Source organism: Phalangium opilio, unplaced genomic scaffold (assembly GCF_054372755.1).
Source record: "Phalangium opilio isolate 3A_F unplaced genomic scaffold, DU_Popi_V2 ptg000209l_1, whole genome shotgun sequence".
Lineage (NCBI taxonomy): Eukaryota > Metazoa > Arthropoda > Arachnida > Opiliones > Phalangiidae > Phalangium > Phalangium opilio.
The window spans coordinates 14,547,645-14,619,733 of record NW_028324217.1 but is presented as its reverse complement, the minus strand read 5'-3'; the positions used below and the strand labels follow the sequence as shown (position 1 = coordinate 14,619,733).

The window sequence follows — 72,089 nt, the reverse complement described above, 5'->3', positions numbered from 1 at the left end:
AAGCGATTGCTCAATCGAAATACCTGCCCCATATGCCAGACCAGGCTCTAAAGACTCCGCCATTGACGGTGGGGGTCTGTACATTACCTCGGCTAAGAGGTCAGATTGAATAATCTTAGCCTCCTCAGCCAATTCAGCAAGGGTAGCGAAAGCCTTCCCCCTTAGCATTCTACGGTATGTCGGATGACACTGCCGTAGGACGCGCTGAATTTGTACCGACTCAGACTCCGGTGTTTCTAATCGGTGAGAATACTCCGATAAACAATGGATGTACTGAGTCAATGGTTCATTTTCTCCTTGAGTTCGGTTATCCAACTCAATTCGAATGCGCCTAGAGTAATCAGTAGCCTGATACTCTTTTCTAAAACAATCTCGGAATTCCGAAAGGTTTTTGAAAGCGGCTGAACCTCCCTCAAATTTAAACCAGCGATCGGCCGGCCCTTGTAAAGACAAAGGGATCACGTAAAAAGGATATCCTTATCACTATAGCCGGTCGCTGATTGATATCGCAGAAGAGCCTCGAGGAAATCCATCGGAGATTTCTCATCTGCGGGTCCTAAGTGTTGTAGATTGAGATCAGTCAACTAGTAGTTTAAAACATAAGCACTTTATTTAAGTTTAGTCTAACATGATAAGAGTGACCTCGACACTGCGGGCCTAGTTTATATAGCCGTTCCTTATCTAACATTGGTTTTTTATCTAAGGTCTATTATTGCGTTAGGCCTATTATAACATCTTTCTTTTCCTTAACAATTAGTTTACAATATAATAACTGTAGTACGTAAATTATTATTATTATTATTTTTTTTTACGTTAAGCCTTTGTAGTTATAATATTATAGTATAGTAGCGCGATTATGTTAATAAGAATTTTTTAACTTGTTTGGAGTCGGTGTTGTAATCTTCTGGCCTATATCGTTTAGGTGGTATAAGCGGTCTGCCACTTCTTGTTGTGGGTCCACTCCTTTTCGTGTTTGCTTCCTGAACTGCCATGGCCGCTTCCGGATGTTCGGGCGACCGTCTGGGTCTGAATGCAGGTGGTAGCTCAGGCAATTCCTGGAGAGTGGCCTTTCGTTGTGTCGTTGCTATCCCTGGCGCTTCTCGCATTTGGCTGGTGAACGCAGGTGGTAATCCAGGGGATTTTTGGAATGTCGTTGCTGGTCTTGGAACCTCGGGTATTTGGCTGTTTGGGGATGTAGTTGCTCGATTTTCGTTGCTCGAAATTGACTTGGTCCTCGATTGACGTCCTGTTAGGGGCCCTATTTTTGAGATGGCTCTTGGAGTGCTATCCGTATCCTCTGCTTGTCTATGGAGTTCCGGAATGGCTTGATTTAAGCATGAAGGGATTTGTCTATGATCCTCTCGAAGATGGACTCTTGTACGTCTGAATGTTTGACCCCTTTCTGTCTTTATTTGATATGACCTTGGTTCGGGGCCTGTGTTTAGGACTCTCGCAGGGATCCAATTCCGTTGACCCGCTTGGTAGTAGATGGCCTGTCCTGGTAAGAACGGTTTTAATTGTTTTGAAGTTGATGCTTGTTTTTTGTTAAATCGTGTGACCATGTCTTCTTGTTGTTTGGCGATAGCTGCCCTTTCGTTTCGTAGTGGATAGTTTGGTTCCAGTACTTTGTTGGTCACTGTGAGTGGCGTTCTTATTTTGCGGCCCATGGTGAGCTCTGCGGGAGATGGTCGATTGCTTTTTGGAGTCGTACGATATTCTAGAAGTACGTCTGATAAGTCTTTCCCGGACTCCTTGGCTTTGATTATGGAGTTTTTCAGGGTTTGGATGCTCCTTTCAGTGAGTCCGTTTGATTGAGGATAGTACGGGGAAGAAGTGACGTGTTTCACGCCCCAATCGTCCATGAAGTTTCGGAACGTAGCTGCGTTGAAGGGTGGTCCGTTGTCGGAAATTAAGCGTTGCGGTGGGCCGTGTCTGGCAAAGTGTGGTTTTAAGAATTCTATTACGGATTGGGTGGTGGTATTTATTAGCTCCTTAGCCTCGATGAACTGTGAAAAGTAGTCCACTAGTATGATGTAGTTTCGAGAGCCAATTTTGAAAAGATCCGTTCCTGCCGTCTCCCAAGGCAACTTTGGTAATGGATGTGGTTCCATTATCATTGGTGGGTTTGCTCGCTCGCGTTTTGCGCAGGTTGGACAGGTGCGGATGAAGTTGGTTAGGTCTTGCGTGATGTTGGGCCAGAATACGTTGAGTCTCGCTTTCGCTATGCAGGAATTGATCCCTTGATGTGTTGCGTGTAGCTTTCCCATTATTTCCTTCTGCATTGCCTTGGGTATGACCAGACGTGTACCACGAAAGACTAGACCGTTGTCTACGCTTAGCTCATCCTGGTATTGCCAGAAGGACTTCAGTTCGGATGGAAGAGACTTGTGTTGTTTAGGCCAGCCTCGATGCGCAAACTCCATAACCTATTGTATCGTAGGATCGTTACGTGATGCCTGTTGGTACCGGGCTTGGATGTGTTCCGGAAGCGCGGTGATAGCGTGCACAGCGGTATGAGGTCCTTCTAGGTTATCGGTGTTTATCTTTGTGTCTTTCTGGGGTGCCCTTGAGAGCATGTCGGCTATCAGTAGCTGTTTTCCAGGTACGTAGGTTAAGTTGATCTGGTACCGAAATAGGCGCATCAATAATCTTTGCAATCGTGGCGATATGATGTGTAGAGGCTTCTGTACCAGTCCGATTAATGGGTTGTGATCTGTTTGTACTGTTATTCGGGCTCCTGTTACGTAGTGATGAAAGTGTTCACAGGCATACACTATGGCCAGCATTTCCTTCTCTATTTGTGCATATCTGGTTTGCGTGGGTGTGAACGACGTGGACGCGTATTCAATTGGGTGTCCGTCCTGTAAAAGGACCGCACCTACCCCGTGCTGGCTTGCATCGACTGAGAGTGTGATCTGTTTCTCTGGGTTAAAGAACGCAAGTACTGGAGCTGTTGATGCTAGGTCCTTCAGGCGATCGTAATGAACTTGGTGCGTTGGTTCCCATTTGAATACAGCTTCCTTCTTCAGTAGTGCTCTCAGCGGGGCCGTGTCTTCGTTGGCGTTGGGTATAAACTTGATGATGTAATTCACCATTCCTAAGAAGCTTTGTAGAGCGGCTTTGTTTGGTGGCGGTGGTAGAGATGTGATGGCCCGCACATTGTGGGGATCTACTGTGACTCCGTCGGGACTTAGTATGTGGCCAACATATTGTGTTCTGGAAACAGCCAGTTGTAACTTCTTGCGACTGAAGGACAGCCCTGATATCAAGGCTCGGTCTAGGATCCGTATCAAAGAGTCTGTGTGGGTGGCCATATCCGGAGTTGCAATAAGGAAGTCATCCGTCGATATGTGAACTTCCGGAAATTCAGCTTTTGGGTAGATGCGACGCATTACTGCTTGACAGATCTCCGATCCAGTCGAGATTCCCATCGGTAGCCGTTTAAAACGAAATTGACCTTCCGGTGTAGCAAAGGTGCAAAGCTTTGAGCTATATTCATCGAGTTGAATTTGCCAGAATGCACTTTGAACGTCTAATACCGTGAATACTTTGGCGCCACTTAGCTCGGCGAATATTTCCTGCGTTGTAGGAATGGGAAACGGATTACGTTTGATGACCTTGTTTAGTCGCCGTGGGTCTATGCAGATTCGTACATCTTGTGCATTTTCAGGTGCTTCAGTTTTGGGAACAACCACCATTGGGTGAACCCAGTCGCTTGCCTCCGTGACAGGAACTATCACCCCGTGTTGTAGCATTCGATCCAGTTCCGCCTTGACTGGTTTTAGAAGGGCGAAAGGAATTCGGTGGGCTGTCGCAGCTGAAGGTGTTGCGTTTGGCTTTAGTTGTATGGTGTGCTTCCCTGGGATTTTTCCTATGTTACCGAATACCGTGTGATATTGTTGAATGATGTCTTCTGGCGTGATGGCTGGCTCTCGATCGCTGCTGGATTGCCCTTGCGATGTATCTAAAGCGTTTATTACTTGTGGTGGTGGTCCAAGGTGGTTCCGGTGGTGCTCGATTAGGCCTAGTTGAAATGCTGCGGCCGCTCCCAGTATTGGGGTTCTTTCCTCCGTGGTGACGTAGAATGGGTGCGTAATGCATGATTTATAAGATGTACATGGTGCGTCTATTATACCGGCGATCGGGACGGTGTGACCGGAATAAGCAGTGATGACGTGCGATGGACTCCGTAGTGGTACTTTTATCGGCAGGGCTTCGTACATTTTGTTGGTTATAATGTTCACCTGGGAACCCGTGTCTATCTTGAAGGTCATGGGTCGATCAAAGATATATATCTGGTCGTAGATTTCGTCTTCTCGGTGAAGGGACTGTTGCAACGTGGTTTCTGTTAATTGACAGGTGGTGACCGGATTTTCTAGCGTTATTGCCTGGAGTGTTAAGCTGTAGTTGAGGTATTCTTGACTTGGAGCTTGCGAATCATCGTATATAGGGTAGGTTTCTGCGTCGTAGTCCGGAGTGTCTGCTACGTAGCGCTGTGTGTGGTCATATCTTGTTTCGGCAAGAGCGTTAGTGCTGCGACACTTGATCTTCCAGTGTCCTCGTGCGTGGCATCCCAGGCATCTGGCATTACGGGCAGGGCATGGTCGTGTGTCGTGAAACGTACCACAGTTCGGGCACTCTGTTTGTGGGTGGTTGGAATTTCGATGCGAATGGGCATGTCGAGGTGACCTTTGCCGCTGGAAGTTGTGAGTCTGCGTGGAACTCCCGTGTTGGGTTTGGTAGTGGTAACTGCGTGGTCTGGAAGCTCTTTCATGGTCGTGACTCCGTTGTTTAATGAATTTTTGTCTCTTCAGCGCGTCAATGCCCGGCGTTTCCGAGTGAAATGTGGTTCGAGGTGTTGACGAGTTCATGGCTACTGCGTGAAGAGAGGAAGTTTCTTCTGCTTGACAGGCCGCTACAGCAACATTCAATGTTAGATTTGCCTTGGAGAGGAGCTCCTTTCGTAAAGTGTCATTTCGAATTCCGACTACGATGAGTGTTGTAATGAGAGAGTCTGTGAGTGGTGTCAACTCGCAGTCTTGGGCTTTGGTCTTTAACTCCGTGAAGAAGTCGTCAAATGTTTGAGATTCGCGTTGTACCGTGGTAAAGAATACGTAACGAAGATAGAGAAGGTTCTTGTAGGGTTTATAGTAGGTATCGAAAGCTGCTAATATTACCGCTACTGTCCTTGCGTCGTTTATTTCGATGATAGGCAAAGTATTGTAAATCCGACGTCCTGCCGGTCCTAGGATGTGCAAGAATGTGGCTCGTTGTGTTGCGATGTCCTCCTCGGCTAATTTCGCTGCGATGGCATAGATTTCGTAGCCTTCCTTGTATTCACGCCAGCTTGCTGCTGGGTTGGCACCTGGTACGAACTGGGCGGGACTCTTAAATGAAGTCATGCTAGGGCTTTAATTGGTGCTTGTTGTGGAATGTTGCGATTTACAAGTAGTCAGGCTAGGGTGTGGTCATATCCCACCTCTATCACCATGTTGTAGATTGAGATCAGTCAACTAGTAGTTTAAAACATAAGAACTTTATTTAAGTTTAGTCTAACATGATAAGAGTGACCTCGACACTGCGGGCCTAGTTTATATAGCCGTTCCTTATCTAACATTGGTTTTTTATCTAAGGTCTATTATTGCGTTAGGCCTATTATAACACTAAGTAGGTTGGAGCGTCTACTCGCAACCTTACTTGGGGAGTTTGCGTTGGATTTCCAACGTTAGCTGCCCCACTACCTGAGCCAAAACCTTGGAAGGCTTGACGCAGGGCATCACTAATAAGTTGACTCATTTGTAGCGCCGGATCTCCGGACACTGCGCCTTCGTCATTATTAGTGGAAACCCCGGATCTAGTTTCCGGCATAATTCAATATAGTGGTATCACTATACTAAAATCACTAAACTAAACTAAACTAACTCTCAATCAACTAAATCGGCTCGCGACCTCAACACTCTTTCAAATTAAACTTAGAGAAAAATTAAACTAAGTACATGTATTACTCCATGTTCTCAAAGCCCCACGTTGGGCGCCAGTTTGTAAGCCCTACAAAACTGGTAGGCTTACCCTAGAGTAATACAGCACTGTTTTAGCAACCAATAATTTATTCTCACTCACCCAGTCATCGTTTAAAGTTTTAAAATAAAAAGTACAAAATAAAATACAAGGTAAAAAGCAGAGCTTCCTCTCTTCGGTGAGCAGCCAAAAAGATAAAGATATCCTCCTGGTCCCCGGCCCCTCCTTTTATAGACACAGGGTCTCGAGTCGGGTCTAAGGGTTCCTTCCCCCTTGACTTTTGGTCAAGGGGATAAGTCTCTGTCGGGATTCCGACGAGGACAGTTGCACGGTGCACTAGGACTTTCTTAGACCCCCCTGATAGTTTTACAAGCGTATGCTCGTTCCGCTGGCACCCCAAGCTCGCTAATTTTAACGTTATGAGGAGCAACGGCCTACCAGGGGTAACGCCATTTCGCGTTTGCGATATGGCCGTTACAGTTGTAAGTCGGAAAATTTTCCGGAAAATGACCGAGCTATATTTTTCCGGAAAATTTTCCGTATTCTTCCGCTACCGGTTTTTCAACTAAAAAGTTAAAATTTTAAAATTTTTCAATTGCCTTTCTTTTCAAAACATTCATTATTTTGTTTTAGGTGAATTCGGAGGTGTAAAAAATTGTCCAAGGGCACAGTGTCTAGTGACCCCTATTCTCCATAGGAAAAGCTCACTCATTTGCTATCGCTTGCATGCATAGGGTTACTGTTTGCTCTTATGACAGTATAAGGCGTTAGAGGGTCGAGATCTAAACGTTAAGAGACCCAAGTGAAACTAAAATTATCAGGCATAAAGGATAGTGATCGTCTGCGTCATTGTAAGGGAAACGAGGTGTTATGTTGTTAATGTTATTAAGTTTGTTAACCCTGTTTAAAGTCACAAATTATGGGAAAATCAACCACTAATATTTGGCGGTACTTTAATAAAGGTGGCAAAATAACTGGAGAATGTTTTAGATCTTTAAAAGTTAGATAAATTGACTCAAAGCTCACATTATTGCTAGTTTTATATTTTTCCGATTAGCGGAACATTTTCCGCGAAGAGGAAAATTTTCCGGAAAACTTTCCGGAAAATTTTCCGCGTTTTATTTTTTCGGAAAATTTACAACCCTAGAAATTTGATTGGTTACGACTTCGTCTTGATAACGTGACTGGCTAAAACGTGGAGGCGAAAGGAACGAAAAATTATGTTGTGAAATAATGTGACTGATCAATACAAGATGGGCCATAGGGAATTTGTGACACTTGTAGCGTTTTGTGTGTCGAGATTTTATATTTTAACTTTAAATAGAATTAGTAAATTTTAAATAAGCTACAAAGTAAATAAAAGAATAGTTCACGGTCCGGGTAGGTCGCATCAATGTCACTATTGGGTTGGGCGATATTTGAAATTTAATGCTTGTCTAGGGGATTTAATTTAAGTATAGAATTAACGAAAGAACACGTAATTGCGTTGCCAATCAAAATTTATTAACGAAAGAACACGTATTTGCGTTGCCAATCAAAATTTATTGACGAAAGTACACGTAATTGCGTTGCCAATCAAAATTTATTAAAAAGTATTAAGGGAGCTCAGTAGGCTCCTAGGAAAATAATTTCCTTTGAGGGTTCCACTCGAAACAAAAAGTATTATACAAAACAAAACAAATCCAAGTACGGATAAATTAGAGAGTGACCAAGTAAGGTCTGTAACGGAAGCATAGTCCAAGGAAGGGCTATGTTATCCAAGTAAGGATCGAGTGGAACCAGTTACGTCTAAAACATTATTTATAGTTTTTCTCGTGGAACATTTGAAAGGGTTTCATGCGGATTTAACTCCTAAGAGTAATATCCAAACACAAAAGAAGTAAAATAGTACGACACTGTTTTAGTGGTGGGTCCGTCATCGTTGTAGGTGGGAGACGACTCCATGGATATAACGTTAAATATTATACGTTGATAATCAGTCTTTGATGGTGCAAAAAGCTCCTCGGATGAAACGTTTTTAAGCCGATCAATGTTTTTGGATGTTTATCCGATGATGACGCTTCATCAAGGTGCGGTTGACGCCGAGCATTAGGTTAGTTTAGTTTTCGACGCGGTCGCGAGTCATGATGACTTTTACCGGACGCTTAGTTTTTAATGATAGAGTTTTACGTTCGACTTCAAAGCACACGTTCTTTCGGAGCCAGTCCAGATTCGATTCTCTTATCCTTTTTTCAGGACCTCTTCTTTTATAGAGAAAAGCGGACTTGAAATGCCATTTTCTCCTCCAACCACCTTCAAGCTTTTTGGGGTATTGGTAAAAGTCTGAACCAATCCTTGGTCAGTGTTTTTGAATTATTCCCCAACGCACTACTCTCTCAGAACCTGGGTTCATAGAGTTTACCCGTTTTCTTGGCGCCTGTTATCCTGTCGTGGTCAGACTATATGGGGCGCACCTCGCGAACGCTTTTTCACGGCTGAGTTTGATAAGGATCTTAGATCCTTCATACAGTTAGTGCGCTATTCACTTTATACTTATAAAACCTTTTGGGTCAAGTTCACGTAAACGCTTATATTTTTTATAAATAGAAAAAAATTTGAAGTAGAAAGCTTTGACAAATAGGTAGGGTGAGTTAAAAATATGTTAGATTTTAATTTAGGAGCAATGACCAGGGATCGTTCACCTGTCCACCAGGCTCGGTTCTTCCCCAGACTAATGGATATTTTCAAATTGGTTAAGCATGGATACAAGGCTTAACCATTTTCGATTTAAAATTAAGATTTTGCAAATTAAGCGTTACATACTATCCCCCGACTAATGATGAAATCCTCTGAGACTCAACATCCATGGTCAAGCACGAAAAAAATTAAATTTAAACCGAGAGAAAAAAATTGAACTTAACCACGAAAACAATTAAACGTTAACCGAAAACAAGTAAAATTAATTGCCAAACAAACTTAATGACTACACAAAATTGATATTAGTCACAGAAAACCATGAAATAAGAATTAATTCTATATACAATTATACGCTATGCTAAACCATACAAAATGAACTAAGAAACAACAAAAAAATGTGAGAGCGCTCTGAGTATATTACATTATTTACAAACATATCCCTAAAATAATAGGGCACAAATTTTAGGCCTAAAGGGAGCTGCAGAAAAGTAAATCTAGCAGTTCCAAAAGATACAACAAATTAATGTTTTGTTTTAACTCTTCCCTTGATGGGATCTCGCGGACGAGAGTGTTTAATTGGGACTTGACTATTATTGTCGCGATCGTCTAAGTCATCGTGAAAGAAATCACTAGCCTCCAGATTGTGGTCCGTTCTTTCCTCGAAAGGCTTTAACTGGAAAACATGGTGGGTGCCAAATAATACCAGTTGTACAGAAAACAGTCTTTCGCGTCAGTGACACCCAGTTGACGCCTGACGCCCAGTTGACGCCCGACGCCCAGTTGACGCCTGACGCCCAGTTGACCCCTGACACCGAGTTGACGTCTGTCACCGAGTTGGCGTCTGACATCAAGATGGCGTCCTCAAACTTGGCGCCAGATTACTTTTTCTTTTTGCGAGGAAAACCCGGAGGGAAGCAGTGACCCCTTGGCACCATGTTGACTTTGTAGCTGGCGGGGGAAATGTCATGACATGGATGGGGGAATACGTGAAGAAGTACATGGTCGGTGGTGAAAATGGGATTAAGAAATGTAGGCGTCATGTTGAATTTCCGCAAAGTGGTTGGCGAGGAAACATTTTTTGATAACTGCTAAGTTTAATGGCGGAAAATTTGAAAGTGTTCCGATGTAACGATTCACGTGATCCCCTATGAGGACAGAGTCAATTACAATTTTCGCCATTTACTTTGGTTTAGAATGCAAATAAGTTTCTTAAGTTTGAGAAGATTAAAGGTATAACTTTATTTTAAACGATTTAACTATTATTAATGTTAATTATTGAAGATTAAAATAATTGAAAATAATTATATTTATTTAAATATTAATTTAAACCTCTCGTGCAAAGAGAGAGATTAAATCATTGCCTCCTATATCTATCAAGGCCCGTGCATTGTGATATATTTCATTCATTGCCTCCTATATCTATCAAGGCCGGTGCATTGTAATATATTTCATTCATTGCCTCCTATATCTATCAAGGCCCGTGCATTTCGATATATTTTTCAAAACAACAACCAAAATGGGAAGCTCCTCTCAGAAACATAATAATTTCATTTCTCTGTATATGAAATAAAAATATGGATAATATTGCGTTCCTTCTTTAATGGTATGAATCCTTGACTGTCTATTACTATTTTACGTAGGAGTAATACGTTTGTTTTGTTTTGATGTGTAAAGAAATCCTACAGAACTATAATATTCCCTTTATCCATAATATAAAGTGAATATGTGGAAATATTTTTCGTAATCATGATGCATTTAGTAGTTTTGTAGCTTTAAAGCTCTGTTTCATTTAGATATTCCAAGGATAGTTTTTACCTCTCCGAGTGACGTATGTCACGGAGAGGTTCTAATTTCGACGTGTCTGTCCGGACCGCATTTACAGTTCCCGGAAATTTGGAAAATTATATTCCACTTGCAATTTCTATTACTCCATTGCCTGTCTAACAACTCTGTTCATTTGTCCACCCCACTCTGTTCATTTGTCCACCTCACATGGACACCATTCTGTACATACCGGCTCCTAAACACCACCTTCTCTTGGTCTTTCGTCCATCCCACATGGTCACCAGTCTGTACTTAATGGCTTCTAAACCCGACCGTCTTCTAGTCTTTCGCCCATTCCACATGGCTGTACTTACTGGCTCCTAAACTCCACCACCTTCTCGTCTTTGTCCATTCCACATGGACAGCAGTCTGTACACCTGGCTTCTAACACCACCATCTTCTGGTCTTTGTTTTTGTCCATCCCACATGGACACCAGTCTGTACACCTGGCTTCTACTCCATCATCATCCTTAAGATTAAAGACATACGCGGCGATCGGCTAGGGTTACGAGAAACGTCTAGCCTTCCAATGGCGGGGTCTTCCCCCAAAGGTTCACGCAAATGTGCTGTTCTTATCCATAGCTGCGATTCGAAACCCTTATATACTACCTATTTGAGTAAGACGAAACAACAGTCGTATCTTTCAATTCAAACGTCAATATTAGTCAAGTCTCTCAAGAATGTTTAATTGTTCTATTTAACAAGTTGGGAAACCACAATAAACCTCTCCGAGCCGAGACGAATTTACTTTCCAAACACAGGTCCGCAAGCCAATGAGACAAACCGGAAATACATAGTTCTAATCGGCGAGATATTGCCATGATCATTTGGTTTAAAGCGTTTAATAGTTTCCTGCGTATCCTCAATAATTCTAATGAGGACCTAATATCCATCACGTGTATTTAACTTTCGGCTCACTCTGAACCGTTAAGACCTCCTATAAGAGGACATGAAAAAAGGTCAATTACGGTTAAGATCTAGGTTATCATATCTCATAGACCCAGTCGTTTCAACACGTATGGAGAGATGAAGTATTAACATCCTTATTTTTTAATGAAGCTAAAAGTTACCTTTACACTATATATAAATGTAGTAAAGATGAATTAAAAAGTAAACACCAATGTTAATATCAAAAGATATTCTTGGAATATTGAGATGAAACAGAGCTTTATAGCTACACAACTACTAAAAGAATCGTAATGCCGAAAAATATTAAGTATTTCCATTTAATATTCTGCAAAAAGAAAATGTTATCGTTTTGTAAGAGATCTTTTCAACCTACTCGCTTTACATTAACTTTGATATGCGTGTACTGTTTCGATTCAGATGCAATCTTCATTACTCGTGTGTGTCAGTACATAGAAATAAGTTTATCTTAAATAATTAATTAAATATAAATGATATTAATTATTTTAATCGCCAGTAAATAACTTTAAAAATAGTTAACTCGTTTAAAATAAAGTTGTTCCTATTATCTTTCGAAACTTTGCTAATATTGACGTTTAAAGTGAAGGGTACCCCTCTTGCCCGCTTTCTTCAGATTTTGGGGTATATATACGATTCGTTTCCATTATAATAATAGATAACAAGACGGCCCAAGGGCTCGTAATAGTAGCCATATCGTACGAGTGAATAGCCCCTCTATACCTACCCTAACGAGTGGATAACCCCTCTATACCTTACCCTAATGAGTGAATAACGCTATCTTTTTCAATGCTTAAATGATTTACCGTGCATAAAATCAGAGTGAATAGCCCCTCGATTCCCTACTCTAAACAGTGATTAAATTATAACCGTATAAATTTACTTATGCTGTAATTCTAATATTCCGGCGAATCGAAGAACAGATAGTTTTTAGTGATTATCCCCTCGATGAGTTTACAACATAGACTTATGCCGATGCACACTTATCGCATCTTATAAATTTCTAACAAGGACTTATGCCCAGAAACTTTTGAAAGAGAAAGTTTAGTTATAGTGATAACGCATTTTAGTGATTATCCCCTCGAATTACCTTTAGCAATGCTAAAATGATCAGACGCATAACGCCCATTTAACACTATGTTAGCTCTATCTAAACCCACATTTGAATTAACCGCCAAAACGTTCCAGTCAAACATAACATAGATGACGATAGCTACCGAACGAGAACGAAACACATGAGGAGCCAGGTAGGAAACGGGGAAAATCGTTATCTATTTAATTAGCACATACATAAAAAAAATAAATATAAAAACCCCAAACATACAAATTCATAAGTATCCGACCCCACAGATAAAAATTCAAAAGTTTCCGACCCCACAGATTAAGAGGTACCCCACCCCACATCACCCCGACATTTTAGAGATAAGAATAAATAATAAAAAAACTCGAGGTTTCTATCAAGTCTCTATGGTTGAGTGGGTAGAGTGTTCGTCTACTACGCCAGCGGCCCGGGTTCGAATCCCGGGTCTGACCTGAAAAAATTTTAATTAAAATTAAATCTCTAACCGAGCCCAGTAACCCCTATGGATGGGTTGTGATAATATAAAGTTCCTTTTAAGCTAAAATCTGACGATAACGAAGCGAAAACTCCGGTCACAACTACTACTACTACTACTACTACTACTACTATTACGGCTCGGGTCAAACTAAGAGCCTATCGTATACTACGATATGGCTAAAAACGCATTCGCGTGAACCGATGGTGGAAGCCCTGCCATTGGGAGGCTAGACGTTTCTCGTAACCCTAGCCGCTACCCGCGTACATCTTAAGCCTAACGACGATGATGGAGTTAAAGCCAATGTTACAGATTGGTGTCTATGTGGTATAGACGAAAGACCAGTAGATGGTGGTGTTTCAAGCCAATTTTGAAGATTGGTGTCTATGTGGTATAGACGAAAGTCCAGTAGATGGTGGTGTTAGAAGCCAATATTGCAGATTGGTGTGTATGTGGTATAGACGATAGACCAGTAGATGGTGGTGTTAGAAGCCAGTGTTGCAGATTGGTGTCTATGTGTTATAGACGAAAGACCAGTAGATGTGGTGTTAGAAGCCAATGTTGCAGATTGGTGTCTATGTGGTATAGACGAAAGACGAAGAACAGAAGATGGTGGTGCTTGGAAGCCAGCAAGTACAAACTAGTGTCCATGTGGAGTGGACGAAAACCAAAACTGGTGGTGTAGCCAGCGGAGACAAACCCAATTTCCCAAATTTCCGTGAACTGTCAATGCAGTCCGGAAATTGGGAACACGTTTGCTCCGATACGCAAACTGCGAACGCGGTCACGTGGGGTGTGACAGACACACAGACAGACACTTCCAGTGTAATACCTCTCCGTGACGTCATCGTCACTCGGAGAGGTAAAAAGGATGTAACGCTGAACAAGGTGAATAACTAACGAAGAAAATTTAGTATAATAATTATATTTTTATTATTTTAGATAATCATGTCTCTCAACTCAGAATTAATTAATCAAAAATGTCTTGATTAGAATCAAGACCTAAAAATTATCGATAAGACTGAGGTTATCACTTTTCTGAAGGATCAGATATTAATTTTTCTTTTTAATTGAAACTTAAATGCATGCTTAAGAAAAAACAACGTTCCATTACCGTTTTCCGTTGAAATAAATTATTTTACTGGTAATCAATTTCAAAAATTTACTTATCTCGGCTTTTCGACCACAATTCCATTCCCCGAAAACATTTTATCTTTACATAAATTACTTTTGGGAGAGTACGTGTATGGTTTTGCGTTTTAAAAGGTTCCTAAAGACGTTACATCCCCATTCGTGGCCGGCACGCTTCGCAGTGGAACATTTTAATTATTCTAAAACCAATGGCGCCAAATTCAATAGGGACAGTAACATTTTTACTCGCGGTTTTGCAAAATGATGTAATATCAAGTGTAATTTAGTGAACCGTCGTATTGTTCTTTCTCATAGTTCAGGGCATGATCAGTGTTACTGCCCAATTTCTCTCTCTAGTTTCTAACAATGGTTAGAGACTATTTGATATGGCACGGCACAACGTTATATACATTTGTAAATTCTAAGTAGCACAAAAGGAAAAAGAATCCATTTTTTATATTTTGGTTTGAAATAAATAAACTCATGATAGTTGTTATAACGAACAGAAAGTCAAGGGAATGGCACCGGTAATGAGCAGCAAAAAGAGAGGAAAAATTGCTTCAAAGTAGCAGAGGGACATGGTAGTGAAAATAGTAATCTAGAATTTTGTTCGTTCAAACCTTAATATATCATGAAAAATTCAAGTGTGGAGGTGGCACTACCTAGAAAGATTGATTTTGGCAGATAACAGCGAAAAAATTATGTTCTACACACACTGGGACTATGGGAGAGTTTCTGGGTCGCAGGTTGCACATGATGAAATTTCAACTCCAGTTTACATCAATTCTCTCTGGTCGTACTAGTAGCAGGTTAAGGTATAGTTTTCTCAGGTCCTGTTAGCCTCGAAAGGGTTATATAGTCCTAGTAACTTTTAAAAGGTTGTTGTCATGGCTAAACAGACCGCTATTACAGTTTTTTATTGTTTTATAGGATATTTTGACACGTTATCTCCCAAAAGTAATTAATGTAATGATAAAATGTGTTCGGGGAATGGAATTGTGGTCGAAAAGCCGAGATAAGTAAATTTTTGAAATTGATTACCAGTAAAATAATTTATTTCAACGGAAAACGGTAATGGAACGTTGTTTTTTCTTAAGCATGCATTTAAGTTTCAATTAAAAAGAAAAATTAATATCTGATCCTTCAGAAAAGTGATAACCTCAGTCTTATCGATACCTTTTAGGTCTTGATTCTAATCAAGACATTTTTGATTATTATCTGTTCCTTCAGTCTTCATTTTAATTAAAAATGTAAAACAGTTTCTTAACAGAAACTGTTTTACATTTTCAAAATCTGCACTAAGTAGAAACATATATAAAGGGGACCATAACTTTAGCTCAATCAGACATTTGTTTATAATGATACTTCAAAAAAAAACGTAAATCAATAAAAGTTTGTATTCTTATTGTAATTAACATAATACAATTTTTTACAATCATTTATTGAAACGCGAGGCGCCCCCCTAAAAATTCCAGAAATTGGACCAAATTCACAATTTTACAAAATTTTTAAAAATGCTGATTTATGTCCGTTTAACATTTAGCTCAAAATTGTCATAAGCTCAATATGAAATTCGGATATCCTTAAAACTTCATAAAGACATTCCGAGATTGTCAATTTCAAACTTTTTTGTAGCATAAACTAACGTCTGTTTGATATTAAGCTTAAAACCTTAAACAAAATATAGTCAGGGCTACCCTTAAAGTTCACAAAGATGATCCGAGATTGTTAATACGCCTAATAAGTGCCATCTTCAAAATATGTAGCCGGAGAAAAAAGAGCGTGATCGAGTGGGCTATGCTAGTGGTTAGAAGTCGCGGGGGTTGGGACAGGGATAAGGGAGTTGAGATGGATAGGAAATGATGATGGGCGACCTGCGGCACCGTATCTCTCCCTATGTACCTCGCGCACGCCCCTACCCTTCGGTAGGCGAAAGTGCTGCCGCGGAGCGACATTTTATTTGTATGAGAACTAGCTTCTATTTTGAAGATAGAGGGAGCGCCCTTTACAATTTAGTCCAGTACGACCCTACCTAACCGCTGAGGATGCTGAGAGGACTATGTTGCCGTAGGTGGGGGTACACAGGCAACGCTATAGGTATGGGGTTTCTACTCCATTCCTCTCTCCTTCAAGGTTGGGACTCCAGGCTAGAGATCTGCACGGAACGGAATTTTTTCCGTTTTCCGTGGAGTCCGTTCCGTTCCGCCGGCTTAAAACGGAATCGGAAGAAAGAAAGATCTATATAACGGAAAAAGATCGGAAACGGAAGAGCTAATGAAGGAGTTGTGGAAACGGAACGGAAACGGAAAAGCTAATGAACGATTTTATGGAAACGGAACGGAAGCGGAAAAGCTAATGAACGATTTTGTGGAAACGGATCGGAAACGGAAGAGCTAATGAACGATTTTGTGGAAACGGAACGGAAACAGGAAAAAAATGTGTTATGGTTAAGGCATGGATAAAGAATACCCGTGAGGAGTTTTCACTCTACAGGATAGGCAACTCCCTATCTCGAACGACAGCTTATTCTGTATATTCTCTATTACAGCATCGGTTTTGAGCAAGCGCAAAGCTAGGTCTCTATGTAACCTAACTCTGTATGTGATGTCACGAGACGAAAAACTTCAGGATTTAATGTATCCGTGAGTTTTTTTAGCGCGAGTGTAAGGACCTCAAGGTCTTAGTTTCCGATGCGTGTGAAATTGCCTACAGCCTACTGCACGTATTTGAATCTAAGGCCTGAGGTTTTTCATCTCTTGTCAGCGCGCACAAAGCTAGGTTACATAGAGACCTAGCATTGCGCGTGCTGATAACCGATCTTGTAACAGCGTATGTACAGAATAAGCTGTCCTTCGAGATAGGGAGTTGCCTATCCTATAGCGTGAAAAGAAATTTCCTCACGCACATTTTTTATACACTGTTAAGGAATTGAATAGGATTGGACACAGATCTTTTGTTCTCTACAGCTCTCTAGTGAGCTGCACCGAAAGGAATTTTTTCCGTTTTCCGCGGAGTCCGTTCCGTTCCGCCGGATTAAAACGGAAACGGAAGAGCTAATGAAGGAGTTGTGGAAACGGAACGGAAACGGAAAAGCCAATGAACGATTATATGGAAACGGAACGGAAACGGAAAAGCTAATGAACGATTTTATGGAAACGGAAAAGCTAATGAACGATTTTATGGAAACGGAACGGAAACGGAAAAGCTAATGAACGATTTTGTGGAAACGGAACGGAAACGGAATAGCTAATGAAGGAGTTTCGGAAACGGAACGGAAAAAGGAAAAAAATATCTTATGGCTACGGAATTGAAACGGATCGGACACAGATATTTTCTTCTCTGCAGCTCTCTACTCCAGGCATAGCCAACTCCATCACGCACTCGACCACGCAAAGCAACTCGCGCCAGCGTGGGAAATAAGGCGGGGACACAGGGCAAATAACCAGTTTAAAAATTGCCTGGTCCAGTTCAAAAATTAATTCAGAGGGGGGGGTCAGTGGTCCACGAGACTACTAAGAAAGTTCAAGGGTAATCAAACTCAACACATTATAATTCTAATATTTTAATTATCCAGTTCTTTAGTTTAGCAGACGACGTGCTCTGGTCAATAATCACGGACCAGTTTATTTATTCCAAGTCCGGAAAGTCGCTGGCCTAATGTCCAGTTTAAAAAATGCTTATTTCGTTACGGACCAGAAAACTCACGTAAACGCGACGCGAATGACGAAAACTACGTATTTTCCGACTGAGGAGAGGCGAAATAGCCCGGCCTCCTTTTACGTCCCCCCTTGTATTTTGAAAGTGGGACTGGGACTATGGCGCGCGAATACTTAGGCATCTTATACCTTCTCCCTAGTAAACTAGATATCGCTTCTTGGTAAAACTTTATATAACTAAAACCACGAGGTTATAACATATATAACTAAAACCACGAGGTTATAACATATATAACTAAAACCACGAGGTTATAACGTATGTTCCATAACAAGCTTCATACAACTTTTGGAAAACAAATTTCCCTGAGATTTCCAGGCTTTTCCCCATATTCTTCCCTAAGTTTTCCAGGTTTTTCCCGTATATGGAGTATCCTATGGAGCAAATGTTAACGAAGGAGGGAAGGGGCAAATAGGACTATTACAAAGGATATCCCCGTATCTCTAATATAACCAGAGTTACGAGCTTCCAAAATTTAGTGTAATGTTAATCCTATGGAGCAGGCAAAGTACCTACAAGTACCTACAAGCACTGACAAGCACCTACAAGTACCCGGGGCAAGTACCTACAAGCACCCGGAGCAAGTACCTACAAGCACCCACAAGTACCTTCAAGTACCCACAAGTACCTACAAGTACCCACAAGTACCCATAAGTACCTACAAGCACGCACAAGTACCCACAAGTACCTACAAGCACCCACAAGTACCTTCAAGTACCCACAAGTACCTACAAGTACCCACAAGTACCCATAAGTACCTACAAGCACCCACAAGCACCCACAAGAACCCACAAGCACCCACGAGAACCCACAAGTACCCATGAGAACCCACAAGTACGTACAAGCACCCACAAGTACCTACAAGCACCCACAAGAACCCACAAGTACCCACAAGTACCCACAAGACCCTACAAGCACCCACAAGTACCTACAAGCACCCACAAGTACCCACAAGAACCCACAAGAACCCGGGCAAAGCACCTACAAGCACCCAGGCAAAGTATCCACAAGAACCCACAAGTACCTACAAGCACCCACAAGTACCTACAAGCACCCACAAGTACCTACAAGCACCCACAAGTACCTACAAGCACCCACAAGTACCTAAAAACACCCACAAGTACCTACAAGCACCCGGAGCAAGTACCTACAAGCACCCGGAGCAAGTACCTACAAGCACCCGGAGCAAGTACCTACAAGCACCCGGAGCAAGTACCTACAAGTACCCACAAGTACCTACAAGTACCCACAAGTACCTACAAGTACCCACAAGTACCTTCAAGTACCCACAAGTACCCATAAGTACCTACAAGCACGCACAAGTACCCACAAGTACCTACAAGCACCCACAAGTACCTTCAAGTACCCACAAGTACCTACAAGTACCCACAAGAACCCATAAGTACCTACAAGCACCCACAAGCACCCACAAGAACCCACAAGCACCCACGAGAACCCACAAGTACCCACGAGAACCCACAAGTACCTACAAGCACCCACAAGTACCTACAAGCACCCACAAGAACCCACAAGTACCCACAAGTACCCACAAGACCCTACAAGCACCCACAAGTACCTACAAGCACCCACAAGTACCCACAAGAACCCGGGCAAAGCACCTACAAGCACCCAGGCAAAGTATCCACAAGAACCCACAAGTACCTACAAGCACCCACAAGTACCTACAAGCACCCACAAGTACCTACAAGCACCCGAGCTCAAACGCCATGTTTTTCTTTGAATCACGACAAAAACGCCGTAAGTCCAATATAATAAATTAGGGCTAAAATGCGTGTCTCTAACAGTGGTAAAACGCCGTAATTCCAATACCCAAAACAACGTAAGTCAAAGTATGTGTTAATAATGATAAAAATCATTACTTAAACTTAATTTATCTTAATGAAACTAAGAAAAGGCACACCTATGGACTGTTATCTTTCATTTAAGATGGTTCCCAAACGTAACGAATGAATAGTTTTCTTTATACACGATCCCAATTATGGTCATTTTTCAAAAAAATCCCATGTTATCTCTATGGAACAATATAGTATTTTTCACCAAATGTCTGATTAATTTTATGGATTCTAAAACCACCCTTAACAACTTTTTTCATTATAGAATTAACTATTAGTTGGATCTCTTTGAAATTTTATTCACAAAATTAGGGTCCAAATTTTAGTTCACTGGCAAAATTTCAAAGCAGCAAACACAATACGAAAAAAGTTACGGCCAATCAAAGAACCCTCCTTTAGCATTAGAGGCAGTATCAAGTCTTATCTAAGAGAGCGACCGCTCTCCTAGAATACGGAAAGGATAAAACAGCAGTCTATGTGTTTGTCTCTGTGTGTCTGTCCGTTGTTAAATTAGTGCACCGCGTTAGCAGTTCGCCTTGTGGAAAGAAATCCTAGAAAACCTTAGTATTTGGTTTTCTCATAATGTAAAATTAATATATGGAAATATTTTTCGTAATTTCGATGTCTTTAGTAGTTTTGTAGCCTGAAAGCTTTGTTTCATTTTGATATCCCAAGAATATTTTTTATATTCTTATTTGAAATGGATGTTTATATATTGCTTTAGCTATACTACATCTGTTTATAGGATAAACCTTTCTTTAATGATTACAAGAAAAACGCTACTCTGTCGGTCAAATGAACTTTATTTGTTAATAGGCCTAGTGAACCATAAAGTAAACGCTTGGGTTTGTTTTTCGTATCTGTAATGCAGAGACAATAACGGTTCAGAGTGAGCTGAAAGTTAAATACACATTTAAATAATCAGGCTTAGATTTTATAATTGAATAAAGCATTATAGTGGAAATCTGGGCCGCGTTCAGCAGAGCTCAGCGCTGTTAGCAGTGTCCTACAGAATGGGATTTGGTTTTTGAATTTTGATGATCCAGCGGAGTCACCAAAGAAAATAGTCGGGTTTTTGGATAACGTGACGTAAAACGTGTAGTTCTCAGCTTGGCGAAAAGAATCTGGAGGAATTATTACATATACCTCTTTCTGATTCTGATGGGACTATAGCTATTTAATTGGCGTGAAACCAGTTGATCACGCGAGAATTTTAAGAGACATGTTAGTCTTTCTAAGTTTTAATTATAAAAGTTGTTCTTATCTTTCTCTATAAATATGTTATCACACAATTTTTGTTAAGCCTTGGTACCTTGCACGGTTCATTGCGCTAGCTTCATTTTTATTTTGCACACGACATCTAGATGGCGTTTGCAAAATATTACTCTATACGGAAAATTTGACGAGGGAGAAGCCACTCTGTAATAAAGTCTTTCTGAGGGTGTAAGATAGGAAGCGTATAACGCCGTTTAACGCGAAAATACACTCGGGATTACTTTTTACAGTTTTTATTTCAATATTAGAACGGATTAAAGGCATATCGCCCGAATTTACGGCATTAAAACTTCCAAAGAGGTAATACCGGGGGAATACGCCAGTGGCTGATCCCTCGGACGAGGTTGTTCGCTTTTCGACTCTTTCGAGCGATGTTCGGGGCTCGCGAAGTTCGCCTAGGCGCCTCGCTATCACGGCGATTCGATATTATGTACGTAGGTAACCTCGTATTTTAAGCTTAAGATGATACTGAGTGGAGATTGCAGCTGTGAAGAACCGCGCGCTATTAGGGGCGCCTCAGCTTTATCGGGAGACGGGAGTCTATAGTAATGTACGCGGGAAGCTAATATTTTCAGTCGGCAGCTCTAAGCCTTTGCTTAACTGAATTTTCTACTTTGATTTAAATATTAATTTTTTAAGCTAAGTATAATTTTTGTGATCTAAGTGAGACCATTTTTGTTCGTAGTATATTCTTTTACTAATAGCTCCTTAGAAGATTGCGTCAAGCAGAGGAATTTTAGCTTGACCATTGCAAGCAAAACTCTGAGGCCATTGCCCAACGTTCACTGAGCTTATCTTATAACATTATCACATATAATGATAAGTTTAACCACGGGTATCCTGTTGAGATTGTTTTAAAGTTCCTAACTCTCGATTTTGAAGTTATATACTGTCTAGTGACACTTGAAGTTCCGATTTAATGTTATAAACAGACTAGGATCGTTAGCCGATATCGTAAATTAACTGATGTCAATATCAAAGCTTAACTGAAACACGGATACCAATTTTTTTAACTCATTAATCTAAAATAAAAATATAATCTTTCATATTTAAAAAATATTCAGGTAGTATTTATAAAATATTAATTAAAAGACGTAGTAATTGTCTAGATTAGTAAAATCCATTATCGGTAAGTGTAGTCTAGATTAGTAAAATCCATTATCGGTAAGTGTACTCATACAAATGGCCATTTGATTAAAGTTCCTTTATAGAAACTAGTTCAAAAGAAACGAAAATTATATTTATATTTCTCCTTTAATATCACAAAACGTTAACATTTCTATTTTGGAATAGAAAAACTTCGGGAATTATGCAAAGAAGCTGCCAATTTTGGTGTCAGAAAATAATAAAATTCATCATCTTTTGAAACTTAACCTGAGAAATTTAAATTAAAGAATAGCTTGATATCATTTCCAGTGGGTAATTGTTTGATATTTTCGTTTCATTGATTTTAAATAAATTGGTATTGACATCGGTTAATTTACGATATTGGTCAATTGATCATCACTAATAGTTTAAATAATTTCAATTAAACGGTTCAAAACCTTCAGGAAAAGCTTAGTTTTATAATGAATAAAATTCCAATTTTAAAGTAATAAATTAATTTATCGTAGGTAATTAATTTACTGCCTTAGTGTAATTTATGCTGAAATAAAAACATGCAATGAAAGAGGAAGTGACTTACATTTGGGTAAGTGTTTGGCGAGAGATTCAAATGTCGAATTGGTTTAAAGAAATAAGAGAATAATTTGAGATGGTGAAATGTTTGGCGGGAGATTCAAATGTCGATTTGGATTAAAGAAATAAGAGAATAATTTGAGATGGTGAAATGTTTGACGGGAGATTCAAATGTCGATTTGGATTTGGGTTAGAGAATAAGGTTTTAAGCTCTCTTTCCTTATGGAACCAACCCTAATGTTTACATTTGGATTTGGGTATTTAATCATTGAAATTTTTAGGGAATAGTGTCCCTGGATACATTTCAAGTGTTCTGCTTATTTCCGCTCTCGCGAATTTCCAGGAGGCTCAAAGTATTTGACTTATTTCCGCCCGTTTTCAACCTTGTCTTGCTGTGATTTATTTCGTCGGTTTTATTTTAAGCAGGGACAGAAGTAAGATAACTTTGAGACACTTATAGGGGTCACTGCCTCACTGGACCAATGTCCTATAAATTGATTGGGTGTGCAAAATGTTCTGGTTGCTGGACCAGCTTGTTAAAACACCGATGACCGGAAAAAAGCGTTCAGCAAAGCCATGACGACAGAGCTCTCCAGTAAACGTTTTCCAAAACCCGCTGTCTTTTTTGGTGAGCTCTGCTGAACGCAGCCTAGATCAGTGAAAGGTCTGATCGTAATCGGATTGTAGCTTCGTGTTTTCATGCTTTTTATGGTGCGCATTTACTTTCAGTGCGTGTAGCCACAAATAAGTTTTGGTGTTATGTAACGTTAAGAGTCATGTTGACAAATTAAGAAAATCGTTGAGGTGAAACGAGAGGATAGTGTTTACACGGCAACCGTGCTGTGAATATGGCTTTGAACATAGAGGGTATGCAGTTGAGGAGTAGAAAATTGGGCCTTTACAAACACGTAAAGGTAATATCCCTCCATAGTTTTATCTCTTCACTTCTGGTTTTTTCCCCATCGGATGATTTTAATGTGTGCAAGTATATCCTTATTGAATGTAAAATGTCGTCTCATTTCCAGTTTATTCGCTATGCTTTGTATACTGCTTTAATATTTCATATATTTCAACTTCAGTATTTGTTCATAAAAAAAGAAACATTTCCATATCTGGGTAAATAAGTTTGTAAGTAGTCCTCCTCTTGACTCGGAGAGGTAAATTTTGGTTTTCCCAACTTGTTAATATTATTATTTGAAATGGCTATTTATATATTACCAAAAGTAATATGAGAAACCTCCCTTCGGGAGGAAAGTATACAATGGCGAATTTTTCCCGATACATCCTCGTACCGCGAATGTCCCCGCGCACTTATACGGCCGTAAACAAAGTTTAAAAAATAGGGCCGCGCCGCGTAGAGCGTAGGAATACATTCTCTGATCTCGCGATTGCGTCGGCTGCTTAAGTTAAGTCGATTTCACAGACTCATTGTAATTTTAAACTTTTCCAATAAAATAATTCATGCAGCATTTTTAGATTTTGATGATAATCAATCAGGAGTGACTCGATTATAGGATTTTCATAGGTCTTTGCATAAAATTTGAATTAAACCCTTACCTTGCCAAGGTATATGACTAACACTATACATAGATAGATTTTAAAATGGTGTTATTATCTATCTCGAAATTTTGTCTTGTATTCATAATTTTCATCTTTTTGGCTTCACAACAAACTAGATTTTCCTTTCGAAATAACCGTATGTGAATATTTATTAGCAAAATCAGGAATCTTCTATTTCATTACGACAGGCAGCTAAGCAGACTACACTAGTTTGAAGCGCTTTTTCCTCTTTCCCTTTCCAACGACCATATCAAAGGACTAGGATCTATAGTACCTTGTCCATGAGCAATAGTGTCTGAATATGGTATTTGGCGGTTCGAGGATGTCTCGCGTGTTTTAACGTTATGCCTATGGCGTCTTGTATACTTCCCTCCCGTAGGGAGGTTTCTTATATTACTTCTGATATTACTTAAGCTATACTACATCTGTATATAGAATAATCCTTGATCTAGTGATGTCATGAAGAAAGCTAAGGTCTGGACTCTTTCGGGTAAATCAAGTATTATCCGCTATAGGCGTAGTGAACCAAAGAGTAAATAATTGAGACCTGAGGTGTAGTAAACTTTGGGTTTTGATGTTCGTGTCTTAATGAAGGACATTAACGGTTCAGAGAGAGCCGAAAGTTAAATACACGTTTAAATAATCAGGTTTAAATTTTATAATAGAAGAAATCATCATGGTAGCAATTAGATCATAGAAAAGGCTAATCGTAGTCGGGTTATAGCTTTGAAGTTTTATTCTTGTTATGGAGCCCATTGACTTTCAGTGCGTCTAACGACAAGTCAGCTTTGGTGATATTTAACGTTAACACTCATGTTGGCAAGCTAAGAATATCGTTGAGGTGAAACGATACAATAGTGTTTATACTGCAAACCAGTTTTGAATGTAGCTATGGGTATATAGGTTTAACACTTGAGACGTAGACAATTAGGCCTTTTCATACACAGAAAGGTTTTTTATATCTCCCCATTTCTGATTTCCATGTGTCCAAGACAATTTCTTACGACATACATCTTTATTGGATGTAAATGTCGTCTGCTTTACTGTATATTTGCTATTCTTGGATTACTGCTTTAATAATTCGTAAATTTTTACTTCAAACAACTTGGGAAAACCAAAATATTACCTCTCCGAGCCGAGAAAAAGACTAGTATCTGACTCTATATCGAAATACTAAACCTACATTTTTCGCTTTTTTTGTCTAACGAGGCTAGACGTTCTCCTAACCCAAGACAATCGCCGCGTAATTTTTGAATCATAAAAGCAGTATTCAAATCTTAACGAATATACATTAAAGCAGTCGACATTTTACATCTAATAAGGATATGACTTGTACACATGGAAATCAGTCAATGGGGCAAAAACAGGAAATGAAGAGTGCTGATTTTGGAGAGATAATTTATATGTTTGAAAAGGCCCAATTGTCTAGGCCTCAACTCTATAGAGTGCTGTCAGTTGTGACGTCATATCCATGGTTAAACGTCACGAGTCTGCCTTTAGCAATAGGCGGCCATGACAGTTACCGTTTTTTCTTTATGGGAAAACAGCATGGGTGACGTCACACCGGCGCTTCTGGCAGCATTCCATACCCTACATCAGAGCTACATTCACAACTAGATTGACGTGTAAACACTATCCTCTCGTTTCACATCATCGGTATTCTTTGTAGCTATTACCCGATTACGACCAGACCTTTCACTGACCTGGTTTGCCAGCATGATGCTTTCTTCTATTATAAAATCTAAGCCTGATTATTTAAAAGTGTATTTAACTTTCGGCTCACAATGAACCGTTAATGTCTCTGCATTACAGAAACGAAAACCAAGCGTTTACTTTTTGGTTCACTAGGTCTATTGACAAAAAAAAGTTAATGTGACCGACATAGTAGCGTTTTACTTGAAATCGTTAAAGAAAGGATTATGCTATAAACAGATGTAGTATAGCTATAGTAATATATAAACATTCATTTCAAATAATAATATAAAATATATTCTTGGGATATCAAAATGAAAGAGCTTTATAGCTACAAAACTACTAAAGGCATCGAAATTACGAAAAATATTTCCATATATTAATTTTACATTATGAGAAAACCAAATATTAAGGTTTTGTAGGATTTCTTTACACATCAACACAAGGCAAACTGCTAACGCGACGCACTAGCGTAACAACGGACGGACACACACAGACAATCACACAGACTGCTTTTTAACCCTTTTCGTATTAACTTTGATTTCAGAAATCAGAATATCTTAAATACTAAAATAAATATAATTAATTTTAAACATTTTCTTCGTTAGTTATCCGCCTTATTGAGCGTTACATCGTTTTAAAAAAGAACAATTAATCATTCTTGAGAGACTTGACTAATTTTGACGTTTGAGATGAAGCATACGACTGCTGCTTCGCCTTACTCAAATAGGTAGTATATAAGGGTTTCGAATCGCAGCTATGGATAAGAACAGCGCAATTGCGTGAGCCTTTGGTGGAAGCCCCACCTTAGGGCCGATCGCCGCGTATGTCTTAACCTTAAGGATGATGATGGAGTAGAAGCCAGGTGTACAGACTGGTGTCCATGTGGGATGGACAAAAACAAAGACCAGAATATGGTGGTGATTAGAAGCCAGTCTGTACAGACTGGTGTCGATGTGAGATGGACAAAGACCAAAAGATGGTGGTGATTAGAAGCCAGTATGTACAGACTGGTGTCCGAGTGGAATGGACGAAGACCAGAAGATGGTGGTGATTAGAAGCCAGTATGTACAGACTGGTGTCCATGTAGGATGGACAATAGATCAGAAGATGGCGGTGATTAGAAGCCAGTGTGTACAGACTGGTGTCCATGTGGGATGGGCAAAGACCAGAGGCTGGTGGTGTTAGACAGGCAACGGAATAATGGCATGTAAGTGTAATACAATTTTGGAAATTTCCGGAAATTGAGAACACGTTTGCTCCGATTTTCAAACTGCGAACGCGGTCCCCTGGGGTGTAAGTCAATAACAACAGACAGACAGACAGACACACACACAGATACGTCGAAATTAGAACCTCTCCGTGACATACGTCACTCGGAGAGGCAAAAAGAAAAATAATTCTATATCTAGGTTAATACGTTCGTAGTAGTAGTCCTCCTCTTGACACAGAGAGGTAATATTTTGGTTTTTCAAACTTGTTAGTTGCTTCTTTACATTGTGTTTTTAGTTCTTACAAGTTCATTCAGACAGCTTTCGTTACCAACTGTTAAACAGACCCCACCTATGAAGGCCGCCATTTTAATTCTTTCAAGTAGACTCTAGTCTAAACTCTCTCCACCGTTCGAGGGTGCCCTTTAAAAACGGCGCGATGGAAATAGTCACGAAAGGCACGAAAGAGGGGAGGGGTGGGGGTAATGGGCAATTGCCCTTAACACAATGTGCGTTTGACAACTTCGGTTCATTTACTTCTGGTCTTACACTGATAGAAAAAGCCGACCAAATCTTATCCAAGTTTTGGCTTTTTCGACCAAAGAAGGGCAAATCCCAAAATGGCCTGCCATGTTTGCACGAGTCTTACCAAGTTTGTGCAGATCCCAAAATGGCATACCAAGTTTGCACGTCTTTGATCTAAGTTGCACAGATCCCAAAATGGTACACCGAGTTTGCACGTCTTTGTCCTAAGTTGCACAAATCCTAAAATCGCATACCAAGTTTACACGCTTTTGACCCAAGTTGCACAAATCATAAATTAACTGACCAATCAAGTGTGCTTTAAGATTGCACAGATCGTGATAGGTTTTTACATTCTCTATCATTCATGTGACATTAAACGGCGAAAAGGTCTACAAACCAAAATTATAAAAAACCGTCTTGGTTTGGACCAAGGCCGAAAAAACAAACGATATGTTTGAGGTTTATCAATTGACTGAAGTTCCAGATATTGAAATTTTTTTCTAGTTATTTTTATCCACTCAATCCTTAATCAATATTTAATTCCATCAACTGATTTTACTGTTAATCGATCTAGTCCCTCTAAATTAATTGAAAAAATTACATATCTACGCTTTTTCAAGAACAATTACATTTTCCGAAAACATTTTATCATGAAATTAATTATTTTGAAGGGAGTACGTGTTGAGGGATCAGTATTGAATATTTGAAATGTTCTACTGGATGTCTAAAAAGAGCAAGCGAACTTTGGCATAACTCGAATGGAAAATGTGAATATTTAATTGATGCCAAACCAGGGTGTTGCGCGAATTTATACATTAAATTTCGTATATCGAAATGCTACATTTCTATTGTCGCCTCTATGAAGGTAAAGTTGCACTGGAACTTCCATTTCCATACTTTAGAATTTCTTGGTCATAACTCAGTCTTCATTTGAAACGTCACCCCCTACTTTACACCGGTTACGTATTACGCGTAATCATTTTAGCAAGCGTAAAGATCATTTCGGAAAACACAGGGGCGAGCCAACATTGGGGTGTATTCTCCCTCGCACCAAGGGTCATCGCCAGACGGTGCCAAAGTTCACTACGAGCAGGAGGCTAGTCAACTAGCACTGCCTATAGCGGTGCTTCTAAGCGAGCGAGAAAATGAAAGAGAGAAAACACCCCAATGGCGGGATCACACCTGTGTTTTAGTTTCTCTGTATGTAATTTCCAAATTCACTTACAAATGTACTGTACACCGATTACACTGAGTGATCGGTCGTTCGGGCGCTAGCGAGTGTCAAGCCATAACCATAACCATTCATGTACACGAATGTTTTATAGTGTTAGGTTAATAATGTTGGCGAGCAAGTCCGGAGTGTCATGTACCGTTTACTAATGTGAAAAGGTATCGATCTATATGGTAATATAATATAGTGTGTTGCGACGGCTCAGATGACCCATACACTGGAACCACTGGTGATTATAAAATGCAATATATTGGGAAAATAGAGGAAGGGAGGGGGTGTCGGAGTTAAATGTGACCTTCTTGGTATAACTAGTAATGAATGATGTGTTTAACCATATTATCTCCGCGGGAAATGAATATAACAAGTCATTGGTACTGAGAAGTATTTCTGTTTATGTGATCTTTACCCTTAACCACGCAGGATAAACTTTGTTGCTTTGTCTTAAGTAGACGACATTCACTGTAAACGACAGTCTTATCAACAACTTAAAACAGATTTAAACTTCTTTTGGTGCAAACTTGAAAATTTGTCAAGCCAGCAACAATTAAAACACTGTTGGTCAAGGTCCTTACAAGTTAGTGAGCATCGACACGAAATCCCTTCAAAATAATTAATTTCATGATAAAATGTTTTCGGAAAATGTAATTGTTCTTGAAAAAGCGTAGATATGTAATTTTTTCAATTAATTTAGAGGGACTAGATCGATTAACAGTAAAATCAGTTGATTGAAGTAAATATTGATTAAGGATTGAGTGGATAAAAATAACTAGAAAAAAATTTCAATATCTGGACTTCAGTCAATTGATAAACCTCAAACATATCGTTTGTTTTTTCGGCCTTGGTCCAAACCAAGACGGTTTTTTATAATATCTGTCACTTCAGTCTTAATGTAATTAAATTTTGAATAATCATGTTTGTTTCACCGTCATACATTTGCACTCTAAAATATAACGGTGCATTCAAACACCATATATGCTATTTTCCGGTGCCAAAAAGACATCATTTAGGGTGTACTTTAACTCCATTTTTATGATCAATTCACGCCATTTGCTAATATTATTTGCAAGTATTAAGGAAATATTAGGCATTTATGCACCATTTACAGTGGTTTTTAACATCTTTGTTAGACAATCTGTTGAACTTCTAATATTACTTAGTTTAATGGTGTTAAAAATATGGAAAACGTACGCTACCTCTGTCACATTATTAAACCAAGTGAAGTGAAATAGTTGTTAAATATTTATTTTTTCCATATTTAGCACCACGTTTATGGTGTAAAACAAACCGGTCAATACACCATTTCAAGTCCCTGTTTACGCATTTAAAGACCTGTTTACCCATTTAAAGACCCTATTTCCCCCGTTTAAAGGCCCTATTGACCCTATTTCCCCCGTTTAAAGGCCCTATTGACCCTATTTCCCCCGTTTAAATGCCCTATTGACCCTATTTCCCCCATTTAAAGGCCCTATTGACCCATTTCAAGTTAATTGTACTATGGTAATTAACCGTTTGCCTGCCTTACGACCGAATTCCAATTCGGCTGAAAACTACCGCAATTTGGCGGTTTTGGATTTGGTCTAATGGGACAAACATCTTGGCATAAATTAAAATTCAATCTACGCCCGTTAACATCTGATTAACTTGAGTGGTTATGTAAAATGAGCAATAATCCCATCTATTTTGTAAAACATTAAGCAAAATTTATTGTTTAGAAGAATGAAATATTTTTAAATCGCAGAAATGCACCGTTATAAAGCGATTCGCTTATTTTAATTTTTAAGTCAAATTACGTAACACTGTAACGAACTTAAACGAAGTTTGAACATAGAATGAGTTCCCAAAAATAATTTTCTAACGTAATATAGTGCCTATGGAAAACCACATATTATTAAAAGCAAATATTTTTATTTTTAAACGCTGTCAACGATAAACCGTTTGTTATTATTGAACTTTTTTTTTATTAAATTTATAACATTTATAGGATAAATACGTCTACTATTAAGAGGTACAATGCTTGAAATTTGTGTTTCAATGACACGTAACCTAACATATGCCTTACCTAACCCGACCTATAAAACAAGCAATATTTTCAACGTTTTTTGTTGAGGGACCTTGAAAAATAAACGATTTTTGGGAAAGGCCCGAGTTGATTAGTAATAACCTAATATTAATCTCGGTTTGTAAAATAAAAATAAAATTCTTATGCCATGAAATATTTTCCAATAAGCATGTATTTTTAAACAAGTTGGGAAACCAAAATAAACCTCTCCGAGCCGAGACGAATTTACTTTCCAAACACAGTTCCGCAAGCCAATGAGGCAAACCGGAAATACATAGTTCTAATCGGCGAGATATTGCCATGATCATTTAGTTTAAAGCGTTTTAATAATTTCCTGCGTATCCACAATAATTCTAATGAGGACCTAATATCTATCACTAAAGCAAGTAGTCCACTTAGCCTTGCGAAACCGTATCGTTACCGTTTTAAGTTCGTAAATTATCCGAAAGAGGGCGCCCATTACCTAAGTCCGAAAGCATCGTTTAAGAAACGTTATCAGATGGCGTTCTGTTCGTATTTGGATACGTGACGTTACGTTAACGATACGGTTTCACAAGGCTTAGTGGACTACTTGCTTTAAATGTGTATTTAACTTTCGGCTCAATCTGAAACGTTAAGACCTCCTATAAGAGGACATGAAACAAGGTCAATTATGGTTAAGATCTAGGTTATCTTATCTCATAGACCCAGTCGTTTCAACACGTATGGAGAAATGAAGTATTAACATCCTTATTATTTAATGAAGCTAAAAGTTACGTTTACACTATATATAAATGTAGTAAAGATGAATTAAAAAGTAAACACCAAATTTTAAATGTTAATATCAAAAGATGTTCTTGGAATATTGAGATGTAACAGAGCTTTATAGCTACACAACTACTAAAAGAATCGTAATGCCGAAAAATATTTAAGTATTTCCATTTAATATTCTGCAAAAAGAAAATGTTATCGTTTTGTAAGAGATCTTTTCACCCTACTCGCTTTATATTAACTTTGATATGCGTGTACTGTTTCGATTCAGATGCAATCTTCATTACTCGTTCTATATTAACTCTCACTTGTGTCAGTACATAGAAATAAGTTTATCTTAAATAAATAATTAATTAAATATAAATGATATAAATGATATTAATTATTTTAATCGCCAGTAAATAACTTTAAAAATAGTTAAATCGTTTAAAATAAAGTTGTTCCTATTTTCTTTCGAAACTTTGCTAATATTGACGTTTAAAGTGAAGGGTACCCCTCTTGCCCGCTTTCTTCAAATTTTGGGGTATATATACGATTCGTTTCCATTATAATAACAGATAAAAACGCATTCGCGTGAACCGATGGTGGAAGCCCTGCCATTGGGAGGCTAGACGTTTCTCGTAACCCTAGCCGATCGCCGCGTATATCTTGAAACCAATAATAGATAAAAACGCATTCGCGTGAACCGATGGTGGAAGCCCTGCCATTGGGAGGCTAGACGTTTCTCGTAACCCTAGCCGATCGCCGCGTATATCTTGAAACCAAACGTTGACGAAGGAAAAGAAGCCAGAATGGACTGACTGGCGTCCATGTGGAATGGACAAAGACCTGAAGATGGTGGTGCATAGAAGCTGGTGTCAATGTGGAATTGACGAAGAACAGAAGATGGTGGTGCATAGAAGCTGGTTTCAAATTGGAATGTACAAAGACCTGAAGATGGTGGTGCATAAAAGCTGGTGTAAATGTGGAATTGACGAAGAACAGAAGATGGTGGTGCATAGAAGCTGGTGTCAAGGTGGAATGGACAAAGACCTGAAGATGGTGGTGCATAGAAGCTGGTGTCAATGTGGAATTGACGCAGAACAGAAGATGGTGGTGCATAGAAGCTGGTGTCAAAGTGAAATTGACGAAGAACAGAAGATGTTTGTGCTTGGAAGCTAGCAAGTACAGACTAGTGTCCATGTGGAGTGGACGAAAACCAAAGCTGGTGGTGTTGGAACTCAAGTAGAATAGCCAGAGGAGACAAACCCAAATTTCCGTGAACTGTCAATGCAGTCCGGAAATTGGGAACACGTTTGCTCCGATACGCAAACTGCGAACGCGGTCACGTGGGGTCTGACAGACAGACAGACACACAGACAGACACACAGACACGGCCGGTGTAATACCTCTCCGTGACATACGTCACTCGGAGAGGTAAAAATTGTGCATACAGACCTCAGAAAGGTTTTTAAGTGATGTTTTAAAAAGTAAAACATGCTCATTATTAAAACCAATCTGACTCCATTACATTAGTTGTTGCCCAAAAGAGTTCATTTGGATAATTTTAACGGCATTAACTTTAAAATCGTGTTCAGTCAGGATTGATATAATAAGAGAGCCTTCAACGTGTACAACACAATAGGAAAGGTAGTGAAGTCCCACTGAACAAGACTATAAATATTCCTGTAAATCAGGCGCATGGTCCTGAAATGGGGTGAACAGGAGTTTGATATGAGATTAATAGGGGTTTTAAATTGGGGCATGAAATGGGGGTAAATTGGGACATGAAATGAGGGTAAATTGGGGCATGAAATGGGGGTAAATTGGGACATGAAATGGGGGTAAATTGGGACATGAAATGGGGGAAAATTGGGACATGAAATGGGGGTAAACTGGGACATGAAATGGGGGTAAATTGGGACATGAAATGGGGGTAAATACGGACATGAAATGGGGTAAATATGGACTTGAAATGGGGTAAATATGGACTTGAAATGGGGTAAATATGGACTTGAAATGGGGGTAAATATGGACTTGAAATGGTTCTAAATATGGACTTGAAATGGGTCTAAATATCGACTTGAAATGGGTCCAAATATCGACTTGAAATGGGTCCAAATATCGACTTGAAATGGGTCCAAATATCGACTTGAAATGGGTCCAAATATCGACTTGAAATGGGTCCAAATATCGACTTGAAATGGATCTAAATATCGACTTGAAATGGGTCTAAATATCGACTTGAAATGGGTCCAAATATCGACTTGAAATGGGTCCAAATATCGACTTGAAATGGGTCCAAATATCGACATGAAATGGGTCTAAATATCGACTTGAAATAGGTCTAAATATAGATTTGAAATAGGTCTAAATATAGACTTGAAATGGGTCTAAATATGGACTTGAAATGGGTCTAAATATGGACTTGAAATGGGTCTAAATATGGACTTGAAATGGGTCTAAATATGGACTTGAAATGGTTCTAAATATGGACTTGAAATGGGTCTAAATATGGACTTGAAATGGGTCTAAATATGGACTTGAAATGGGTCTAAATATGGACTTGAAATGGGTCTAAATATGGACTTGAAATGGGTCTAAATATGGACTTGAAATGGGTCTAAATATGGACTTGAAATGGTTCTAAATATGGACTTGAAATGGGTCTAAATATGGACTTGAAATGGGTCTAAATATGGACTTGAAATGGGTCTAAATATGGACTTGAAATGGGTCTAAATATGGACTTGAAATGGGTCTAAATATGGACTTGAAATGGGTCTAAATATGGACTTGAAATGGGTCTAAATATGGACTTGAAATGGGTCTAAATATGGACTTGAAATGCGGGTAAATATGGACTTGAATTGCGGGTAAATATGGACTTGAAATGCGGGTAAATATGGACTTGAAATGCGGGTAAATATGGACTTGAATTGCGGGTAAATATGGACTTAAGTGCTCATTTAATTGTAAAGATTAAATAGGAAAATTGAGACTGGGTGAAAGATAAGTGTAGTTTTAATTTTAATTAAATAAGGTATCCATGAATTTAACCAAAAAAATCGTGTTTTGGGTTAAATTCACCTTAATTTTACTTGCGTTTAAAGGTTTATCTCGATTAAGTTTAGTTTAAAGGCTTATCTCGATTAAGTTACGTTTAAAGGTTTATCTCGATTAAGTTTAGTTTAAAGGCTTATCTCGATTAAGTTACGTTTAAAGGTTTATCTCGATTAAGTCTAATTTAAAGGCTTATCTCGATTAAGTTTAATTTAAAGGTTTATCTCGATTAAGTTTAGTTCAAAGGTTTATCTCGATTAAGTTTAGTTCAAAGGTTTATCTCGATTAAGTTTAGTTCAAAGGTTTATCTCGATTAAGTTTAGTTCAAAGGTTTATCTCGATTAAGTTTAGTTCAAAGGTTTATCTCGATTAAGTTTAGTTCAAAGGTTTATCTCAATTACGTTTGGATTAAAGGCTTATCTCGATTAAGTTTGGTTTAAAGGCTTATCTCGATTAAGTTTAATTTAAAGGTTTATCCTGATTAAGTTTAATTTAAAGGTTTATCATGATTAAGTGTGAAATAGAAATACGAGGCTTTATCAACAGCTATACAGTTTAAATATTAATTAAGTAGTCCATTTAAAATTTATTCGAGTTTTTATCCAAAATATGTATATTTTATGTTTAAATTCACCCTAATTATACTTAATTATGTTGAAATTAATGAAGGATTGTGGTTTGGCAGTATTGATTTAGCTTATAAATTGAGCTTCAAAAAATTATTAACCTTAATTTTAATGTTTAGATGAGGTTTTGATTAGTTCCAACACATTGCGTTCAATTTTTATCATGCCCCGTGCTAAATTTGCGGTAACGTGAAGATTAACAATTAAATATGTTGTACCGGGGAGCCCGTTACAACGGATCACTACAAAGGTTACAATGTTATTGAATGATGTGATTCCATAGTTTCGCTTAAATACCAGTAATTAAATCAAATACCTAAACAATTCATAGCAATTCTGACATATAAACAAACGGCAATAAGGACTGTGGAAATAGCGAACGTAACCCTCTGTTTACGTTGAAAAAATCTGCACATGGAATTTATTTGACTAAACGTAAAGACAATGTTCTCCTGGATTAACCAGCACCACTGTTACTTACATTTCTAAATTAAACAATCCACTCTTGGTAGCAAATAATTTATAAAACGTAATATCACATACGGACTGTTTCACCAGGAAAAAATTGTTTTAACCCTCCGTTTCCAACATGGTTACGTTGAGAGAATCTGTGCTGATGTAAACATGGAAATTCCTTTACATTGGTTCAGTTTAAGGAAATATATTACACACCTTCACAATTAGTACCATTTTAGTGAGATTAACAAATAAAGAAACCCTGTATACCTCATACGTAACCCTCCGTTTCCAACGTAGTTACGTTGAGAGAATCTGTGCAGATGTAAACATGGAAATTCCTCTACATTGGTTAAGTTTAAGAAAATATAATATCACACATCTTCACAATTAGTAGCATTTTAGTGAGATTAACAAATAATGAAACCCTGTATACCTCCTATATTTGTTGGTAGCAGAAAACGAAGCAGACTGCGTATTTTTGAAATACAGAGCTGGAAATTAGCTTTTTTATCTTTAAAGGGGAAAGACACTATAAAGACTATATTACATAGACAAACTAAAATACAACTTAAGCCTTGGCCGTAAAGAACGTTCCAAAAACTTACTTTAAATGATATAAAAACCTCTGTTAACTGCAATTATTTACCTGAATTACTTTTCTAGACGAAAATTCGATCTGATAACGACGTATTTCTTATTAAGGGTGCTACAGTTAATTAGAAAATATATATAAAGGTGCTCAAGCTCAGATGAAATACCAAAGTAATTTGTCAGCGTCTACTGCTAGATAGTCTGACCCAAAAGTAATTTTTGACGTACTTTCAGAATTAACTAAAATTAACATACTTAGTGTTAATTGATTTAAATTAAACTAGCCGATAGCACACCTTGAATACTTAATTGTTAATTCAAGAGCATTCCGAAAAGTAACTTCACTGTAGTTTTTCTGTTCGCGGTGGGGGTAAATCACGAAAAACGCCATGTTAATCTCCATAGGAAATTTAGTAAAATCATGTGAATTTTGCTTTAACGTTACAAAAGGGTGTCAAGTCATATCTACAAGGGCCTACCGGCCCTGTAGAATATTTCTTCTAAAGTAAATTTGTTAAAATATATTTACTTCAAATCTAAAATGTCATCGCTCAATTCGGAGACTTTTTCCCGCAAATTAAAATCCAATATATGTCGCCACCCGCTAACAAACTACCGAATGATAAAACAAAGCGGTTTCCTATTCAACAGAATAGTATCAACCCTTGATAACCACCCATAACCCAAAGGCTGTTAGACGAAATTACTCTATTATTGTGCCACCTAAAAATGTTTCTATTTTAAACAATTCAATTTTGTCTTGACTCATAAGCCAAAGGTAGTTAGACGAAATTACCCTATTATTATGCCACCTAAAATGTTATTATTTTAAACAATTCAATAATGTCTTGACTATTTGTTGAAGAGCGAGAGTGTGTTGAAAGTTGGTTTTTCGTAATATTGGGAATCAACAACGTAAGTTGCAGTGTGAAACGCTTATTCATACAAAATAATTTAAGGTAGAATTTAGCCTCCTAACTTCCTAAGTCTTCTGCTGTGTTGCCTGTTATGTTTAAATTATTCATGAAGAGTTAACTTCGTATCGAATGAAACCATCTTTGTTTTGGTATGGTATAATCAGGTTATAGTTATAAAACAAAATATGCTGACCGAAACTTGATTGTCGTAGTTATTATTCTCATCTGAAAATACTACCTTCCATTCGTTTAAACATATTCTCTCTAAAGCTAGTTAGTCCAGCTTTGATATGGAAAAACGCGAACACTCATGCTGGCAAATTAAGAATATTGTTCGATGTACGGCTAAAGGAAAGTGTATACACTTCAACTGACCTACCGAGCGGTGAATAGAATTTCCTATAAAATTGAACAATTCTTTAATTTTAACACCTACAATAGTTGCACATTCAGTTAAATAAATGGGTAGATAGTCCTCTTGATATTGAGAGGTATTATTTTGGTTACTTGTAAAAGTAATACCCTTATGCCGTTACATAGAAGCTACCCACATGATAAAAGCTAAGAAAATGCGTAAAAAAGTTGCTGTAATTATCGGGTAATGATGATTTGCAAAAACCAAAGAGTGATAGAATTAGAAGCGCATGACGAATAAATATTTATTTCCGAGAAAATCAATGGCAGTTATGTAACATTAATCATGCACATTAATTTTTTTCTATTTGATCTTTTTCGAGCTTCTGGCGATTTCATATAGATTCTTGGCCATAACGGGACCGGTTTGTTTGATCATAGTTGAAAGCTGAGATGTTTCTTGTTCCAAAAGACTCAAAGGTTCATCAAATTCTAATATTTTTCCAGCATCCAAAACCTGTAAAGATTTTCAATTTTATAAAGTAGTTCAGCATGTATTGTCACTTGTTATACATATATGCAAGAATTCGTTAAGAATCTCCAGATATTAAAAAATTCTCAAGCCCCTCTAAATATTTTTTCCCAACCCCTTTTATGTAGATACAAAAATTCTTCCTATACGTGATTTTAGTTAGTGACTGACATTGCCTGTCGTCGAACGCGCTCCGTAGCCTTGGCAGAACAACTCTCCGAAAAGGGGGCGGTAACCTCGTAAGTCCCGTATACTACTCCATGGTTCTCATACTAAAGACTAGAGGCAGACGGAGAGAGAATCAGTATAGGTAGCCGTGATCCATGCGTGGTGAGAACGGGGTATGGAACGCCGTTTAGGCCAAAATGATAAACTTGCCAGGTTGTTATATAGTACGAGGCAGGTTGTTATATAGTACGAGGAAAGCTGTTATATAGTATACGGACAAGGCAAGATGTTATATAGTACGAGGCAAGTTGTTATATAGTACGAGGCAAGTTGTTATATAGTACAGGCAAGTTGTTATATAGTACGAGGCAAGTTGTTATATAGTACGAGGCAAGTTGTTATATAGTACGAGGCAAGTTGTTATATAGTACGAGGCAAGTTGTTATATAGTACGAGGCAAGTTGTTATATAGTACGAGGCAAGTTGTTATATAGTACGAGGCAAGTTGTTATATAGTACGAGGCAAGTTGTTATATAGTACGAGGCAAGTTGTTATATAGTACGAGGCAAGTTGTTATATAGTACGAGGCAAGTTGTTATATAGTACGAGGCAAGTTGTTATATAGTACGAGGCAAGTTGTTATATACGTGGACTAGGCCTACTAAATTGACTGAATTCCGAGAAACTATGAAACAGCGTTCGCTTGGTTTGGTTCATTTGAATTTTGAAGGGAGGAACCGCGAAGTAGTCTAGATATTTTGGCATAAGTTGCAAAATGCATAAAGCTATGACTAATAATTTTCTATTAATTAAAACAATTTGAAGTTCAATGATTCATAGCTAACTTTGATTTTTTATTTTTGCTGATTTTCGGAAAATTTACCGGGAAATTTCGACGTTTAATTTTTCCGGAAAATTAACAACCCTAAATCATACTAACTTACATATTTTCACGCTTATAATATTTGTAGGATTGAAGGTAAACCACTTCCACAAATCCAAAAATATATACAAACAACATGCAGGTAAAGAAATCGTTGTTATTTTGACCTTTAATGGAATTTTATGAATAAATATCGAGAAGTGGTTCCGTGGTATCGCTTTGAGATCTGCATGTCCGTGATTTGATTCCCTAAACTCCAAAAAATATTTTTTGGGTTTTTCAAATTATATATATGTAACGAGTTTGAGGGTAATGATATATGTGGAAACAAATAATTGTATTTATTTATATTTATTGGTATATTGAAGGTAAACCTTTTGGTCAAGTCAAAGGTAATATATAAGGAGTAAAAAGTCTTTATAAATGATCACATTTAATGAAAAAAAGAAACTTAATATCTGGACGTCGCCTCTTGGTGTAGCCTTACAATTGCGAGCCATAGGTGCCGAGTTTGATTACCTGTAACTTACATTTTTTTGTATAATTATAAACATGTTTAAGTGGAGACAAAACGATAAACCGACTAGCAACAGTTTGTTGGTTTCCAGTTTCTATTAGGCAAGGTTAGGTTAGGTTAATTATATTCAAGTATTTACCGATGTGGAACAGTTTCCAATGTCGGATAGGTAGTATTTTAGTTTTCCGAATTTTTTGCAGGGCTATCAAGATTTTCTATCATGACAAGTGACCCAAGGGCGGGGCCAAATAGTAGCCACATCGTGCACAGTACTTAATTACGCCCTCCCCCAACGCGCTCCCTCAACAGTGCTAATGTGATTACCCGTAACCCACAAGATCGGTTAACTCCGACTACATTCCAATGCACCTAACCATTTCTTCGTTTAACTCTGAAATAACCATTTCTTCGCTTAACTCTGACCACATTCCAAGTCTCGAAAAAAATTTAACACGGCACCTCCAACCCCCAGGCCAACCCCCACCTCTTGCATCCCAAGTCCAACTAAGACCGTCATCGTATACTACGATGTGGCTAATAAAAAATGTAGGCGGTCGTGCCTTATTGTGTTCTTTAAAACTTCCGTGGCGTGTGTAACCACAGAGAATTAAGACAGGGAGTGGATGGATGTGCTATCGAGATTGTAGCTACTCTTAAAGCAAGTAGGCGTAACAGGCCAGGCTAGTTTCCGGTCTAGAGCTAGCTTCCAGTAACACTAAACCGAAAACCGCCCTGGCCTGATCACGTGGTTTTTATAGCGACATTTCTGGCTCTAGCATCCACTCCCTGTTTCAATTCTCTCTGGTGTCACGTGTATCAATATTCTTCGAACCCTCGAACCCCCTTCAAAGTGGCTAAAAGAGGAGTATACATAGCTTTGACATTTCATTCATTATCGTAGCGCTTTTTATTATGAAGCTGCCATTACTTTCTTAACTTTTCACAAATTTTCCACGAAATAAACCCTTAAAGGAAAAAAGGTTTTGCATGGAGTGGTAAAGAGGAAGGCTATGCGCAGCAGTATAAATTACCCATCGTGCTTTAATTTAGGTGGATCTAAAATTGCAGAGCCATCTATTTCGTGCTTTTCCTCGAAACGTAATTTAGTGCCTATCGTCGTCCACCAAGTGTCATATAAAAAGTAAGTCCACCTACCGTGCTAGGTATGCTCGAATTTTAGACTGACGAATATAGAGTGCTGTTAGTTGTGGCGTAAGAACGAATGTTAAACGTCACCAGTCTGCCTTTAGCAAAGGGAGGCCATGCTTGTTTCCGTATTTTCATTATGGGAACATGGGTGACGTCAAACCGGGGCTTCTGACAGCACTCTGTAGGCGTTGGACCTCTTTACAAACGGTATAGACTTTACCACTCCATATAAAACTAAGTTCAACAGAAAACCACTCAATGGGGGGGGGTACAATACCCCTGAAATTTCACCAATATATAATGCTGCTTCTCGTCCGCCTAAAACCGTCTTCGCTCGTTTTTGCCCCCTCCAAGCTCACGAAGGAAATGACATTTCTTTCCTTACCGTAGCTATTTTCATATACATATATAGTGATGCCATTACTGTCTTCACCTCTCCCAATTTTTCGAAAAAATATATCTAAGTCCACGTATATAACAACTTGCCTCGTACTATATAACAACTTGCCTCGTACTATATAACAACTTGCCTCGTACTATATAACAACTTGCCTCGTACTATATAACAACTTGCCTCGTACTATATAACAACTTGCCTCGTACTATATAACAACTTGCCTCGTACTATATAACAACTTGCCTCGTACTATATAACAACTTGCCTAGTACTATATAACAACTTGCCTAGTACTATATAACAACTGGCCTAGTACTATATAACAACTGGCCTAGTACTATATAACAACTGGCCTAGTACTATATAACAACTTGCCAAGTACTATATAACAACTTGCCTAGTACTATATAACAACTTGCCTAGTACTATATAACAACTTGCCTAGTACTATATAACAACTTGCCTAGTACTATATAACAACTTGCCTAGTACTATATAACAACTTGCCTAGTACTATATAACAACTTGCCTAGTACTATATAACAACTTGCCTAGTACTATATAACAACTTGCCTAGTACTATATAACAACTTGCCTAGTACTATATAACAACTTGCCTAGTACTATATAACAACTTGCCTAGTACTATATAACAACTTGCCTAGTACTATATAACAACTTGCCTAGTACTATAATAAAAAAAAAGTTCAGCTAGCTAATTGGACCAAGTCATCTTGCGACTTATTGCCACTTATCTAACGCCTTTTCAATGCATAGAGGGGTGTGGGCTAGCCCCTATGCCACAGCTAACCGACAGCGCCCTATACTAAATATTACCGTTAACCTATATAACAACTTGCCTAGTACTATATAACAACTTGCCTAGTACTATATAACAACTTGCCTAGTACTATATAACAACTTGCCTAGTACTATATAACAACTTGCCTAGTACTATATAACAACTTGCCTAGTACTATATAACAACTTGCCTAGTACTATATAACAACTTGCCTAGTACTATATAACAACTTGCATCGTACTATATAACAACTTGCATCGTACTATATAACAACTTGCATCGTACTATATAACAACTTGCATCGTACTATATAACAACTTGCCTCGTACTATATAACAACTTGCCTCGTACTATATAACAACTTGCCTCGTACTATAACAACTTGCCTCGTACTATATAACAACTTGCCTCGTACTATATAACAACTTGCCTCGTACTATATAACAACTTGCCTCGTACTATATAACAACTTGCCTCGTACTATATACAAATTGCATCGTACTATTTAACAAATTGCATCGTACTATTTAACAACTTGCATCGTACTATATAACAACTTGCCTCGTAGTATATAACAACTTGCCTCGTAGTATATAACAACTTGCCTCGTACTATATAACAACTTGCCTCGTACTATATAACAACTTGCCTCGTACTATATAACAACTTGCCTCGTACTATATAACAACTTGCCTCGTACTATATAACAACTTGCCTCGTACTATATAACAACTTGCCTCGTACTATATAACAACTTGCCTCGTACTATATAACAACTTGCCTCGTACTATATAACAACCTGGCAAGTACATAATTTTGGCCGAAACGGCGTTCCATAACGGGGCGCAAATTTCTCGCGCACAGTCGACGTAGCGGGATTACAGAGACAAGACTAGTAGGTCCGCCCATGCGCAAAGGATATGCATCATGAAAATAAACGTACCAAAAATGGTTTTTACTACCCCCCCCCCTTTTTCCCATTTTCAGCAGATTTTATAAAAAGTGTTTGTATCTCCTTCTCTCTTTTTTCTCTTTTTTATACCGTGTACAGACAAGGGCCAAATGGTAATAATACAAATGTTTTTGGCCATAACTTCTCCCATACGCTTTTTGCAAAGTCTTATTTCACTTGTGACTTGTATAAAGCGAAGATCTTATCTGAATACTTTGATGGTCGTCAGTAGAACATTGTCTTTTTCTTTATTTAAATTTAGTCTAGACTAAGATAATGAAGTATGGGAAAATGCATGCATTTTTCATCTATCTCAGTAAATAAATAATTTTCTTAAAAAAAGGTTTTTTTAGTTTCTGCTGTGCGTAATTGTGCATTTATAGATTATGCATTTTTAAATCTTCGAGCAAAACTTAAATTTATTAATAGAAACTTTAAATTCTATTGGGAGTGAAGCCAGAAAACATAATATAGCATTCAATATGAAAGTTATCATATAGTACTTACCATTATTTTGTCAGAATCCATGATAGTATTAAGGCGATGCGCAATGGTTATAACAGTGCAGTTAGCAAAGTTTTGCCTTATCTTGCTCTGAATTAGTGCATCTGTTTGATGATCAACATTCGCTGTAGCTTCATCGAGGACTAGTATTTTATTTTTTACAAGGAGAGCTCTTGCCAGGCATATTAACTGACGTTGCCCCACGCTTAAGTTACTTCCGCCTTCAGTAATTTTATTATCCAAACCCTCAGGCATTTCTATTACTGGCTGTTTTAACTGAACCTAAAGAAAACACAATAATTATATATTTGAAAATTATAGAGCTATTACGAAAAGCATTCGAACCTCTTCTAAAACAGCCCACAATTCTTCATCGGATTTCTTTTTAAATGGATCAATATTGCTTCTAATTGTACCGCTAAACAAAATCGGATCCTTAAAATAAAATATAATTAGTTAAATTGTCTTCCTTTCATTGCTCCGAAATAAAAGAATATGCCTTCGGTGAAAAATAAATAATTTCCTTTTGGGGCTGTCAAACTTATATTAATTTAATGTAATAAAAAGAGATCATTGTCAAAATAGCCCAACTTTTCCTTATGACTTTCATCTTGCCATCATACTAGGTGACTTACAAAATCCCCTGTCAAAACAACCTAACTTTTCCCAATGATTTTCATCTTACTAGGTGACTTAAAAATCCCCTGTCAAAACAGCCAAACTTTACCTAATGATTTTCATCTTACTATCATACTAGGTGACTTACAAAATCTTTTGTATAATCTCTAAAGATCTAACATTTAAGTAATATTCAGATGTGGTTGTTATGTTCAACATTTATTTGGCAATGAAATTTTCTTAAGTTACCTGAGGAATGATCGAGATCTTGCTTCTCAAATCATGTAGTCCAATTTCTCTAACGTTTACCCCGTCAATGCACAGTAAGCCCTCGCTTTCCGTCATTCTGAATAACGCTGCAATGATTGAACTCTTCCCGGCTCCAGTTCGTCCAACAACCCCTATTTTTTCTCCACCTTTTATGTGACAGCTGATTCCTTTCAAGACTGGTATGTCTCCACTGTCTGGGTATGTCAAATACAGATTTTTGAATGTTACCTCTCCTTCTCTTGGCCAATATGAGGGAGGTCTTTTTTGGGGTTGGGATTCGAGATCCGCTTCAGGAGCTAGCCGGCTGTATTCCAATACACGCTCTACAGCAGTCATCTTCAAAATTATGATAAATATATTATTGCAAATTATTCATTAACTGCCTACTCGGTTTATAATATCTGATGAATTTTTAAAACCTTATAAAATGATTATTTTTGATCTTAATATTTAACCTTAAATAATGTTAATTCAGCCCTAAAATTATTAAAATTGAAAATAACTAATAGATTTTTAATAAAATTTCTTCACCTTTTAATAATAAAACTTCTGTATGTAATCTAATCTGTGCAAGTTAATGAAACCTCTAAACCTAATTAATTTGAATGTATTTCTGCATTTTGTTTAAAAGTGTTACAATTTTGTACATGCCCTTTTCTATGAAGGTCTTATTTTTACCAATTTATTTACAAAATAAAACGCCCCTCGGAAATGCCCTATCTACTTGGAAGGTCCCATGGTTCGTCGGTTATAATGTCTCGAGTCCCTAAAGAAACGCTTTGTTTTCATGATAATATAAGGTAAATATTTGGAGGCACACCAACTTCCTGACGAATAGGAAATGGGGCTCCTTTTAAAAAAATATCTTAGAGCCCTAGGAGAAAAAATCGCTGTTTTGAATGAAGTTCAGGTCACGGGTGCAAACTATCTCATGAACTCTTGACTTCGGGAAAAATATCTCTCTCCTCCCGCCTAGAGGACCCATCACGGTATGAGCGAAGAAATATAACTCTTTGTGTAATACTGCCTAATATTTGAAAGTTTTTTTCTTTAATAAACTTTTTTTCTTTTTAAACCAAGAGTCTATAAACATTTTATAGTGAATTATATGCCCAATTGAACCACCGAAGTAGATTTATTTCCCGCGAAATTAAACTCGAAACTTTAAATCTTTTTCAATCGAGATTTAAAGCCAGTGTGTCAAAGATAATGCAAATTGCACGATTTTAGATTTGAAAAATTTGCCCGAAAAGCTCGGAAGGAAGGTAGTAGCGCCCTTAAGATATTTTAATATATCGCGTACCATTACAGTTTTCAAATTCAAATTATGCTAAGCAAAGACAAGTATTTTAGAAATTTTAACTGCTTAACGTTTTGGGTGTTGGATGGCTTTCAAAATTTCTCTACTATTTTGTTATTCTACCCAAATTTGTTGTGAATTAGCATTAAGAATAAATAGCAACATTAGCAAACCTGACATGTGAGATTTAAAAAAGATTGCACATTAGGTTCACCAACCTGATTTTCTAAATCCGCCGATTGATTAACTGAATACTGAAAAAGTCCAGTCAATGCCAAAGCTGAGGAAATTGATAGTCCGATGTTACCGCCAGATGTTCCTGTATTTAATAATTTAAAGAAAATTTCGTTAGAATTGATGCAACTATGTGGCGGAGCGAGAACGGGTATTAATTGATTTACAAATATCATATTTTCAAATTTTCTCTATTGGGAGAAATCGACACTTCTTGAATCCGTTAACAACCACCAATTTTACATGTATCATTTCACTTCATTTATCAATTTCCCTACTCTGGCTTCTTTTTTTCAGACCCCAGACTATTTCTTTATCATTTCTCTACCAGACTCATTGGTAGCTCTTAATTTTTCGCCCGTTCACGAAAAACAAAACTATAATCTTTATGAACCAATAACCCTTATCTGTGAAAGAACAGTTATAGCAACGATTGCACATCATGCAATTAAACCGTGTTTAATTTTAAAAAGATTTAACTCAAAACTATGAAAATATATATATTACGGCAAGACAAAGTTTCTACGAAGCTCATATCAGGACAGAAGGTTTTCATTTAATAAAATACCTTCGCTAACTCGACCAAAAATGCAAATTTTACAAACCTGTATCAATAGTGATCAAGAATATGGTTAGACAAGTAATGAACACTACAGTCAGTAAGTCTAAATTCATGGCAAACCATCGGCCTATTCCGAGAATTGTAAAAAATGGTGATGTATGATGGTCTTGAAAAGAGCAGAAGTCATTCTCGAACTGCTGTTCCACACCTGAAGCTCTAATGGTTGTTAATCCATATAGGGAAGTTGAAAGGTGACTGAATACGGGACTTCTGGCTATAATAGGATAAAGTGAACGTTATCAACTGTGGTTTTTTCACTTCAAGATTTATTTAAAACTGCTTATCATAGAAGGTATCGAGTATTTTTATAGTTTGGTAATGTTTTCGTGACATTTTGTTTTACCGCTGTTACAACAATGCGACTCAAAAAAGAACGATCAGGACGTCGCAATTCATTAAATGTTACAGAAACACATCCTCAAGGATTGGTTACATCCGACCGAGAGGGAAACGCCTTACTTTTGTATTATAAATCTGATAGTTTACGAACCAGTTCTTAAACGTCATTAGTTCCTTACAGGCCTATTATTGAAGGCGTGTGATGTAGCTGGGAAGCCAACATATAATCGGTTCCCGTATGAGTGGATCCTATAATAGAGGTTCTACAAATAGCGGATTCCCAAAACCACGGTTTACGCGTTATGGTAGTTTCTTATACAGTAGTTTTCGTAAGCGCGGCGTACTGTTACAGCAGTTCCCTCTAGAGCCGAACTACAGGGATTTGAAAAAGTTTATGATGGTGTAGGTTTGATTATTTGAACATCAATAGTATTAGGTCGGGTATGGCTAATTAAGTCACGTTAAATTTAGTTTTTCAACCCCAATAAAATTAGGTTCGGTTATTTGAATATCTATAGTATTAGGTATGTTTAGATTTGGTTATTTCAACTTCGACATTATTAGGTTAGCTCGAGTTTTGTTATTTGAACGCCAATTGTTTTATGTCAGGCTAGATTTGGTTATTTTAACCCCAATGGTATTAAGTCAGGTTAGGTTTGAACCTGAATAGTATTGGAATTGTGAGTTAAGGTTTGAGTAAGATGATGTATTTGTACATGATAAGGCAAACTGTAGAGTTAAGAATTGTTAAAAACTTCAGTTTAACACTGCCTACAGTGGCCGCTATATCTAAAACAACAATTTTGATTAACGCCGCCCTTTGGGGAATGGCGTATAATATTTCGGAAACTGCTGATACCCTGATGTAGTTGATGATGTGTTAATAATACACTTGAAATGTGTATCAGGTATTATACAACTAAGTTCCAACGAATATTATTAAGCTTGTAAAACTCACTTGTTCCTTCGAGCCTTTTAAGATCCCTTGCCGTAGCGATGTAATATTTTCGTAGATAGAAAAATATAACCAGCAGAATAACTGCTGGAATTGCCACGAAATAGCTGACATAGATAACTATCACTAAAATTCCGATAAGCGTCAAGATATTCTGAAAAATAAAAAACCCTCACAAAAACTAGAATCCTTTGCGTGCATCCTTATACTCACCGCTGTAAAATCAACGATTGTGAAAGGAAGTAAATCGTCGATTAGACCCAAATCTTTCGTAAATCTATTTAAAATCCTTCCTATTTTACGAGAAAAGAATTAGAAATCTCGAGCTTATATTGTTAAATTATAAGTACACGCTAGATTTTGGTCTATTTATTTGAAAGGCATATAAAAATTAATATTTGAAATTTGAACCAATTTTCAATCTACAATATTTGATTCTATTCTATAATATTTTTAGTGGATACAAAGCTGCTTTTTAAAAACTCTAGCATGATACTTTCATTTAAAGAAATTTAAAATGAGCTGCTATTTAAAAACTCTAGCATGATACTTTCATTTAAAGAAATATAAAATGAGCTGCTATTTAAAAACTCTAGCATGATACTTTCATTTAAAGAAATATAAAATGAGCTGCTATTTAAAAACTCTAGCATGTTACTTTCATTTAAAGAAATATAAAACGATTAACTTGCCGACTGGATTGCGATCGAAAAATGCGATGGGAGCTCTGCAAACGCTCTTAAACATCGTATTGTGTAAGTTAACTGACGAACTCATGCAAATTAAAAAGAATGCTAGAGTCCTTGAAATGGAAAGAACGAAGAGAACAACCATGAAACCAGTATACGTATATATATTTGTTGTTGTGTTCGTGAAATCCCCAATTGCAGTGTTCCACACTGATTCCCAAGATGTTTCAGTGGTCGAATTATTAAAATAAGTGCCGTTTTTATCCTGTTCGGCATTAGTCCTTTTAGAGAACCGTTGAATTAAAGAGACATATGAAAAATGTAAAGAGAATAATATACCATAATGCTAGCCAAAAATCGCTATAACTATAAATGAGTTGAGTCAACAAATTAGCAATTATCACGAAGAAAAGCATCAAAACTCCACCTCCTCCTTTTAGATAAATGAAATAAGTCGACGCTTTCACAGATCCTTCGCTTTTCTCTTCTTCAACTTGTTTGGGAGCTTCACCCTATAAACAAATGAAAACCACATGTATTGCAAAACTATAGTCCGTAAAATAAAATCCAATAATAAGGTTTATTTTATATTTTTCTTTCATTAAAATTTTACGTAAATTTCTTTCTTATCGTACCTTATTAGTTTCGTCTTCAGGGGATTTTGATACTAATGAATCTAAAGAAGTGGTGGATCCACTATAAGAACTTGTTTCTTCGTTAGATGCATTGACCGGCTCGTCAATTTTACTGGGTTTACTGGAGTTTATATCGGTGGTTTTTTTCGACAACTTATCGTCAACAATTTCTAATAAGTCGAAACCTTTGGAGACCAACTCATTGTAGCTACCAATCGCTTCTACTTCCCCCTAAGAGAATATTTAAAGTATAAAATTCGGAGTTTGTGATACACCGACAGATGACACTAAGCTGAGATCCTAAATTTTATCAATCATTGGAAGTGAGGAACTGAGTGCAAAACTAAGAAACTCTCTGTTCAACAGATCAACTCGGCTATAAAGTAGAGATGAGTCGGGTCGACTTTCTTTTCGACCCGACCCGGCCCGAGTCCAACTTTAAAATTATAAACTTAACCCGACCCGAAAATAAAATAAAAAATAAAAATCCGACCCGGCCCGACCCTATTAAATTTGTAAATGAGCACGACCCGACCCGACCCTATTAAATTTGTAAATGAGCCCGACCCGACCCTTCCCTATTAAATTTGAAAATGAATTCGACCCGACCCGACCCTATTAAATTTGAAAATGAATTCGACCCGACACAACCCTATTGAAAATGAGCCCGACCCGAAAAAAATAACTATAATCAAACCCGGCTCGGCCCGAACTTCTTAAATTTGAAAAGGAGAACGACCAAAATCTACCCAAATTTTTTATGGGATTTAAAAAACCCGTCCCGACCCGAAATTCACGAACGGGCTCGGATCGGAAACGGACCAAAAACCTCTGACGCATTAAAAATTCATTCAATAAAGGATTTATTTTCTCCAAAATCTTTTGGCCCAAAAGTAAGGCTGGATTGAGTCGTGCCATTCAGGTTAGTTCGACGTGGTCCAAGCGTTGACCCTGTGCTGCAAATTACACGTTCAAGCTAATAGCTATACAAAACCAATGTATGTCGTTTGTGCACTGAACGCATTTCGTTCAATTATTTGAGATTCCAATACAAAAAGATTCAAAACCAAGCTTGCCGAATCAACCGAGACGAGAGAAAGAATCATAAAAGTAGCCGGACCCTAGCCGTGAAACCGATAACCGAAAGGCCGTGCATTAACAGGGTTGCCAAGCTGTAAAATGTTTTTGTCAACTGTTACTGTTTTTCTACCCTCTTTTATGGAACGGAGTATTCCCGTATTTGATTTTTGAGCTTAGCATCTAGCGCGACGCGCCCTCCTCCCACTTTCACGCCCGAAACTTGTGAGACATGAGTTGTATTTTTTTCCACCCTTAATTTGTCGGGTTGGACCGCTGATCTATAAAAAGCCCGACCCGGACCCGACCCAATAGAAAGTGAACCCGACCCGATCCGGCCCGATTTTAATTTTAGGACATGAAAACCCTACCCGACCCGACCCACAAAATTTTGAAATTAATTTTGCCCGACCCGACCCGAAACGGGTTCGGGTCGGGTCGAAAAAGCCCGGTTAAATCGGGGGCCCGACTCGTCTCTACTATAAAGTAGAACAAGGATTTTGCATGTGGTCGACTCAAAATAATGTACATAAAGCCCTAAAAGCCCAGGTTCCGTCGTGTTTTCAGCATAGCTTGATTTAAGTTTTATGTCATGAAAAATTGTGGTTCATCAGTTTCAATACTATCAGTTTCATCATAAGTAAGATGAGACTAGAAGTTAAGAGCTCTAGCATTGGTAGTAGATCCTGGCACTAGTGAAGAAATTTGAGGATTTTATGCCGCTTTCATCGCGCCTACACTAGAGAGAAAAAAATTGGTTCCTACCCCCTTCCCCTCAACTTAAAGCCACGGAACACGGACGCGGGTGCTTGAACCTATTTCGGCCGTCTAACGCCACGAGCGTCTCACGTTTTGGACGGAAAATTCAGAAACCGCTACCAGAGGGCTACCGTTGGTGTGCTATCAAGAATATTCACTTTCGCCAAGTGAAAAATTGGTTAGCTCAGTACTAGTCCCATCTTACTTCTGGTTTCATGACAGACCAATTACTTGAAACCCCATTGAATGACACCTAAACTTCAATAACCATTATATTTTAGTAATTTTTCTCGTGTAAGATACACTTCAAGTAGGCATTAGGACAGAAAAAAAATGAAATATAGTCATAATAACGGAAACACTAATATATCATGAATTTCTACTCAAATTAGCCTTGAAATGGTTCCTTTAAAAGAAATTTCATACGTGTTTTAGTACAATGATTTTCTGGGCCGATTTTAAAAACTGAACTTGATGAGTAACCAGTATTCGAGCTTTAGTTTGTATTTCTCCATTAATACACCTAGAACGAAACGAAACATTTATTTAAGATTGGTGCGATGAAAAATTAGAGACGGGAAAATCTACTTAAACTCTTTTAAAAATTAGTAACCATTTGAAATTATTAAATATACCTTTCATTTCGCAGTTTATTCTTAAACGCCAGGCTTCGAAAATATTTTTGTCTTATTTTTTTTTAAAGAAAGCCTTTACTAAAATAACACAGTCTGATAAACCATGATATATCTTGTCTTTCTATTATAAACGTGAAAGTTTGCGAATTTGGATGCTTGATACTCAACCCCACTTAAACGGCTTAATGGATTTAGATAAAATTTGACTTTGAGGTAGACTACTATCTGGATTGAGATATTGGATACTTTTGGTCCCGATAGTATGTGGCTTCTGTTAATTTCGACGTTTCTGCGCTATTGCGTCGAAAATTAGTAAAAGATGTGTGACAATTGTTCTTTGTAATTTTAACATATATTAAGTGTCCGTGTAATTATTTCATTTTTTAAAACATTCCTTACTAACTTTTATAATTAATTCTTTCTTTTTTTTTCAAGTTTGTACGTTATTACGTCGAACTAACCAAGCTCATTTTTTAAATTAAAATATAGAACATGCTTTTCTCCGGTGAAACCTGTAGTACGTTGCAGTGATTTTTTGATTGCCATTCTGTTGGTTTTACTTTGCTTTGCTATTCTGATTTTTTCGCTTGCCTTATTATTTGGGAAATTAATCAACTCTTTTTCCCTCTATTTATTCTATATGTTTTCATACGATAATTTAAACCCTTTCGTTACTTTAATTAGTGTTTTATTACTGTTTTTTCAATCCTTTCACTTTGCTTTTGCGATTAAGGTTTTGTTGTTTGTTAGTTATAAATAATACCAACTAAGGCGCGTGTGGCAGCTAGTTCATTTATAAACCTGAAACTATGATCATATTTAAAGCCAGCATCACTTATAAAATTAATAAAAAAATAATATATTTTATATCACGAAATGGAATGCCAAAGTAGTAGTAAATAAATAAATACGATATGCAAAATAGTCGATGAGTTATGAAAACCTCAATTCCACCATGTTTTGCAAAATATTCACATTTTTTAAATTATAGGCGAAAATAGTATTTGCCCCAAATTTTGGATATTGTATGAATTACAGCACTGGCACCCTGGATTCGTATTTAATCATGCAAAAGACACATCTTTTTAAATTGATTTTTGTCTTTATTGGTGCAACGAGCGAAATGAAAGAAATGTATCGTTGGAAATGACCTTACTAATTTATTATCTCTTTTAAAAAAGCAATATGGTTATTATGAAGCAGAATATTTACTCGTCAAACAGGTGTTTCGCAACGGAGACATCGACGGCGCTCAATGGATCGTCCATCAAATACACGTCTGCATCCATATAAATGGCTCTCGCCAAATTAACTCTTGCTTTTTGTCCCCCACTTAATGAAACTCCTCTTTCACCGACCAAAGTTTGATCACCAAAAGGTAAATTAGCAATATCCTAAAAATATTTACATAAAATTCCAATAACGTCTAACATTAATACAGTTTAAATACCCTGTTAAGCGCGCATGCATGAAGAACTCTGGCGTATTTTTCTTTATCCATGGGTAGTCCAAAAAGTACATTTTGTTGAATAGTACCTCCATAAACCCACGGGTCTTGAGACGAATAGGCAACCTTTCCACGGATTTTTATATCTCCACTTACAGCTGGTAGTTCACCCAAAATTGACATCAATAAAGAAGACTAGAATTTTTTCACCAATGGAGAAATAGTTTACATATTAACTTTTAGGAAAATGAGTTGTTCCAATAACGTAATTATAGCTATGTTTATAAGTAAAAGTTCAGGCTTAATGTACTTATGGGCGACACTACGTTCCTTTGCCAACTGTTTTATGCACTTATATACTTGGGTCATTCCACACTGATTCGAACGACCATGTTACCGTTAGTCGGACAATCGTAATGAAATTTTACCCACGTTAACTTGCAACATTGGTGTTGAAAGCCCAAAATATTAATTAGAATCGAAAGTATAGGCTTTTGAAAATAACTCCCGTTTTTAAGCATGCGCCATGACCATATTCCTACCCCTAGACATAAGGTTGAATCACATTTTTCCAAATTGTTCAAATTACGTAATATTTTCAGATGTAGGGTAATATATCCAGTAGATTTCAATAGTGCTCACGATATACTTCAACGGTTCTCTCGCAAATAGGGGACCTTTCCAAAATTTAACTTTTAAGCAAAACTCTACTAAGGGGGTAACTTCGATCTTTTAGTTTTATAAGAAATTAATAGCTCTACACTTAAGCTTGAACTTGGTACCAGATTTGTTCGTTATATTTTGGTTCTAAGGCTCAGAAAACGTAAAAACCAAATTATAAGAAAAACATTTCTATTGCGCGAGGGAAACCATACCTATAACATAAGTGGATCATATTACAGCTTCCTAGGGAACTACAGTAATATGATCCACGTACGCCCATAAATAATGCTCGTGAATTGTCTAGGCACTTTTTTAACTTTCCCAAAAATGCCTAGAAATTTCCGCTTTATTTTTGTTGCACTTCATAAACCTGATAAATGAAGTCAGTTTCTTCTTGGATGGTTTCTATCTCTAAGGCAACATAACGTATTTCGCCTCTACTTATAGTCCCCAACAGAAATATCATCAAATTATACAAACGAGTTTTGCTTCGCAGTCCTTAAAAAACTGCATTTATACACAATCCGCGACACTTTTTCAAACCCACAAAGGGTCAGAAACTAGAAATTATTGTATGTTTTGCAATTTGAAATTAAGTTTAATCGATATGAGAAATTTGCTTTTAATTGCGTAGTTCAATTATTTGTTATGATTAAAACTTTTACAACAAAACGGGTGTAAATGCGGCGTTTCGAGATAAAGGGAGCTCAGATTTCCACATAAGAAATTATATAGAATCTGTTCCCGTAAAAACTTATCCCTGTCAAATAATTAAGGCCAAAAAATACAAAATGAGCTTTTAGCATTTTAATTTTTCAGGGTCGAACAGATAATAAGAACACTTATTTCAATTAAAATTTCGCTTTACTACTCCTAAAAGGAGATCCGTCATTATGGTTTGTGACAGTGTCGTATTTCTAACGTTTATCATACATTCAGAATAAGTGTTCTTATATATGTGTTGTTACACCCTGTACAAGTTTTAAACTTCAATTCGAACTAGTCATAATCGTCCTTGATTTAGCTCTTTGTTCCGAAACGCTGCATTTATACCCGTTTTTGTTGTAAAATTTCTAATCATAACAAATGTTTGAACTACGCAATTAAAAGCAAATTTCTCATATCGATTAAACTTAATTTCAAATTGCAATATATATAATAATTTCTAGCTTCAGGCCCTTTGTGGGTTTCAAAAAGTGTCGCGGATTGTGTATAAATGCAGTTTTTTAAGGACTGCGAAGCAAAACTCGTTTTTGTGTAATATCTGTTCCTTTTTTGGGAGAAACGTTATTTGGGAATAAATAAGTTCTGAAATAGTCAAACTCAATCGTCCAATTTTTTAAGACTGATTATATAGTATTTCACTAAATCGTAACTTACATTTGGAAATTGGAATGGACGAATAATACAATGCACTGTATAAAAACACACTATGCTAAATATTCGTTGAAACCATGTGAAAATTATAAAAATTCTCCAGCTATTTCTTTGTGATCATTTAACCTTAGGCTTAGAAAGACAAAAAATAGGCCCAAAAAGTTTTAAAAAAATCACGTGAACTTAATTAGAGAATCAAAATGGTGAAATTAAGCGCGAGATTTGAATTGAAACTTTTATTAAAAGCAGCTCGTGCTGGTGCGTGAGCTAGCGCGTGGTTTAAAAATATATTTTTGAAACCTATACAAAAAGTCCAAGTTAACCTTACACTACGAGAAATGAGATACTATACCTTTTCAGCCTTTGCTAGTGCTGTAAAGTTAGGCTGTGAAAAAAGTGTACCCCCTTGGTCGCGAAACCTTGGGTCTAACTCGCAAAAATATTTCCACCTCGTAATGTTAAGCTCCATAGAGTTTAACATTACGATTTCGGATTGAGTGTATTCACGTTGACACCAACATCCTCAACTATTGCGGCCATAAAATTTGTACTAAACGAATCACGTGACAGTCTGCACATTTGTATTTCACTGTATGATGTGAGAATTAATTTATGGTGGCTTCGAGTGCCAGCGACAGTACAAGTCTTGGAAAGACGTACCTCAAGAGATAGTTGATGGAATTTAATATCCTCTTTGGAAATGCAGGAAAATTAAATACTAAAAATGATGTTTTTTGGCTGACAATTCATATAATTATAAAGGCATTAATATTTGAACAGTTTCGGTGTTTTGCACGGGATACCAATGCCAAGGCTTTTACCATACGAATTTATAGTTAAGAAATTTCATTCTGTGGCTAGACCAAAATCTGAATAGAGGAAACCTAAATTTGCTAATTTTTTTGCAGTTTTTGTACTTCAAAGCAGCTTCATCGCTAAAGTATTTCAGATCTGTGTGTATAAAAACCTTAATGTAAAATAGCATGTACTTGATGAAGCCGTTAACGGTAGTGTTGCAATAGTTGAGGATCTTGACGCCAACGTGAATACACTTACATTTGATGAACCTTCTGATGGGGACTACGTAGCGGCCAGATACGATCAGTGGTATGGGGCCTTAGTGACAGATGCCATCAAAGAATAAAATGACTTCCTTTATAAGCTATATGAAGTGCGACAAAGTTAAGCGGAAATTTCTAGACCTATTTTGGGAAGTTAAAAATTTTCAAAATATGCCTAGAAAAATGCACAAGAATTTTTATAGCTAAATAATGATTTCAAACGCTAAATAAAAAATATTTTACTAAAATTTGGTTTTTTACGTTTTTTGAGCCTTAGAACCAAAATATCACGAAACAATGTGGTTTCAAACTCAAACCTAGGTATAAGGCTATCGATAGCTTCTAAAAACTAAAAAATCCAAGTTAACCCCTTTGTAGAGTTGATCTTCAAAATTCACCCGTGCTTGGCAAAATTTTGGAAAGGACCCTTATTTGCGAGTGAACCATTAAAGTTAAAGATATATCGTTTGCACTATTGAAATCTACTGGCAATATTACCCTATATCAGATAGTATTATGAAAGTTGACCAAACTGGAAAAAACGTTATTTAACATTATGCTTAGGGGTAGGAATATGGTCATGGCGTAGACCCAAAAACAGAAGTTATTTTCAAAAGCCTCTACTTTCGACTCTAATTAGTAATCTGGACTAAAATGTGGGATTTTACCATCGCATAGTTCGGCCGACCCATGGTAGCATGGTCTTTTGAATCGGTGTGGAATTAAATGTAGCAATATTGCTAAATTGATCAGAGATGGGCCGATACCGATCCCATATCGATACCGATATGGGATCGGTATCGGCCCATCTCTACAACCTATGTTATTGCATCTATTTTCTTATTGATATCGGTTTATATATCGGTATCGGTTTAATATCGGTTTATTCGAAGGATCGGGTAAAATATCGGTATCGGTACGTATCGGTTTCTCAATTATCGAATGATATCGGTATCGGTTAAAACTGGTATCGGCCCATCTCTAAAATTTAATCCCGCAGGATTAAACTGTGAGACTTTAATATTTAAGGAGTTAAAATCTTCGAGTGGCTTAGGAAGTTCTAAAACCTGTTTTTAGGAGTTATACTAATAAAACGGCATTTTAAATATATGCAACTTTTTCGATATAGCTGAATTGAATTTTTAAGCCCAAGACAATACTTCTTAGCGACGGTGTATTTAGACATTTTCTATATGGTATTGTAGATAGGTCTTACCTTTCCACATCCGACAGATCCAACTATAGCCCAAAGCTCCCCTGGACGGACACTCATTGTTATTTCTTTTAAGTTCCTTTCTTCGGATTCCTTTTCAAAAAGGTCTTGATTATTCTTAATTGCATGTATCTACTTAGACATTATTACTTCATCCCATTTGGCTGAGACTTCATTCATCCATACACCACATTTATCAGCCGGATAATTATCAATATGATCTACTCTTGATCCATCGTTTTTTTCTTCCAATTCCAAAAAATCCTGAAAATTTTAGAAATTTAAATAAATCAGCCTTCATAATGTTATTACAATTTGAAATCAGAATATATCTGCTGTAGAACAATATTTTCTACCGCATTAATTATTTAATTTTCTAGTGTCCGTTGGTAAATCTTTAAATCGCGAAACATTTATTACCTTCAAGTTAAATGGTGTTACATAAATTTTGCGAAATTTGTTTACAACGGCCGATACTTATCTAGTATCAATTATCTCTGATAATGTTTTCTGATTTCAAATCTTTCTCCTACATTGTATTATAAGAAGCACTTAATCAACCAACTTGAATTCTTGACAGAGATATGGAGCACTCGGCCCAACATGTGATTGCCAATGGGAAGAAAAATGTCATCGCCAGTCGTAAATTATTGTACAAACTTATGCTCACGAAGACAGCTTCCGCTGTCAATGTGTTTCCTAGCAAGATGAAAGCCACGAAGCAAACAAACACAGTGATTTTTGAAGCCCCGAAAAAAACAGCAATGTTTAAACCTCTTAGAATGGATGTCTTTCGAATTTGTTCAACTTCTTTCCTATAACATAAATTTTTTTGTTAGTTCGGAGCACTGTAGGATGTTCGATAAATCTCGCCAAACTGGAAATATCGAGGTCAACATTATCCACATGTGGATCCTCATTTATGTATAGGCAAAAACGGATTTATGGGATAAGAACGTCGGAGTTAGCGAATTCACTCCCCATCCTCGCATACTTTATTGAGAAACTTCGTCTGCTTATATTTTGACTCCACCCACAAATTCTGTATAAAGCTACTTCTAGAGATCGAATTTGTGGGTGAAGTCAAAATATAAGCAGACGAAGTTTCTCAATAAAGTATGCGAGGATGGTACTAGAGGCTAAAGCTATGATCCGACGTTCTTATCCCATAAATCCGTTTTTGGTATAGGCAATAAACTTTGAATTGCAAACTTTAGCAAAACATTTGGCACGGAAAGCTGTTTGAAAATTGTGGGATTTTGTTCAATTCTTACTTTCTGGCTGAACTTAGCATTTTAGCGAACGCATATTCCCAAGTGTACATTTTTATGACTCTCATACCGGCAACGATTTCGTTCATTAATCGTACCCTTTCGTCCGTTAGAATGGCCGTTTTAGACCTGGTTAAATCAAATATGGATTTCATTTAGAAAACTTGACTCTCTCAAAATGAGTAACAGCAGGAATTTATGGAGGGGGTTGGAATGGCTAAAGAGGCTCCCGGTGTTCCCTTGATGGTGGAAACATATGGCGAGGCCTTATTTATTTTTTTTTTAAGTGTAGCTCCTCCAACATGGTCTGCTTAGCCATCACCTGAAGGCGGTAAATGTCTAGTCGTTTCAAACTAGGGACCGAGCGGATCGAGGGTGCACTCTAAAAAAATGGGCTGTGCTTTAACAGATTTAAAAGTAGTTTATATGGGTCCAAATTTGACACCGTTACAGGTGTTCATTTACGCCCCTGAAAGGGTTTAATAACACTTATTTGAGCAATTGGTGTTAAAGATAAGAATAAAATGGTGCAATAGAGGTGTAGTTTAACACCTTTTTAACTCTTACATCGAACTAAAAGTTAATTTTTTACTCTCATATGAGTGTTGTGCAATTCCTTCAAAGGTGTAGAATAGCACCTTTCCGAGTTTAAATAACGTTTTTAAGAGTGTAGCATAACACGTTTCTGAGTGACGCATAACACCTTTCAGAGTGTCGTATAATACCTTTCAGAGTGTCGTATAACACCTTTAAGAGTGTCGCATAACACCTTTAAGAGTGTCGCATAACACCTTTAAGAATGTTTGATTTATTCGCGAATAGCGCTATATTCATAGCAAGGTTTCACTTTGAGAGAACTTAAGAGGACGGTTTTAACATGCAGAGCTATACCCCTTTAGGCAAGGGTAGTTCTCTCATGCAATGTGAAACTGCATAAAATCCAGCGTGAAACACCGACTTAATAACTTCTGAAAAGGCAGAAAGTTTTAAATTAGTATAAATGCATAGGGTGTTAAATTGGTTTTGGAGGCTATAATATCCCAGCAGTAGATACAGACGAACTCGTTAAATTTAACAATCTCTTTTCACGAAGAGCTTTTCGAACACCAGAAACGCGTTTGACCTAATCTACTCTAAAATATTAAAAAAAAAACCATTTTCTACTCTAGTTTTTCTCAAAATAAAGATAAGACATGTCACAAAAGCATGTTCCCCACAAGTTGGCCTCTCAAGCTGGCGTCTATAGTCCATAACGGTGGAACGAATTCTACGCTACACCGCGGCCACAGGTCTCTTCAAGGCCTGAATATGTGGGTGCACAATATGCCTCTGGCATCGGTACAAGGATGTGAGCCCCCCCTCTCCCCAATAGTAACAATAATAATAATAGTCGCCCTACTGTGAGGCCAGTACCTAACCTAGTCTCGTTTTTTTAGTGTCACACAATACGCGTAACACTTTCAAGAGTGCAATATCGTTGCTAGGGCTTGAAATTTGGGGGGCTTAATCTTATTATTCGTATATTAAAGATATACAAACTTTTATGGATAAAGAGTACGGAACCGAGTTATTGACTATGAGACAATTGTGGATGAAAGAATTTCACTCGTCTTTTTTAAGTTTAGTTTTCGTTTGCTTTTAGTCCCCACTACTGTTTGATATTGAAATTCATCTCTACAAAGATGAAACTTAATAAACTTTTCATTATAATTTTGATACTATATTGTTAAAGAATTTTAGGGGGCTACGAGGAATTTTTTGGTATAGTTTACAGATTCTTTTGAGGGGGCTAACTTTGAAATCTGGGGGCGCTATAGCCCCCATAAAAGGCCTAGCGACGCCACTGTGAGAGTGTCGCATAACGCTTTTAAGAGTGTCACCTAACACGTTTAGCAGTGCTTTATGAATGTACAATACCATCGGATTACCAATTTCCTTGTTAATTTTATTTAAAGGATAAAAATATATTCTTTCATGAATATCATCTTTAAAAAAACGTTTAAAAATTAAGGTTTTCAATAATTTTTTACTGTTCGGATTGACTTTAATATTAAAACATTAATGAAAATGAAAGACTTTTTCTAAGAAACCCGCAGTATACTATAATTTTACATGTTTAATTTCAAAACGGTGTTTTAATAGTGTTATTTTACACCAAATTTACACTTTAAATTGGCCCCTAAAAACTCAAGGTAATAAAACTCTCTTTTGGGTGTTCTTACGGTGTTTACACCATTTTAACACTTTTTTAACACTTCCATTTCTTAGAGTGTGGAGTTAGCAGAAGAATTTTCACTTTTTGGCAGCCAATGAAAATATTTAGCGGGAAATAATCGTATTTCGTCAGTCTATGACGTCGCTAACATAAAATAAGCCACGCCAGATGTTTCCAAGATCATTTCACGCCTATTATGATTTGACCTTAGCCATTCCAACTCCCCTCCATTCATTCCTGGTAACAGTCATATTTTATTTTTTTATTTGACACTTGCCTTAGTTTGGAAAAGAGTGTTCCCATAACTGATTGAAATGGAATGAACATTAGTAATACCAAGAGACCAAATAGACACGAAACACCCAAATGAGGCCACAGAACACCAATCACTACCAAAGTTTGTATTGGACCAATAACGATAAATGGTAAAAACATAACGGCCATATCAAATCTGTTGACATCATTGGATAGCAGATTTACCATTTGGCCAATGGTTGTTTTACCCATGGCTTTTTGACTTAATTTCAATGCCTACAAATTAAATCTAATTAGATTTAATGAGACGCTTTATTTATGATTTACCTTTTTGTATATTAAAGTGCATGAAGCGATTCTGACCCGCATTCCTGGTATTACTAAAGCCAATACAATATGGTGGTAGAACAAAACCTGTATTAGACCAAAAAGACACACGCCGGCAGCCGACAAGTACCCTTCTGTATCAGTCATGGTATTGGGAATGCTGTAGTAACGTATTAGCCAACCAAGGCAGACTGGTTGCATGACACGAACACCACATTCCTTAAAATGGACAAGACTTATTTGGTATGGTATATTTCAAATATTAAACAAATGTTTTTTTTTGGCTACATGTTGGGTTTCATAACAATAACGTAACTTATAGGAAAGGAGTTTTGCGTGGCTTTGGGAGTATTATTTTGTCCCTTGGATACACGAAAAGAAATTGATACTTCATAACGTAAAGGGAACTCGCAAATATTTCGGGTCTTTGGCAGTACAAAAGTCGTACTAAAAGCACTGATTGTATATTCTGCAATCAATCAAGTTTAAAAATTATTTAAATATCATTTAAAAAGTGTTGGAAAATTTTAACAGTTGAGGAATTCCACCATTATTTGCTCGTTCCTAATCACTAAACATTTCCCACGACGGGCCAGTCACTTAATTTACTCGGTGTAAAGGACTGTAGTAAAAGGTATTACGCGTAATCTGTAGGTTTCCTACCCTTTAAAGTGTTTAAATGGTTACTCGTAATTCGTAATAAGTGTACAGAGAGTGCTTAGCCCCTCGATTATACATAATTTTATTGCTTTCCATTGTGATACGTTTGAAGTGGTATCGAAAATATTCGCTATCAGTTCCTATTGTCATAGAATAATATGGTATTGAGAAGAAATATTTGGTACAATATTTGTCGTGGCACGCAACTTTACCTTGTAATATACGTGGCCAACTTCCTCGGGTATTAGTTATACTCTTGAAAACGTAAAAGGCGAAAATGTTTGTTGACATTAATTGAAAGCTTTTACACTACTGTAAAGCTTACATTTTTAAAATAGCTTATACAGGATGGAACAGATCAGCCAAACACTTTTTTGAATACAATATAGTAGTTTTTATTGCAATTGTATATAAGGTTTAACTTGACTCCTTTGTCTCAATGCAACTCAAACTTCATAAAAAGAGGTGCCAATGAAAATTGATAAAAATGTGCCTTTCTATACTAGGGACAATTTTAACTTGGGAGCACTCCACTGAATTTTTTCTTTGGTGGTTTTTATATCTGAGAAATCATTTTATTCGGGATTAATCTGCCATCCTAAAAGCATTCTGGTTATCGTATCTCTTATGGTTAATTTATGAAGAACAGACACATTGGCTTAAAGCGAGACAAACATTTTCCCAACTTTTTAAAGAGCAGTGAAAGCACATCTTTATCGATTGTGGATTTTAAAGTGCTTCGATGAAGTAAGAAGGTTTCTGTTTTCTAGTACATATTAACTAAAGAAAAGAAGCAGAAATGTTTTAGATGTTAACTGGTAGCAGCGGTTGGATCATTAAAAACACATCTACTAGATTGTAAACGATAGTGAAGGAAGTCTATTTAAACTAAAATCCTGTCTTTCGAATAATACAGCTTGCCTAAATACAGGGTGTTTCAGCTAATATAAAAACTAAAGAAAGATGAGTGAAAAGTCAATACCAAAAATGGTAATTAATTTCAAAGACAGACAAAGCTTTTAACGCCGAATAAGATATACATCTTATTCGGCGTTAAAAGCTTTGTCTGTCTTTGAAATTAATAACCATTTTTGGTATTGACTTTTCACTCGTCTTTCTTTAGTTTTTATATTAGCTTCTGATGGCCATTTATCACAGATCGAAATCAAACACCTCATACTACCCAAAATGAAACTTACAATAATCAAAACACCAAAGCACTGCAGGAAGTAACTTGCCCCGAAAGCTCTCATAACTGCAGATCTGAAACTAGCTTTGTCTTTTTTCTTTGTTCTTTGCATTTTCACTTCATTTCGCCATTCTCTACAGGTAATATATAGTAAATATTAAAACTATATTCAAATATAATTGTGTAATTTGAGACCGGTTAAGAAAATTTGGAATAATTAGTTAAGGAAACTTTAATATTCAAACGATTCTTGGTTATTTAGGTCCACTGAATCTCACCAGTTTACCGGCCTTAGACAATTGAGAGATCAATATGCATGTCAAGAATATACCAACCGCTCTCACAATCGCCTTTTATTTTGCTCAATACGAGTTTCGAAGTAGTATTGCTGTCAACTGTCACTTTCGGTCCCCATTGCAGTTTTTAAATCTTCAATAGTTTATATTTGAAACTGATTCTTACCTTTCTAATTTTATTCCTAGGACTTCTGAGCCTTCGGTGGTGGGACAATCATACAGATCCTCTTCGTTCAGTTCTTTACTCCATCCAAGTCTGAATGTCGGTAATGTCCACCTTTAAAGGGTATGATAAGCTTTATATGAAAAAAAAAACTTTCATTCATTTAACAAAATGTCTTTCAAAAAATTTTAAAAAAATATAATTTATTTAACTCTCCAATTTGAAGTTATTTGAAATTTGTATTTGAATTTACTGTATAAAATTCCTATTTATAAAATAGGCTGCTATATTACCAAAGTTAAGAATCTGACGTCTGCAACTTGTTATTAAATAGGTGGTATTTGGGGCGGAGTCCCAGAGTGCCAAATAAGCCAGACTCCTCAGCACCACCATCATATGAAGTGTTTTTGAATTAATTATTTTAAAAACATGGCGGTTACCTTTTTGAAGACTACTTATCTAAGTTTGCCAACTGTTTTATTTTTAAACTCGAGAAGTGAATCTGATAATCCTTCTGGATTATATTCAGAACAGTCATTTGTTAAGTGAGCTGAACATACGAAAGATCTAGCTGTCAGCCTGTGGGTTCTTAGTTTGGTCTATCAATATTTTCTGAGCATTTTTCTGCTAATGAAGTTTCTTTATAAAGCATATGAAACAAAATATAGGTATTTAAGTTTTTGTTTTTAGCCCGACGAACTACACAAGTCGAACTCGATTCAGAAATTTACGAAATTTATTTTTTATTTGGTTTATTTACCCAGGAACTAGAAAGTACATACTACAAACAAGCAAAGGTAAATAGTAACTGACGTAACCTCAATTCTGAGTCCACGACTCCACACGCTTCGCGCCTAAGAATCCGGCGAACCCCCGTTTTCCCTCGCTTTTTTGGTTCAATCAAGCTAGTATGTGGGTAATGTCAAAACACTTTAAATTAGCTTAGAGTATAGAAACGCTTCTTAAATTCAATTAAAAAGTTGTCATTTAGAAATTAGAGACTCGATAGTGTTTAGACAATTTTAGATATAAAATATGACATGACATTAAAGCTGTCCATAACTTGATATTTTCTAGCTGTTACAAATATAGGCTTTCATACTTTTAACCCCTCCGAGTTGAGATGTCGTCAATAAAAGGTATTACACTGGATGGATCTGTGTATCTGTCAAATCTAAGCAAACTTGTTCGCAATTTCCAGAAATTTGGAAAATTGTACTATATTACATTTTCTATCCTACTTAAGCGTCAATCATTAAAGGGAGGGTGAAGTAGAAAATCAAGTAATTTTTTTATCGATTCTCCTACTAATTATAAGACCAGTCTGCATAGTGAAACATTCAGGAAATACTTCCGAATGATTTTAAAATTCAAATTAGGTTCAGATTTTAAGGATAATTTTGAAGAAGGTCCTCCGACCAATCGCGTAACGCCTTGCCTTTTTATTAACAAACTTCGCGCGCGAATTTTGTCAAATCTGGTGACAAATTTCATTCAACACGGAACATGCCACGAGAATTTTTTTTATAAAAAAGCAGAGCGTTACGCGATTGGCCGGAGGACCTTCTTCAAAATTATCCTTAAAATCTGGACCTAATTTGAATTTTAAAATCATTCGGAAGTATTTCCTGAATGTTTCACTATTCAGACTGGTCTTATAATTAGTAGGAGAATCGATAAAAAATCACCTGATTTTCTACTTCACCCTCCCTTTAAGGGGACAATAATCCTTTATGGGCTAGCTATCGGCTAATTCAATCATTCATTAGATATCATTTATCCCACTTTGATACCAATCTGTACTCACTGGCATCTAACAGCACCGTTATGCTTTAGCACAAAGACGTAAATCTGTACTTGTTGGTTTTCAAACAAACAATCATCCAATGGATTTTCGGCTATTCCACACCAATCTGCAACACTGGCTTCTAATCCATTATCATCGTTAGGGTTAAGACGTAACCTTCGATCGGCTAGGGTAACGAGAAATGTTCAGCCTTCCAATGGCAGGGCTTCCATCAAAGGTTCAAACAATTGTGCTTTTTCTTATTTTTTATACGGAATCAAACGCCCTAAAGTTAAAACCAATCGTGAAACTGGGATTGGCTAGAAGTCAAACGTCGACAATAGCTATGTTTCAAATGATTTTAAGAATAGCGATTCTTAAAACGATTTTACTACAATCACAATAATTAAAATCAATTGTATTCATAAAATCTTGTAAAAAAAACTCGTTCTTCGGAACGACACCCGTCAAAGTTTATAAAGTACGAGTAACGAAGGGCACATATAAAGTCGAAACACACATACTAATTTCAAAATTAATATAAAGCTAGTAATTAAAACATGTCGCCATTGAATTAGAAATCATAGACAACCTCTTCAAAGTTAATATATGACGAGGAATTACATCGTTTCCCTGAAAGGTTAATGAAAGCTGAGTAGAGATAATTTTTATAATAAAGCGGATATTAAATAATAAAACGGTTAGTTATCGAGGGGAAAGTAATAATTTGTCTTCATGTGAAAAATGACGAAACAAAACATTGGACCGATATTAGTTTAAAAGTAATAGTTAAATTTACTCGCAATTGAAAATATATATAGTTCTGAAAACTAAGCACGATACTTTATAACATAAATCACCATAATTAACTATAAATAAGCATATTATTTGACCAACTTATACTTTGGTGGATTTGGTTGAACTTAATGATTGCCTACTTCTGTCATACTTGTACTTATGCAACTTTAATGTAAATAACCTTTTGTTTTGTATAATGATTGAAGTATGAATCAAAAATGGAAAATATTCTTCGAAAATACCTCAGAGAATTAAAAGTTATTACCGAAAGAGTTACTTGTAATTTTCTAAATTAAATACTATTGTTAAATTTAAGTAGAAATCCTAGTGTGCACTGCACTAATAACACCGCCGCCAATTATTTAAATACAAAGATATGTATTATATTTAAGCAGATTCCACCGCAGTAATTAAGAAACAAAACTACAAAGTTTCAAGTAAACTTTAATTTGCTGACTGATTTGAGGTACAGTTGCACGTTGCTAGATGGTGTGACGGTAGAATGCGCCTTAAGCACCCCATACCGATAGAAGGCGCTGGCGTCTGACCTTTGACCTCGCCCTTGCCTCTCATTGGTATAAGAGGAGAGGAAGAAGCGTGGGCAGGGGAGTCGCGGTACGGTCGCCAGAGAACGATATTAATTATAACTCGCTGAGTAGGCTAAAGGAGTCGGAAGTTTATATATAACCGTACTAAATTGAGTAACCACGACGGACAAAGAATAAAGCATTGAGAAATAACGTACAATCTATAACAAGGTTCATTCTTAAGGACTTAATATACACTTGAAGAAGTAACAATGAGAAAGAGTTAATCTAGTCTTGTAGAAATAACAATTATAAGGACCTAGTCTTGAAGAAATAACTATTATAAGGACTTAATCTAGTCTTGAAGAAATAACAATTATAAGGACTTAATCTAGTCTTGAAGAAATAACAATTATAAGGACTTAATCTAGTCTTGAAGAAATAACAATTATTAGAACTTAATCTAGTCTTGAAGAAATAACAATTATAAGAACTTAATCTATTCTTGAAGAAATAACAATTATAAGAACTTAATCTATTCTTGAAGAAATAAAATGGAAAAGGATAATTTAGCCTTAATCACAGGACTTAAATTCATACTAAAATTAGTCTTAGGCCTATAGGCAAACAAAAATAACCTCACAGATGAAGTCTTTTAAATGTCTCTTTTTCTAAGTTTTAAATTAGCCTCCTTTAACGTTAATTTAAACGATCGTTTTGGACTATTAAACACAAAAATGAGACTTAAGCTGTGATTTAGTCTAGTCAGGGATAGATTTAAATTTAGAAGTAGGAATGGAGAACAGAGTAATCTGGGCGCGAATCAAATTCACGGACCTCCTTCCACGGGACGGAGGGGTATGAAAGAAGAGGCGGATTATAGCGACAGAGGTAAAAGGGAGTTACGGGTATTTTTCGCCTTCCCCGTCAGCAACGTCATCAAAACGTAGTTTAAGTGAGCCAATAAGATAATTTAAACTTTTCTTTACGTGTTGGAGGGAGGGGCTCCATGCTGGGCTATGAGTCGGACTGCAGTAAATACTAACCGTTCTCCATTCCTACTTCTAAAATTAAATCTCTCCCTGGTCTAGTCTTATTTCGAATTTGCAACATGCAATCCTCAATTTCGGTTAGGGTAAATACTATAAATGATTTTTCGAAAATGTTTTGAACGAAAGAAAATGAATGTTCCGCAGGGAAAGTAAATCTTAGGTCATCTTCAATAGAACGAGAAGAAATTTAAAGCCTTGGAGTCAAATTAGTAATTAACTATGATTCATACATACCAGAATATATAACGCGAAAATATACCAGCTTTATCCCATGGGTGAGGTTTTTCTCCTTGCTGTCTTACACTCATGATTTAATAGCGTTTTTCTTCTTTACTATATCAAAAAATAAAACTTTACGAAGCTCACGTTTAACCTTCCACGATTCTCAACTAACTCTTAGCTTTTAGTGACTAAACTCGAGCGACGGAATTATCTTTTCAGATAAAACCTTATCTAGATTTAAAATTATACATCCTACTACAGAACTGCAAGTATTACTACTAAGCTTCACGATAAAATCCGCTATTTATCAAATTTCTAGAAGAGAGGCGTTTTTTAATATTTACAAAGAGATTTTTGAGGTCATGTTGTACACCCGGTGGTTTTTGATCTAAATTCCGTAAAAACTGATAAACCAAGGTCTTTCAAAATTGGTAGACGCGTTCCTGGGCGGGATCGCAAATACAAGAAAACTATATTTTCTTTATTGTGTGAAATTGTGTTTGTTAAATTGCTAGTGCATTTAGTAACCGAAAGTTGGGAAAACTAAAATACTAGTTCATGAATGGCGCTTAAGTGAGATAGATAAAAACGGATGCCGTTGAGACTTGAGAGAGCTGCTAATAGACATTTTCACCGGTAGAGCGAGGGTAAAAAGGTAGTAAAATTCTCGAGAGATGAGCATGCGCAGAAATAATGTTTGTTGCCAAAATGCCAGTCGTATTTTTGTAACCATTGCTTTTGCCTTATTTGTTACCCGTTTGAGTTTATTTTCATAAAACAGTGTTGTATTACCGGTTGCTAATGTATTAATCCACCTTATTCCCTTTCGCCGAAAGTCAGGCTTATCTCGGGATTCTTGGACGTGGAGGGGAGTAACGGGAAGAAATTCGTCTGTCGTCTGCTACAGTACATATTTTTGGCGTTTGTAGCAGACAATAACGATTTTCTTCCCGTTACTCCCCTCCAAGAATCCCGAGGTAAGCCTAACTTCCGGCGAAAGGGAATAAGGTGGATTGAACTTCCTACGTAAAATTTTATCGAATTCAATTGATAGATGTAAGATTAAGGTAGGGATAATGAAATTCTACACACCAAATTGGGCGCCAATTAAAGGCTTACGAGCATTTTATACGTAGCGCTTTCGGCACGGCATCGGCGGCAGACATCGCCGATGAAGCGATGATCCCATCCCGAGGCTTAGTGAGTTTTAGCCTATACTTATATCAATGCCCCGTTTCCATTAAAACTTAAACATTTCAGTTCTAAACATGGTTTTAATTGTACTTTCTTGGTTTTTAGTACTTGGCATTTTATTTTAATATTTAATTACAACAAGTTGGAAAAAACCAAATTTTACCTCTCCGAGTCAAGAGAAGGACTACTAGCACAAACTTATTAGCCTTGATGTAGAATGATTTCTCTTTTTTTATTTTTTAAATTTACGAATGATTAAAGCAGTATTCCAAGCATAGCAAATATACAGTAGAGCAGAACACATTTTACAACCAATAAAGATATGTCATGGACACATGGAAAATAGTCAATTGGAACAACAACAGGAAATGAAGTGTATAACTTTAGGAGAGTGTTAACCTTTATGTGTTGAAAAGGCCCAATTGTCTACGCCTTAACTGTTAACCCCATATTCTCATAGCTATATTCACAACAATTTTGAGTATAAACAGTATTGTCTCGTTTCACCTCAACGATATTCTTAGTTTGCCAACACGAGTGTTAACGTTCAATATCACCAAAGCCGATTTGTGGCAAGGAATTTACTATAAGAAGGCCTAAAAAGGCGTCCGGTGCGCACGTGATAGTCAACATTCCCCCCCTCATGGGTGGGAGGATAGTGGAAACCAAGGCGGGACTTATTATTTTATCTTACTCTATGTTTTCCACCATCTATCTCTTTTGCCTTCTCGTTAAGCCTTGGTTTGGTTTTTGGAACTCACGAACTTGTAAACTTGATTCGATTTAGAAACAATTATAGAACGAACGATTTTCACGTAGGGACACTTATTCAAAATCCATTAATTTAGGTTCAAAGCCTTTAACTAACTTGTTAATGGCAATTAAAACCATTCGCATACCGTTTCAGCACCGCTGGCAGCCTCCATTTTTTGTTAACTTTGCTCGAGGTTTTGTTTTTCTGTAGTCGGAATACGTCATTTGCTTCTGTATGACCTATCTCCACAGGATCCAATAGGAATGCGCAGAGCAATGACGGACATGAAAGGGGTGGGGCTTACTTGTGCACTAACACCGGTGTAAGAGTAGGAGCGTAAAATCTCACTACTTGGGTCTTCTTATAGTAAATTCCTTCTTGTTTGTGGTTATACGCAATGAAAGTAAATGCGCACCATAACAAGAATGAAAACACCGAAAACAAAACCGGCTTACGTTTAGCCCTTCCACTGATCTAATTGAAACATTGGTGCTTACTTCTATTATAAAATCTAGACCTTATTATTTAATCGTGTACTTAACTTTCTGCTCACTCTGAACCATTAATGTCTCTACATACAAGAAAATCAAAACCCATAGTTTACTTCATCTCGGGTCTCAATTACTTCCTCTTTGGATCACTTAGCCTATTACGGATAATACTTCATTTACCCTACGAAATATATGCCTTAAATTCTTCTTGTAATAGCTATAGCAAGGATTATTCTATATACAGATGTAGTATAGCTTAATTAATATATAAACAGCCATTTCAAATAATAATGTTATAAAATATCCTTGGAATATCAAAATGAAACAGAGTTTCAAAGCTACGAAACTACTAAAGGCATCGTAATTACGAAAAATATTTCCACATTTTCACTTTATATTATGGAAAAGGGAATATTATGGTTCTTTACACATCAACACAAGGCGAACTGCTAACGCGGCGCACTAGTGTAACAACGGACGGACACACACAAAAAATCACATAGACTACTTTTTAACCCTTTTCGTATTAATTTTGAGTTGAAAAAAAAAAGAATATCTTAAATACTAAAATAAATATAATTAATTTTAAACATTTTCTTCGTTAGTTATTCGTCTTATTGAGCGTTACATCGTTTTAAAAAAGAACAATTAATCATTCTTGAGACACTTGACTAATATTGGCGTTTGAAATGAAGCATACGCCGGTTGCTTCGCCATACTCAAATAGGTAATACTATAAAGGTTTCGGATCGCAGCTACAGGTAAGAACAGCGCAATTGCGTGAACCTTTGATGGAAGCTATTGGGAGTTTAAACGTTTCTCGTAACCCTAGCCGATCGCTACGTTTGTCTTAACCTTAACGATATGATGAAGATAGAAGCCAATATGTACAGACTGGCGTCCATGTGGGATGGACAAAAAGACCAGATGATGGTGGTGTAAGACAGGCAATGGACTACAATTTTCGAAATTTCCGGGAACTGTAAATGCGGTCCGGAAATTGAAAACACGTTTGCTGCGATTTGCAAACTGCGAACGCGGTCACGTGGGTGTAACAACAGACAGACACACAGACACGTGTAAATTAGAACCTCTCCGTGACATACGTCACTCGGAGAGGTAAAACGTTCTCCCACACGTCCATCGTATTTAAGTTTACATGTTTACTTCATAGAAACGTAAAACTCATGCCGCCAAACATTGTAACTGCTCATGCGCGGCCATAAGTGTGAATAGGTCTATTGTTAGACACGTCGCGGAAAAGTATTACAATGAACGTTTCGGGGTGTGTGTGAGTGTCTGTCTTTTGCAGTTATAAACCGGAGCAAACGTGCTAGCGATGTCTGGGTAGGATTTTACTTTACCTAACTAACCCAACCAACACTGGTTTCCGACTAATTAGACCACGGGGAGTTCGAAAAAATA

At 37.1% G+C, this 72,089-nt stretch overlaps 2 protein-coding genes across 9 annotated transcripts; both read right to left on the bottom strand.

Annotated features, from left to right (window-relative positions):
* Positions 1-580: 580 nt before the first annotated feature.
* Positions 581-2,423, bottom strand: LOC149620783 (uncharacterized). Its single transcript, XM_089854098.1, has one exon. It carries the CDS (start codon positions 2,421-2,423, stop codon positions 855-857), a length of 1,569 nt encoding a protein of 522 aa, XP_089710224.1. The 3' UTR covers positions 581-854.
* Positions 2,424-37,950: 35,527 nt separating this feature from the next.
* On the bottom strand, positions 37,951-68,435 carry LOC149620782 (ATP-binding cassette sub-family C member 4-like). Of its 8 annotated transcripts, XM_089853916.1 has the most exons (24): positions 68,238-68,395; positions 65,648-65,912; positions 63,844-63,954; positions 63,392-63,515; positions 61,533-61,751; positions 61,228-61,481; positions 58,739-58,864; positions 58,030-58,279; positions 57,615-57,728; positions 57,468-57,557; positions 53,154-53,345; positions 52,916-53,097; positions 51,495-51,591; positions 49,233-49,463; positions 48,937-49,109; positions 48,597-48,878; positions 48,122-48,197; positions 47,912-48,062; positions 46,598-46,828; positions 45,977-46,077; positions 44,438-44,794; positions 43,916-44,005; positions 43,574-43,852; positions 37,951-38,182 (listed from the first exon to the last, which is right to left on the bottom strand). In XM_089853916.1, the coding sequence occupies exons 4-24, from the start codon at positions 63,491-63,493 to the stop codon at positions 38,030-38,032; spliced, it is 3,750 nt and encodes a 1,249-aa protein (XP_089710042.1). In that variant the 5' UTR covers positions 63,494-63,515; positions 63,844-63,954; positions 65,648-65,912; positions 68,238-68,395; the 3' UTR covers positions 37,951-38,029. The 8 variants fall into 8 exon arrangements, with proteins under 8 accessions (XP_089710042.1, XP_089710041.1, XP_089710044.1 ...); XM_089853915.1 differs by lacking the exon at positions 65,648-65,912 and having other exon boundaries at positions 68,238-68,435; XM_089853918.1 differs by lacking the exons at positions 63,392-63,515; positions 63,844-63,954; positions 65,648-65,912; positions 68,238-68,395 and adding exons at positions 62,081-62,332; positions 62,405-62,447; positions 62,518-63,154 and having other exon boundaries at positions 61,533-62,001.
* Between the last annotated feature and the right edge of the window lie 3,654 nt (positions 68,436-72,089).

Excerpts from the sequence above, each read along its gene's own strand:
- LOC149620783 (XM_089854098.1), bottom strand. The coding sequence starts at position 2,423 with ATGGAGTTTGCGCATCGAGGCTGGCCTAAACAACACAAGTCTCTTCCA.
- LOC149620782 (XM_089853915.1), bottom strand. The coding sequence starts at position 68,311 with ATGAGTGTAAGACAGCAAGGAGAAAAACCTCACCCATGGGATAAAGCT. Across the intron at positions 61,752-63,391 it reads GCTTTGGTGTTTTGATTATT|GAATGTGGTGTTCGTGTCAT; the intron begins GTAAGTTTCATT and ends GTCCATTTTAAG. Across the intron at positions 49,464-51,494 it reads AAATCATTGTACTAAAACAC|GGGGAAGTAGAAGCGATTGG; the intron begins GTATGAAATTTC and ends ATATTCTCTTAG.